Raw genomic sequence first — 63,222 nt, 5'->3', positions numbered from 1 at the left:
TCATCTAGGCTTCATATGCACACGTAACCACCTATCGGTCAAATAGTGTAAAACAGGTACATATATTCCAGATATGTGGCAGTGGTTTAACCAGGCACAGGGCAGTGAATTTGCTTGTGTAACTAAAGTAAAATGATAGATGGGTGACATTATTCATCGTTTTTATTCAGGAATAATAAGTTCTCAACTGTATTTCAGCTTCGGGCGCCTTCAATGACGTCATTTGTCTAAAACGATACAAGCCTCGATACGCGCTTAACAGAAAACTTCCTGGATTACTCGACACACGCTCCGAAGCCTTGGCACATCCCATAACATCACTGATAGGACGAACTTCTCTGCGCCAAGGGCACTCCATGCACTGACTGTGACTGAATGTTGTGTTAATGACGTCCGTGCGACCAATCAGGTGATGACAGACAAGGATCATATCATCAAGCAGGGAGGGGTGGGGGTGCGCGGCGCGCTGACCTACTACAGGTAAAGAGCAGGAGGAAGAGGAGGAGAGACAGAGAGAGAAGAGTGCGGTGCGCGAATAGCAGACAAGATGAGTTACAGTCGGAAACGAAGCAGCATGTAAAATTATGATATTCTGGGAAATATAAGGTTTAGTATAATTATATTTAATAATTTAAGTGATATATGTGCACACATACTAATAGGTCAAAACAGCGCTAAATTTGGTTGAATTATAAAAGGCAGAAGTGGTAAAATGAAGAGCCGTTTGGGAGCCGAAAGAGCCGGCTCTTCTTGGTGAGCTGAGCCACATGATCTGGCTCAATAAAAAGAGCCGGAATTCCCATCACTAGACGACAGGCTGTTTGAACGTTTCCGGTTTAGCCGGAGCGTTCTATTGGTTTAGCTAACGGTAAAGGGGCGGGCTGTTGGTATGAAATAGACCAATCACAGCGCTTGAGAACAAGCACATTAACCAATCAGAGCAGCTTGAACCCAACGCTGGGCTTTATGGGATCTTCACCCTGAGCTTAGCCTCTCAGGCAGCACATTCAATTCAATTCAATTCATTTTGCTTTATTGACATGACGAGCGTCAATTCAATAATAAATAAATATTTAAAAAAGAGAACAAAATAAAAACAAAAACATATATATATATATATACATATATACAATTCATTAAGCAAATTACAATATATAGATATTTAAAAAGAACATGCATGTAAATGGAAGAAAACAATAAAGAAGTAATTAATGTTTGTTGTGTCAATAAAACAAACAAACAAATGAAAAACAATGAATAACAATATATTGTAATATCAAAGGATAAATGTAAAAAAAAAAAAAAAAAAAAAAAAAAAACATGAAGTAGAGGAGTAAATAAAAGGCAGAGTGTGAGTTACATCTATTATGTGTTATTGTGGTTGTCTCTTAGGCTGTGACATGCACTGACATATCCTGCAGCTTCTATTGCGATGACACTATTTTCACAACAAAGTAGATGTTGTATTTTATTTTGGTCAGAGAGGGAATCAAAATTTTGGAGTTTACATTTAATTTTTTTAAAGAATTTTTTCCTAATTTCTTCATATGTGCACATACTCACAGGCTGTTGTGCCCTGGACTGGTTACTCACCTAACTATAACTTATACGTAGGTTTATGTTAGAGAAGATTATGCTTAGTGTCGTAGTTTTGGGTCTATAAAATCACGTAGGCAGAGAGAAAAGGGCTACCCGAGAGACAAACTCAGGGGAATAAAACCTCTCACACAGAGGGCTCGCCTGTGATGTGTTTACGCAGCTGAGGGTGACAGACTAGTGATGGGAATTCCGGCTCTTTTTAGTGAGCCAGATCATTTGGCTCAGCTCACCAAGAAGAGCCGGCTCTTTCGGCTCCCAAACGGCTCTTCATTTTACCACTTCTGCCTTTTAATAATGCAGCCAAAGTTAGCGCTGTTTTGACCTATAATTAGTATGTGTGCACATATATCACTTAAATTATTCAATTTAATTATACTGAACCTTATAATTTCCAGAATACCATAATTTTACATGCTGCTTCGTTTCCGACTGTTACTCATCTTGTCTGCTATTCACACACCGCACTCCTCTCTCTTTCTCTCCTCCTCTCCCTCCTGCTCTGCATCATGGTCTGTCATCACGTTATTAGTTGCACGGACATCATTAACACAACATTCAGTCACAGTCAGTGCATGGGGTGCCCATGGCACGCAAGCCCCCAGGAAGTGCGCCGGTCGACGATCCGGACTTTCGTAGTGGCCAAACGGCGGTACTGCAACTTCTGTGTCCGTCACGTGATGCCGTTGGGCCCAAAAATACTTTTTCCAATAGACTTACAGTACATTGGGCAAGAGACGTCTGTAACTCAGCGGATACTTTTTTTTAGGTGAATTAACTCCCCGGTACGAACACACTCTAATAGCCCTTATTTAAAAAATTACGTTTTTAAAGTTGTAAAATGCACTAATAGCTGAATCCAGAGTTATTTCCCTTCCTCCGTTCATGTGAGTGAGACCCAGACCGTGACGTTGGGACCCTGTGATCGAGTCATGTGACCGAGCAGACGCTACTGCGCATGTCCCAGTTGCCCATGGTCCGCCAAGATCCGGTTACTTTTCCAGACGGAAGTCGAGCCATTTAGGCTTCATGCGCCAATGAGCAACTCTCATAGGAATGACCGGGGCCCCGCCTCCAACGCTGTATCCAGTTCTTTTAATACATCCATGGTGGCGCGGAGAAGATCATCCTATCATTCTGCCTTGAATTAATAAAAAAATAAATTAAAAAAATAAACGGCTCTTATCGTTCACTTAAAAGAGCCGGTTCTTATAACCAACTCGTTCCTGACGACACATCACTATGACAGACAGGCAGTTGTTGAGTCAGGCCCACAGACAGGCCTGCTACCTGTAGTAAGCTAATAGCCGCAACAGCGACCACCACCAAAGACAGACAGACAGAGGAGAGTAAAGTAAGATCAACCTTATTTCAGTCTGTGTAAATACTTAATTTGAATGTCAAGTCGCGGGACTTGCGTGATAAAGTTAGCCCGTCTTCCGTTTCGCCTGGCCTAACGTGTGGTTCAACAAGTTAAACAACTCACCAGTTAACTGTGCACTTCACGAGCCAAAGCTAAACATGTTAGCGATCCGACACTGAACTACTCAGAGGAACACCTTCTTCTAGGGATAACAGCTATAACTATATATATATATATACTTAGCTAACATCGTACAGGATTTTTAAGTAATTTTGATAACAACATATATGTATATAGCTGCAGGACCTGTCAGAGCATGTCACAGCCTAAGAGACAACAACAACAACAACAACAACAACACATAATAGATGTAACTCACACTCTGCCTTATATTTACTCCTCTACTTCATGTTTTTTTTTTTTTTTTTTACATTTATCCTTTGATATTGCAATATATTGTTATTAATTGTTTTTTATTTGTTTGTTTGTTTTATTGACACAACAAACATGAATTACTTCTTTATTGTTTTCTTGCATAAATATCTACATATTGTAATTTGCTTAATGAATTGTATATATCTACTGTATATATATATGTTTTTGTTCTTTTTTTATTTTTGTTTATTATTGAATTGACGCTTTGGCAATATTGTTCATGTCAAAAAAGCGAATTGAATTGAATATATACTTTTAAGAGCAATCAGCCCTTGGCTATACAACACATCCCAGAGTGTGCTAGCTAGCCTGGGTGATGATGAGGATTTGGTCATTATGGGTTTGTTGTTTTTGTGCTGAGAAATCTCTGGAGTCAGTGCTGGCACGCCTGAATAGGCTCAGATCCACAAAGGTTGATGCAGCAGAAATAGCTGGACTGACAGACACTGCTGCCTTCAGTATTTTTTCATGTGCTATATATCTGTGAATGCCAGAGAGGGTTGTGTCTGTTGTTATTATTGCTGGTTTACTTTGACACATGCAGGTTTGTAGCTTTACTCCACACAGAGGGACAGATGCTGCAGCAAACTATGCCATGTTTAGGAGTATTCACTGTGAAGTAGATAAAACAGGGTGTTGTCATTTAAGACCGTCATTATATTGACTGTTTCCCCGTTGAGCAGATCTGTGGGCCGGTAATGCATTGAGAAGACAATGGAGACCACAGGCAGTGCCACTGAAGGCGACCCTCTGAAGAGTGGAGAGGATGGGGCAGAGACGGGAACGGCACCATCAGCCACAGAGCTGAAGAAGAAGAGTTGCAAGGAAGTCCTGGGTTTCGCCAAACTGACCCATTGGCGAACCGCAGTCTTCTTCTTCTCCTTGTTCCTCTGCCTCACCATAGTGTTCGCCTTCTCCTTCATCATCCCCTGTCCTGTCAGACCACAGTATCTCCTCACCTGGAACAGGACTTTCTCTGAAGCAGGTGTGTGTGTACAAACTGCTTTTCACTTGCTTGGTAGTGTTTCATTGTTTGTGGGGACTTAACTAGTATTCTCTCCTTCTCTTGCCACAGCAACGTATGACTTCATAGCTTTTGAAGATGCGAGCAAAGACAAGGTGATGGATGTGCTGTTTGTCCTCAAAAACACAGGCAGTCCGAACAAAACATGTGTTGATGCAGGTATAAAATGTTGTTCAATTTTAATTTAATTTATTCATCAATCATTTGCAAAACAAGAGTTGGATTGCTCTCCATATGGTGGCTCTGTGTTACATAAGTGTTGTGTATTGTTTTTCCAGGTCTGCCCTCGCCGTGTGTGTTTGTGGTAGCGGTGGATGGGACAGATGGAGAGGACCTGTGGGAGTGCCCGCTAGCTCCCGAGTTCCACTGGGCCCAGTGCGGTCTGGACGAAGACAAAGGCAGAAACTGGGACTGTCTGTTATCCCATTCTGACCAACTCACAGCCGTTGACAAATACACTGGTTAGTGATTCATTACTCTGGCTCTGTATTAATTACATCACATTTTCATAATGTATATCTAAATTAAATTAAATTAATAATGTAACAACTAAATCAAGGATCTAAAGCATTTTTGAACAAGAAAGAAATACATTTTAGTAATAAGAAAACTTGTATTTTGCCGAATATACTGAACAAAATCTCAGGCTGTGACAAAATAATCTCAAGGCTCATTTACTAACTTTTCTCTACTGCTCTTACCAAGGTCAAGAATGAACTGGGACGCTCAAGGAACGCTGTAGTTTTAGTTATAAAATCAGCTAAACTCAGTCAGATGATGTAATGTGTGTGTGTGTGTGTGTACAGGTGTCGCCAGGTGGCAGCAGCCTCAGCCTCTTAGTCTGCACAGCACTGTGCCTGTTCTTAGTGTCCCAGATCTGGATGGGGACAAGGTCAACGATGTGGCTCTGGTGGCATCTGGCAACACACAGTTAAACGTCAGTGATGTCATTTATTACTTTTGCATTTATTTTTCTTGCTTTGCTGCTTTTTCTTCAACAATAATCTGCTGTGACGGGGGCTCCACATATGCAAATAATAAGCACTGACTTTTTAAATCATCTGACAATGTTGCAAAAAAATAGAATTCACCTCATTTCAATGTCTCTCGTCGTTATCTGCAGACTCAGCTGGCGTTCCTCTCAGGGAAGACGGGTGTCCAGATTGGTTCTACGGTGGTTCTTGACACCGCGGAGACGACCAATCATCTTCTCCATCGCACTAAAAAAGGATCTCACTATGTACTACTACAAAAAGGTTAGTATCTTAAATCAGCTTTGACATTTTACAACATGTTAGTGAAGTCTTTCCCAATGGTGGAGTGCTGCTGTAGTTTGCCTTGATTGAAGTCCTGCTTTTTCTTCCGTAACGAGCTGATGTCACCAAGTACCACATTTGCATAATACCTGTTGTACATAGATGTATACACTTGGATGTCCTATAAACTTCATGGCAGTAAGTGAGTTATCTTGTGCTCATTCACAGACACAGGCTTGTACGGACTGGCACTGTGGAGGATCGCTGCCGATGCTAAAGCAGGGATGGAGGCGGGCCTCAAGAAAGACAAAGACTGGGAGAAAGCTGCCAGTGCAACCTCTGGCCTAGTACCCATCTACGAGTAAGAAGCACCTTCTGATTATCTCTTCAACAGCACAGATTTCACTTAACAGCTTGTCGTTGTCGTAATTGTGGCTTTAGACCCAGACTGTTTGTTTATATTTATATCTAATCTGTAGATCTGATTCAGTGAGACAAGTGCTAAGAACAGGAGAAAAAGGGGACCCTCCCAACCTGCTGATTGTGACCGAAAATGAGGTGGTGTTAGTCGATGGGAAACATCGGAAGCTACTGTGGAGATTCAATACCAGCTCACTCCTCGGGTAACAAATCTGTTTTTATTTGTTTATAATTCACATACAAATTAATCAGAGTTAAAAGGTTTAGTATAATCAACCGTATACTGTCATTATAACCAGGCTGGTTGAGTCAAATAAGTCTTCTCCTGTGTGTTTACTGATTAATTCAGTGAGCCCTCCTTTGGCCACTTTAACAAAGACGAGTTCCTCGATGTTGTGATCGAGGAGGATATTGGCAACTCCACAAAGACGGTGAGACCGCTTGTGATGCCTAAATTTAATGTTCTGTGTCCAGCTGCTCTCATAAAGCGATGGATTTAAGTCATGCATTCACCGTCTGTCTGGTATGTAGGTAAAAATTCTTGATGGGAAGTCCGGTGGCGTGCTTTGGGAAGTCGACCTCTTGACCAGTCCTAACTCACCAATACCTGCCGCAGTACACACCACCAACTCCTACTCGGTCTTCGTGTTTTGGGGCAGGATGCTCTCAGAGGCCAACTCATCTGTAAGTACAACTGCCTTTTATTAAAAGAATGCTAACGGACTTCTCACAAAAGAAATGCTAATCGTGGCAAATGTTTCATTCCAGGAGCCGCTCGAGAGCGACCTTCACTCTTACCTGCTCCACCCTCTCTACTCTAAAGTCCTCCTCGAGTCGACCAGTTTCACGGACCACATCGTAACATTTAAAGGTGTTCTAACAAAGTGATATTGTCATGGGAGGGATGGGGGGAAACACACAGCTCTTTTTGCGTGACTGTATTTGTGTTTTTTTTTTATCTTAGCCACTCTGTTGGAGCACGGACGCCACGCTGCCTTCATCCTGCTGACGGGTCCTAAGACGGAGGGAGCCGAGGGCACCGTGGTCCTCAGCAAGTGGAAGCTGAAAGACGATGTCCCCGGCAGTAAAGTGCTCCGCATCGGTACCGGCGGGAGTTCAGAGACCGACACAGAAATCAGAGAGGCCTTCAATCGTCTACGCTTCGAGGATTGGTGAAAGGACCAACTGTAGAATGTAGAGTACATCCTCAGTGTTCAAACCATTTTGCCACCAAACCAAAGTGTGCACACTAGCTATGACCTTCCAAACTGCTGACAACCAAAACAATTCCTTTGTGTTTAGATCCTTGGGTTGACTTGATTTGACAGTGCTCTTCCGTTAATCTCCTTTTGGACTGCATACATGAGTTTGATCTTACCTTAGTGTCCAAAGCAGCTACTGTCCTGACAATCACACTGCATTTCTGCTCTCCTCCTGCTGATAAATCCACCTCGCTGTACTGTTTCTAGCACTTTCACGCATCAATGCAATGCTCTGGACCTAAAGGCTTTTTTTAAATTGCAGAGGCCGGGTTATTATTTGAATCTATGCAACTTTATGTCACACTGGGGCTTTTAAAAGTAGCAGGTGGTAGCTCCTATGTATTTGACATTATAGTAGTCTGAAAGGAATGGTTGCACAATGACAGGGCTTTGCTTTTGGTACCTTTTCTAAAAAACCTGCACAGTAAAACAGACTTGAAACCCCTCCAACCTTAACGTATACACTATGCGGTTACATTTTTTGTTACGTATCCTGTTCGCGAAAGTAGTTAGGCTGTTTTGTAGTCAATGTCGATAATCAGAATGTGTTTCCTTTACTTACTCAATCCAAGATGCTGTAACTAGTGATGCTCTTGAACGCACACTGACTAACCTAATGCTGACTCTCAAAGGTTCTACATAATATTGACGTACTGCTGTTGGTTTAAGGCTCATCATGAAGCTGTTTTTTTTTTTCTCTTTCTCAGTGATTTATATCAAATGAGGTTCCTGTTTTTGCTGTACATTAATGAATTGAACCTGTGGGGCTTTTGTCGGAGCCGACTTTTCTTTCTGACTTGATTTGTTTGAATGTGAGCAATATTAAAGAGTTTTAAAAGAACTGCTTTTGTGTGTCATCTCAAAGATGTCTTATTAAAGGAGCAAATACAGCCAAAGTAGAAAAATAACTGAAGCATGTGTCTAATTGTAGCAATTGAAGTTGTAGCTCTTTGCAAAACCAAAACAAATCATTTTAGTCTGCTCCTTTTATCTACATAAAATGTACGATGAAGCACTAAACTCTTTCCGCTGCTTCTCCATGTGTCCTGCTTGTCTGCAGTGTTGTTTTATACAGTATGTATAAATGTCACTACTGTTTCTACTGCTTTTAAGAACTGTGTCCTTTCCTAACATTTAAACTGCATGTCCTGTTTTATGTTTTTGTTTGATGTATTTTAGGAAGCCTTCTGTAACACCTTGGCCAGGGACAACAGATGAAAAGCAGACGAGTGCACTGTCCCTTCTCAAATAGATTAATGAGGGACATCGGCCCAGGATCATTTCACATCACCAGTGGACTTCAGGAAAAGAGCAAGTATCAATATATAATATACTATACTGTCATAAACTTGACAATCTAAGAAAAATCTAATATTGAATGCCTTAATAACATTAAACTACTTTATACAAATTAGCAGTTTGCCATGTTATGATTTGAACATATTTTTTATGCTAAATGCAGTACCTGTGAGGGTTTCTGGACAATATTGGTCATTGTGTTGTGTTGTTAATTAATTTCCAATTATAAATATATACTGTACATACATTTGCATAAAGCAAGCATATTTTCCCACTCCCATGTTGATAAGAGTATTAAATACTTAACAAATCTCCCTTTAAGGTACATTTTGAATAGATAAAAAATGTGCGAGTAATTTGCAATAAATCGTGAATAATCATGGACAATCGTGCTTTTAATTGTGATTACATATTTCAAACGATTAACCCCTAATTTTCTTAAATTTATATTTATATTTCGCTGCACAATGTAGAGATATGTTGAGTATGTGCAAGCATATTTGCCCACTCCCATGTTAATAAGAGTATTAAATACTTGACAAATATCCCTTTAAGGTACATTTTGAACAGATAAAAAAGGTGCAATTAATTTCAGATTAAATATTTTAATCGATTGACAGCCCTCCTTCCCAGTTAACCTCATATTTTCAGACAACAAAAATAGACCTGTCCTATAATCAATATCATAAAAGCAAACCGTGGCTGCCCTCTTGTGTTGTAATGTGTACACTCTTGGAAAATATGTTGCAGCAGCCATGCGCAATAAAGCACCACAGTCATGGATGTATGGGAGTCAGTCACGTATCACAGAGGTTTTGACCTACAGTTTAATAATCTCTTATTCACATGACTGCTGACAGACTCTTGAATATATTTGGAGGATTGGATAGTCGCTCCTTGTAAAGAAGCATCCACATCTTGAAACACTTTACCTGACGTTTTGTTTTTTTTGGAAAAGGCGCACAAACAGCAGTAGCACTAAATGAATGCAGAGCTGTGGATTGTTTTATGGATGTTTTATATAATTGTATTCTCAGGTATTGTCTTATTTATTGTAGTATTTAGCAACTGTACTATTTATAGATTTTAAGGGCTGCGAGCTAGAATGAGAGAGAGACCAGGGTAAAATGCATTTCATTACATTTCACTGTACACTGTACTTTTAAATGCATATGACAAATAAAGTTGAAACATGAAACAAACAGCAGCGCGTTACGCAGATGGAGACGATGAGGAAACAGAGTCTGCAGAACCGAAACACTTTACAAACAACCAGCTCCCTTGATAATGATTTATATTCCTCTGTAATACATTGAATAGGACTCATAAACAATCGTGACCTGGCAGCTGTAATTCCTAAACACAGTTCCTGGTTTGGATACATTTTTATCCAAAATGCGTAATTACGCGCGGCTGCCTTTCCTTAATACTACCAAAACCACCTGACATACCTTCAAAATAGTGCGCAAACTTATAAATGATTAACACAAACAGGCTACTGAATACATTTCCGCCTTGAGGAAAGTTAGTGTGATCAATATGAACAGTATAAAACAGCACAAACACGCTCCTGTGGTGTCTACAGCTCAGCCTGGTTGCCTCTCATTATAAAGCACACCTGTGGCTAGTGTGAGGTAGTCTGAGCTGTGTTCTTCTGTCATTTCAATGTGACCTATGTCCGCCATACCTCTTTAAGATGACTGCACGGCTGCATCATCCTCTGGAGCGTGCGCGCACGCGGGCCCTGCGCACGCAACGCTTATCAGAAGGAACGACACACTTTCACCATCCGGTATAAAAGTCACTTTGAGCTTGAGACTGCAAACTGCGACGAAGGTAACCGGCATGTCTTTCTTTTTTTTCATAAAAATGTTATTTGCCTTGTATTATTATTATTATTATTATTATTATTATCTCTCTAATTCCTTGTAATAGCAATCACCTTGGAAATTTAACATAAGATTAGTTCCTGTTTGTATGAAATAGAAACTGGGTCATTTAAGGACAAAAAAGGCCTTTTTTTTCTTCTATTTTTATGTATATGTATGTGTGTATGTATGTATGTGTGTATTTGTATGTATATATATGTGTATGTATATATATATATATATATATGTATGTATATATATGTATATGTATGTATATATATATATGTATATATATATATGTATATATATATACATATATACATATATATACATATGTATATATATGTATATATATATATGTATATATATATATGTATATATATATACATATATAGATATATATACGTATGTATATATATGTATATATGTATATATATGTATATATGTATATATATACATGTATATATGTATATATATGTATATATATACATATATGTATATATATACATGTATATATATACATATATATACATGTATATATATACATATATACATATATGTATATATATATATGTATATATACATATATGTATATATATATTTATATATACATATATATATGTATGTGTGTATGTATGTGTGTATGTGTAAAAAATTGTATATATATGTGTATATGTGTGTGTGTATGTAGGTATATATATTTTTTTTTTTAAATGTTTTTTATTTTTTATTCTCTTCTTCTTATTATTTCATGACTTATTTGCAGATACTCTCCCTGTGTTGTATTCTCTACAATTTGAATTGTATGTATCCATGATTGAGAATCAGTTAGGTCCTTTGTGGCCAGCTGTGGCTGTCTGTGTGTATGTTGTTGTCAGGTATGATTGATTGATGTGTTGTGTCATGGGTGAGTGTTGTTCAGAAAAACATTATTATTGACAATTAATAAAAAGACATTTGACAAAAAAAAAAGGCCTGGTGAACACAGCTATTGATAAGCTATCTACCAATATTGTTATTATTATCATTTTATTATTATTAGATGCTTGTTTGACCACGTATATAATCTTGTTATACTATGGATTTGCTCTGTGAAAGGAGTGTTTGATGACATTTCTAGAGGCATCCTTAAAGCAGCAGTAGGTAGAATTGGAACAAATATGATTTAAAAAAAGTTATTTTTATAAAACAGTCACTATGTCCTGACAGTAGTAGCATGCGACAGGTAATCTGAAAAAAATCATGAGCCTCTTTGTCCTCTGGTGTTCCTAATGGCATCTGTAAGATTTCACAGACCGGAGGAAAACAACCAATCAGAGCCGAGCTGGAGCCTGCCGTCTCTGAGCAGCAGTCAATCACTCGCGAACTCCGATCAAATGGTCAAACTAAGCAGCACTGATCAAATATGAATCAATATTCTGTTACTGTATTGCCTATTTCTCCCATAAAATGTTTCCAGAAACACATCTTGTAGTGTACTGTTTAGCTGTAAAATGAGAAAGTTCGTGACCTGGCAGCCATGTTGAGATCAGTTGAGGAAATACCAAGCACCGCCCACCAGCTGGAGCAAACATTCTCATTTTACAGCTAAACAGTACACTACAAGATGTTTCGGAAAACATTTCAGGTGATAAATAAGCATTACAGTAACAGAATATTAATTAATATTTGATCATCGCTGTCTAGTTTGACCGTTTGATCGGAGTTCGTGATTGATTGACAGCTGCCTCCGTTGAATGAACAGCCAATAGGAACGCTCTCTCTCTGAAATGACCTGTGATTGACCAAAGTCTCCCGTCACGGGCTAGATTTTTTATAGCCTGAAAACAGAGCCATGAGGAGGTACAGAAGTCTAGTTATGAGATTTTTGCCCGATGATGCCAAAAACATTCTGCCTACTGGAGGATTAAGGAACCACATGCAGCATATCTGCAATCTGCCAAAAATAATCCTCTGCTGAGCCTGTAGTCGGCTCTTCAATAAGAAGTCAGCCCATGAACTGCAAAGGTTGTTTAAACACCTCGTGCTACAGCTATAGGTGCATTTATGTCGCTCGTTTGATACACAGCGGGTCTATATGTTATCAATGAGCGTTTGCTTGGTGACTAGGTGACAGAAAAAAGTTTTTTTCTTTGTTGCATGTTACAACATCCATTGATGTTTTCTTGACAGAGGTGAAGATGGCCGAGGACATTAAGACCAAACTTGAGAATTATCGCACTGCTCCCTTTGATGCCAGATTCCCCAACTCCAACCAGACCAGGAACTGCTGGTCCAACTATCTGGGTGAGACTGCATGTCAAGGTCAAAGCAGTCAACTAGTTAAAACCATGAAGACATGCTGTTACAACTATATATTATTAAAATATAATAATACAAATGTATTATTATACCTTTGATTAATGGTGTACTAAATTTTTACTTTAAGTCAGGTAAAACATGACCTCCTCTAAACCTATTACAGTTAATGCCTGTAGATGTGTTGACCTCTGACCTCTGGGCTGGAGGTAATACAGATTTCTTGAGTGGCACTGACATGACCTTTCCTCTTCAGACCTGCATCGAGGGATTTGTTTGACATTCATTGTTCTCTATTATTAGACTATCACCGCTGCCAGAAAGTCCTGGACGCTAAAGGAGTGGACATCACCCCCTGTGACTGGTACAAGAGAGTGTACAAGTCACTCTGCCCCATGTCCTGGGTAAATAGATTTGTTTATCACATCAACTTTTTTAAAGAGACTGTCCAAAAAAGACACAGGCAAGTTGAATTTAAACGGCGGAATATACAGTACAGTATATACAGTGTGCTAGTCTGCTCTTATGTGGGCTGAGTTTGTTTAGCAGGGGTCAAACAACTTTATCGTTCCTCACATTCCTGAGAGTCTGCTCAATCCTGAGAAGCAAAACAAAACGACGAGTTTCAGTCCAAAATAGGAGATTTCCCCCTCAGAGAAATAAAAAAGCAGGAAGGTCCTATTTTTGAGTTACCTCTTTGAGCCAAATCCTAAAAATGAGGTCTTCCACATTTTTGGAAATATTGACAGTTGAACATCAGATATCATTTTTCCCAAATTGACAATTTAAATTCTTCACACACACTATATAGGGCATCACTTGTAGTATGAGTTCCTGTGGTCCTGTGGGGTCTTGAAAGGTAAATCAATGCTGAATCACATTGAGAAGAAAACTGCTGATGCATTTCTCTCAATGGGCTGAAACCGTCATGCATTGTTGTAGTTGTAGGTCACACCCCAATCATCTGATGGAAGACCACTGACACGCACTGATAATGAAAACAAAAATTATGGTTGACTCATTTTCCCATTTATGTCCCAAAATAACTTCCCTTCTGTCCCTTTAGATCCAGAAATGGGATGACCAGAGAGAACAGGGGATCTTCCCAGGAAAGATCTAAGACTGCCATTCCCAAAGCTGTCAGTCTGCAAAGATGTAATCTTCTCAGCTAAATGTTTGTATAAGTGGTGTGAGGCCACGCGGCTCCGTCACCACCTTTCTACTACTGATGCCCTGTACTGTAACTGAATGGTCATTCCTTACAAACAGCATAAAAATGTACAGCAGATTCTGCATTAAAGTGTCTCAGAATATATTTATGGAGCTTAGTTGTCCTGTTTTGTCCTGACATACTAAAATATCTCTCATACTGTTTTAGCGTACTTATAGCATGTTAGTATGGAATTTCGGATGCAACCTGGCTCTAGAGAGAGCCTTTCATGTTTTTACGTTACCTGAAGGCCACCGTAGTTCTCCGACATGCTTGTGAAACTGCGGTAACGTGAGCCGCAGAGTGCAAAACCATGGTACTGCAAGTCGCCGTCTGGACTTCTGTTGCTCCTAAAGTAGTGTTATTATGGTAAGGATGGCCTCTGATCAAGGCAAACGGTGTTACCGCGTTTTTTTACTTGGCAGCTCACAATACCGCAGACTTGGAAAGAGAGGAGTGAGCGGTGCTTAGGTACTTAGTTGGTTGCAATCTGCAACCACACCACTAGTTGCTGCCAAATCCTACACACTGTCCCTTTATTTCAGAAGAGTGTGGGGTCAAGTCAGGACACGATACATTTTAGAAAACTGATGGAACACATATATATATATATATATATATATATTTTTATATTTTATTCATTTCAAATAAACCTACATCAAATATACATATTTAATCAAGATTAGAAAAATAATTAAATATTGTCAAAAATGTCACACATACAATAATAGCCACCGCCCGACGGAGCAGGACCGAGATACAGAATAATGACCATTGTTGCTGTAGAGCAAATTAAATACATAATTTCATATACATGTACTCCCATCATGAGTAAGGAGTATGAAATGGTTTATATCGAGGCTCGATGAAGCAGTAAAAACTCCTCCAAACAAAAGTATCTAACAGTTTAAGATGATAACAGCTAATTTCCCACCATGCAACAAGTTAGTACGGTAAATATTGAATGAATGAATAGTACAACACCGACTACTAAGTATTATAGTGAAGGTAGAAGCAGATAAATCCCTTTTTTAAAGATCATTTGTCTCAATTTGAGGTAAGGTTATAGTATTTGCATATTAGAAGTTGCCTGTTACTGAATCTACTCAAAATCTAAATGTAGATTATTTTTTCTATTTCCAACCAAATTACTAAAACAGCTGTATTGGCTCATGAAGTGTTTGCCTCCATAAAATCTACCTTATATAGCAACTTCGATAAAAGGTCACTTGGATTGCAAACAAGTTTTTCTTTTCTACCTGATGCTAACCGCAGAAAATACACTGACCGAATTTTGCGAGGCCAAATACGTATCGAAGATTCAAGTGTGGAGTCTGAAGCTTCGAGCTGAAATGTACAAAAATTGTACTTTCAACTACAAAGTGTAACCACTTTAGCCTTCGATATAAATCTTTTTCAAAAAGGTGAAAAGCTCTCTGGAAGCACTTCCCCAAGTAAAACCATTAGGCTTTGAAATATGTTAGATATAAATCACGACTAGATATAAATCAGTGTCTGCATAGCGTTACGATTGGTTGGTGTACTGGCGGGAGTGTTAAGTCAGATCTCGTACCCATTAGGGCAAAGAGCTGGTCGTCTAGACTCATCAGTGGATACAATTCATTAATAACTGTAGCGTTGGCCACATCCTGATGTGAGAGTGTATTCATGTGGCCTTGAAGCTTTTTTCTTTTCTTTTTTTTTTATAAGTATTTACACGCCACAAGCAGCATTTAAATATGCAGCACAGAAAGTCACAAGTAGCAGCCACAGATATAGTGTTGAGTACTAGGCACAATAATAGGGCTGATAAAAAAATGCAGCCTCACAGGTTTATCCTGGCACCGTGGGAGGGACACCTGGGGCAACCGTACAGTACGTGTTCAGGATAACTTGTGTCTGGGTGGGGAGGAGGGAGTGATCCAACCATAAAGTGGAATCCTGTGTGTGTGCGTGTGTGTGTTTGTTTGTGTGTGTGTGTGTGTGTGTGTGTGTGTGCAAAACCCATTGTTATCTGTGCAAGCTGTGTTCTCTTCAGTGTGTTACAAACCACGACTGCTTTTTCAAAAGTCACCCACCAAAAAGTGGGCTTTAAAAAAAGTCAGCCATAGTTCCTCTCTTTTTAGTTCTGCTCTCTTTGTTTGAGAATCCACATCTGTCTGTTAGTACCTCCTCTTTCCATGTTTCCCTCCATCAGTCATGCAGGTATTAGGCCGAAGAGCTGCGTGGAGGCAGAACAAATATGTTAATTCAACTGTCATTTTACTGATTTCAAACTGGTGTGATAAAAACAGCACTTCACAAGTCCAGTTGTTTTCCCCCCCGACTCACCTGGATCTGCCGTCTGCTTCTTCTTCTTCTTGTTGTGATGGACTATCTGATTCTCATTGGTCATCTTCACATCCTGGTCCTCCACGTAATTACTGCAACACAGCGAGAAAAAATGAAGACACGCGTAAGCAAATTTTGTTGCGCCTGTTGGAAAAACTGGAACAACACACCAAATGGAGGGCTGACTGATAACAAAGCTTGAAGCCCAGCAGGTCCAGGCCTTGAGACCAAAGATGGATCTAGAGAGGTAACGAAGGAGAGAGAGGAGGTGGGGAGGGTGGGTGGGGGGGACTGGGGGCATCACAAGTCAAGCGCGTGGTAAAGGAGGAGGGTGTGTGGGATGGCTGGGGGACAATTGAGGGCACTGGAGGAATCTTCATTACAGGGATTGACCACAGGGAGGTGCTGACACGGGGCTTTCACGGGCTCTGTTACTCACTGTGGGTGGTGTCTGCTGCCACGGGGGCTGGAGTGGAGAAGAGCACATCTTGGTTGAATCTAACCTTTGTCAATCCATTAGTTTGTTTGCTCTAGACTTTGAATTGTATATCAAATGGCCTTGAATTAATTCACAGTAATAAGTCATCTGTTTAAGATCATTTGGCGTTTTACATCAAATGTGCAAACTGCTGGACGAAGCCTGATTTTAGGTATACAATTTAGAACAATACTGAAAAGCAACATGAATGTGGCAGTTTGGAAAAGGTGCCAGGCTGGACCAGCGATCTGGATTTTTCTGTAAAAGGCGTTGTACAACCAATCAGCCATGAAACCATGTTAGTTAATCATACATCTACATGCTAAAAATCCAGGGTACCTGATGACGGTGTTCCTCTCACGGTGTGCGATGTAGGCGTTGTCTGTGAACAGGATGGTGTGGTAGGGCACCACTGGATCACAGGTGGGCAGAATGCCTCGTGCCACATGGCTTACGCTGTCCAAGATGCCGTTATACACCAGGAGGTCGTCCACCAGCAGCTGTGCACGAAGAAAGACGTACAGATTGCTGCTTGAGGTCCAAATGTAAAAAAAAAACAACAAAAGAAGTGATTCTGAGAGGCTTACCCCAAACTCCTTTACTCCCCTATGTGGTGTCTTTGAGTAGTTCCACAGTTTGATCATGGACACCGTCACCGGCTGATCGAAGATCACGTACACGCGGTTCACCTGTGTGGAAACAATAAAATATATACTGGAAAACTCTCCTCTGGAGTGTGCTAATTCACTGAATGCATTCTCTCTCTCACTGTCTAATCCTCACCAGTCCAGGGAGCACCGGGGCTAACCACATGTATCTTCCATCGTGGGTGCTGTTGACTCCATCTATTAATTTATCTGGAGTCCTCACATCACCGCTCACATTGTCCAGTACGTTCACGCTGTCTGGAAAAGCAGCGATGTCTGGTGGACATTATGTTGAGGAACAGACACACAATTACACCCCATTAATGCTCCTTCAACAGCTATTACTAAATAACCGCCCAAAGCACAGATATAACTAATAACAATAATGATGACTCGGTGTCATTTAGAGTGTGCCAGTCAGCCAGTCTGCACAATACAAGAGCCTGGATCTGGCTTACTTAAATGGAGTGCAGCCCTCGTTAACGATATTTCTCACACCTGTGCGTTTCCTTCAATAACGCATTAAAACGGCTGCGGTCGAAAAGTCAAAAAATGACGTCCTAATGTCCACTTTTCCTTGACCTCGATGGAAAACGTCATGAGGTCAAGGAAAGATGAGAAGGAGAATTCAGAAGGACTTAGGAAAAAGACAACCGCGGTGTTAAGAGAATCTGACTGCACTTCATTAGGCTCCTTAATTATGACGTTATTGACGCAGGTTCCTACTCCTTTTCGGACATGTAATATTTATTTATGTTGATTATTTGTTTATTGACAGTTTGCTTATTTGTTATTTTTGTTTCGTTTTACCTGTTGGAAATAAATAAATAATTAAAAATAAAGTGAAACGAAATGGTTGTCACTGTCCACTCATATTTATCAACATGAATCCCAATTAGTATATGACTGTATGAAAATAATATGCAAGATAAGCATATTGTTTGTTTTTGCGTCGCTTTGAATGTTTGAATTGTAGGACTGCATTATCTCCTTTCCTTTGGTAAAGGATGGTCCGGTGTATCCTATGCTAAAGGAGATAAGAAAGGAAGCACTGATGCACCTTTCCTTAGTATTTGGAGAATTCGAACAGCTCTTATCATCGACTGCCACTGAGATACTTCTGGGTCATTTCACTCAGTTAGGAACCTTCCTAAGCAAAACAGACTAATTGACAACGGGTCAAAACAGGTCTGATTGAATGTAAGGTTCCAGCATAAATAAATTAATATCATTTTACTATGACTTTTAAAAAAAAATTGGGCGCTTACATGACATGGAAAGAAATTATTGATAAATTAGCCTATTTCTGAATTTCTACAAAACCATTAATTAGTTACATTGCAACCTCTGGTTTTAGTATCTCTGACATCAGAACACACAATAATCTGATGGTATCAAGGTCGGTTTTAATATTCACACCCCGCGCAAAGGTTGAAAGATTATATAGATATCTTCTAGATGGTGATGCGAGCTCAGGTTTGTGAAGATGGATGCATGAAGGTGGATGTAAAGTCATAAAAAAAAAGGATACTGTTGTCACTGAGACTGATCTTCTCGTGGTTCTGGTCATAAAATTCAAGGCCGTTGAGGCCGATGTAGTACGGGTCTCCCCAGGTTGTTAACAGCTGCAGCTGAAAGATGACTGATGGGTGAAGGTCAAGGAATATACTACATGAAACACAGAACATGGCAGCATATAGAGTATCAAAGTATCAACCACATCTGTTACAGAGCAAACAATTAATCAGTGAATTAAAAACAGTAATCAGCGGATTAATCGATAATGAAAAATGTGTTGCTGCCCTAATGCAACTCAAGAGTCTAAAGCATGTCAGGATACATCCACAAGGCATGATGGGAGCTTCATAGTCCATGCTGGCCTGTTCTGGTTTCTTAGAGCTTCCTCTGGATTAGAGACGACAACATTATAAATTAGGAAATGCCGTTTTCAAACGTTCTCATGAAATAGCCGTACATGCAAATCAAACTCATGGCTCCTACTTGTGGTAGTCCTCCACACTCTTGTTGTCGGTGGGCGTCTGGAGGAAGTCGACGAAGAGGATCTCCTGAGCAAAGTCAAAGTGACAGTTGCCTGGTCCTTTCCTGATCAGGAATCCGTCCGTTGGGGAGATGGCAACATCATCCATGAACACATGGATCACCTTCACCTGAAACAAAGATGTGGACATTTTTGAATGTATGTTAAAGTCTCCTGCATAGAACCTTTCTTATCATATTTAGTTGTTTCAGTTTATTGTGTACACAGTATAACATTGTTTGATATATACAGTTCACTACGAAAACTTGCATTGGTCTTTTGTAACAACTGCTTCTTCATAGCAAATACTGTTTGAGAGCCTGACAGAAAAGTGTCTCACCCCTCTGTAAGAGTCCTCAGGGGACTTGTTGTAGTTCCAGATACGGAGTCCAGCGACGGTCTGGGTCTTGTTGAACGTCATGTTCAGGGTGTGCGGCTCTCCATAGGAGAAAGGGATCAGCCACATGTGCTGGTCATCAGTGGTAATGTTGTGGCCATCTATAAGCCTGGGTAATGAAAACAAACAGACACTGAAGACTGCACCAGATATAGTAATGATCTGATCTAAGTGTGGATGCTAGATTTTTCTTGAGAGCAGGGTAGGGGAGGTAAGCGTGTACGAGCGTGAAATATGATGTCGAAGAAAGTAAAGTGAGGAAACAGGTAAGAATGAGAAAGACCATTCTCAGAAATTAAAGTTATTCTACTAGTATTGCACGGTATACCGATACTAGACAGGTTTACAATATGCTGCCATTAAAAACGATAAGTGAAACTGTAGTGATAACCAGAAGGATGGAGTCAATAAGTGAAGCTGAGAAGAAGACTAAAGCAGGTCATGAATCTCTCGCCGACTGCACAGCACCGCTCTGAGCTGGTTCCTGTATCAGCAGAACTCCCATTAAAAAAACAAGGAAAATAACCAATTACCGATCTAATTACTGATCAAATGTACCGATAAAATTAGATTCACCATCTTTCCTGAATTTGTCCAAGCATTTCCTGTAATTCGGCAAACACATAATCACATAAACACATAATTAAAGTATTATTTTACCGTGTGTCTCTGTAACGTGAATAGACGGAGAGGAAAAGCAGTCCGGCTGGAGTGACTTTTCTCTCTCTTCTCACTCCTTTGACACAACACAGTGCTTTCTACAGTTACTGTGATGTCTTCCTGATTTCAGCAGCTTTTCTCTCATCAACTTTTCACAGAACTTCGTCTGAATTTATTATCCTTTTGTGGGTTTTTATTCGGGAAGCGTCTCCCGTGCTGCAGTAACACTCTCCGCCTTAACTGTTATGAATGTTACTAATGCGCTGGTGGGGGCGCTGTTTTACAAAAACAGCCTTATTAAACACTTTAATAAGTAATGTCAGAATCAGGAATACTTCATTGATCCCTGGGGGGAAATTACAGTTGTTCCATTTTAGAATAGAAATGTTTATATATGTGTATATGTTTGCATTATCTAATATAAATGCAAACATAAAATTAACTATCTACTACTAAAAAAATGAAGTTCCATGTTCTGTCATCTATTATTCCATTACTTTTCCTGATGTTTTAGATTTTTGTCGTGCTACCATTTCTGTATTGGTATCGAGATATTTGGGCAGGGTATCGTATCGAAGTCATAATTTTGGTATCGTGACAACACTATATTCGATTACATCTACTGTAAATGAAAAAAGTGTCAAATGTCAGTGTATTCAACATTCTCAGCATAAAATGTCAGCCGTACTTATCCGGCGTGCGAAAGTCGTCTTCATAATCAGGCAGGTCGTTGAGGTCTCTGGGTGAGGCAGCCATCATGCTGAGGTCTAAAGGTAAACTCTCTCCATCCTTCCCCACCACCTCCAATCCTGTCAGGCCCATGTAGTGGGAGTCCCCCCAAGTCAACACCAGCTCTAGTCTAAGGCCTGGGGGTGGAGGAGAGAGACCGTTGTTGCAAGTATCCAAACAACAAACAGAAAACTGATCATGTGACGTTGACAGGATGCTGATTATCTACTCACACTTTCCGGTGTACATCCCAGGAATATGCTCCATGTTCTCCTCAGTCTGGCTCACGGTGGGGTTGAGGTGGAGTTTCAACTACGACGACATGTGAACACATTAAAACCATAATTGTGTAAAGGCCTTAACGCACCTGGAGCGTTTTTTTCTTTTCTTGTGCGATTAATTCATACGTCAATATCTATTTTTTGAACTGTTGTTTTTGTGAATACTTTCACATGGAATGCGAATATCATGAGGCGAAAAAGCAATGTCAATTTTTTTTGGAGCCAAGTCGATCATCTGAGGCATCAACCAATCACGCTGTATGGAAAGGTTTGAGTTGCGCCTATATTTCTGAGGATTATAATACTACAATTTGTAGTCCGAACCAAGATAGTAAACTTTATCACTCCTTTCAACCTTGACAAAGGCAGCGCTTACCAGATCCATTCCTTCTGCTCTTATCTTTCACAATAAAAGAGACATATAATATTCGCAGGTGAGTATTTCGCATTTTTGTGTGTAAAGGCTTTTACACTGTCCTGTTGACGGTGTGATGGCTAAGTTACTCTTGATGCCTGTGATACTGTACTTCCTCAAAGTAGAACGCTTCCTACACAACAAATTCTTATTTTATTTTGCTGAACAGATTGTTTGAATTTTTTGGGTCTTTGTTTAGTTATTACTGTCACAGTTGAGAATGAGGTGCCTACATTTACAAATGTTTCACTCCGACATTTAACACAAATGAAGTTGATAAAAAAACACTTCTATGAAAACCGGTACCCACTGCTGATGAGGCCTGTACTTACTTTGAGGTCTTCCTCTCGGAAGCCGGCCTGTGTGAAGGGTCTTTCCTCTCCCTCTCCATCAGCGGTGCGTGGTCTCTGCAGCTCCTCCTCGGCAACGAGGCCCTCGGGTCCCTCACCTTCGCTGAGGAAGGTTTCATCGTAATGAGACATAGCCTCCAGGATCTCATCATCGGTGGTGAACAGGATAGTGTCACCAAATTGGTCCAATTCTGAAGTGACAGCAGAGTGAGAAAAAAGGAAAATCGAAAGTAACACACAAAGGAGCATTACAACGTTGTGAGGCTGTTGTGTTCAGGTACCTCCAGACAGAGTCCCAGAGGCTTTGGCGATCTCGCCCCTGAAGATGCACCTTCCATCCAGCAGCATCTCCACCTCCTTCACCCCTCGGAAGGAGTGAATGCGTGACTTGTTGTAGTTCCACACACGGATCATGGCTACATGGCAGGGCGCTCCGAAGTCCAGGAAGATGGTGTGACTACGACCAGGGGTGAACGGCGCGAGCCAAAGGTGCATGTCATCCTGGGTACGATTGACGCCATCGATCAAGTTAGTGACTACGCGTGGATCTTTGCCGTACACAGGGAGAATGTTGATGTCTGGAGGGTCGGCTTGGATTTGAGCAGGTCGTAGGGGCTCTCCACTGGAACTGAACACCTCGAGGCCGTTGAGGCCCACGTAGTGGCGATCGCCCCAGGTGGACAGGATGTCGATGACCAGCCGTTGGCCCTGCGGCAGCACGGGGATCTCAAACTCGTCCTCCCGCTCCATGGAAGGATCGTCATCAGGGCCTTCGCACTGTGGGCCCTGAGCGGTGAAGGAGGAATGGGGGCTCCTGGGTGCTGTGGAGGGGTTGACCGGGACTGTGGGTGGACCACGGCCCTGGCGCTGGAGGAACTCATCAAAGATGTCACCTTCGAAGCCCATGTTGGAGATTCGTCCACGCTGGCATTGGTTGAACTTAGTGAGAGAGTCCCAGGACTCCATGAGGGTGTTATCCTGTTGGCTGTGCAGCTGGGCCAGAGAAGTGCACTGCCTCCTGCTAGCGCTCACCAACGACATCGGCTCCTCTGGAGAATACACAAAAATTACATATTAATTACTAACAAGCCACAGGAAATAAGATGATGCTTTTATGACCACCTTTAGATTTATCATCAAACATGTCATGCACTAAACATCTGATCTCTAAATTTAATAAATGAGCCCATTTCAAATCTATTTAACAGTTCCCCTGTTTTATAATGTGTTTACAGGCAAGAGAAAGATATAACTGGGATGTACACTGGAAAGTGTGAGTACTTGCGTAAGCCTACAAATGGTCCTTAATTCAATTTGTTTATTTATTTGTAGTCTGGAAGATTGTGGGATTATAATGGAAGAGAAAGTCAGCTTTGTAACGCGACGATCTGCCCCTTTCCATAATCTTATTTAAATTCAGAAAGATATTTGTACGACAGACGACAGTTTTCTTCAAATTCTAATGAGGACATTTTTGATCAGTTAGAGAATTACTAGATAACAAAAGTAAAATCTGCAGCAGGAAGAATGACAATCATTACACAGCACAAAGGCCAGAACAATTCGTATGGCTGCTCAATGACTAAACTATATGAGTAGTAGCCCTTTCATTTTTCAACCATTCCAATGACAGGCATCATAGTGCTGCACCCTCACTCTTGTGATGACTGTCTCAAAACAAACAAATGAACATCTACAAATGACTACTAGGGAGCAACACTTCAAATAGGGAGCCAGTGATGAGATGTATGACGCCAAATGAACAAGATAGTACCCCTACATTGCAAAGCCTTTAGCTAATGTTTATTTGGGTGAAGAATCCCGACATAATGTTTGATTAGTCTTCTGATTCCATGTTTGGAAGTTACTAATAGAGTTTAATAATGCATGTGTTATCATTTCAAGAGATTATAACATTGGATGCAGAGGTGTGATAGCTTGTGAGTAGCCTGATTGGTTAATAAAAGGTTAAATACAGCACAAAATTGATGAAATAATCACATATAAAGGTGTCCCTTTGTGTTTAAGAATGATAACTTTAAACACTGCTACCTGTGTTTGACAGTGCAGTAGCTCTGAGGTGCTGCTCCTCTGTCTGCCTGGATGCAGTGTTTCGAAATGAGCTCCTGCGTCCGCTGATGGGCCTGTCAGACTTTTGCTCCGCGAGCTCCTCCAGCAGGTCCCTGCTCAGGTCCAAAGAGTCGGCCTTCCACTGACCCCCGTTCGCTGTCCTCTCCACCCCCCTACACACTCGGCCCGGGTTACACGGCAGCTCCGGGAGAATTGAGGAGGATGAGGCTGACGGAGATTTGGGCTCTGCAGAGTGCTGAGGCACCAGCCATCGGGGCCTCTCCCTGCTGGCCTCGCAGCCCTCCGGAGCTCCTCTGTTCAGGGGCTGCAGCCACTGGGGGGCCACCCGCGAGGAAGACGGCTGGGTGGTGACCGTCTGCTCCATGGGTGCAGGCTGCTCCACCTGCTGCCTGAGAGAGAGGGGCTCCTCCGAGGCAGACAGGTCAAAAGAGTTTCTTTCTGTGGAGGAGTGACGAGCGATAGATGAAACCCCCACTGGTGAAGGAGTGATGGGTGGTAGCAGTGTATGTGGTTTCTCCTGCATGTCTATCATAGCCTGGCCTGCGTCTGATGGCTGCGGATTCCAAAAGTGGTGGTGGTGCTGGGTGCTGCTGCCCTCCCCGTCCGTCCTGTCCTCATGGCGCTGGGGGCTGGCCCCCCCTAGATTGTGTCCTGAAGACACAGGGCTGGAAAACACGGAGTCTGGAACCTGGAAGTCCTGGAGGTCCACTGTGGTGCAGCAGCCCTTATCCAGCTCACCTTCAAACACCAATGTGCTGTTGAGGTACAGCTTTACCTGCCGTGCACCAATGTCAAGATCCTGAAAAAGAAAAAGAACTTAAATGTACCTGAATATACAGGTTAAACACACCATTTGACTTTTGGCACCCAGTTGTGCTACAAAAGGCCCAATTATTTAAAGGTGCAGTGTGTAGAATTGGGGGCATCTAGCGGGGACGTTGCAGATTGCAACCAACTGAAACTTCCATTATTCCATTTCTGCCAATAGATCCCCCTAAATGCTACACACTGTTTCTTTAAGATTTTGACATCTGACATCTAAATACATTTTACATATCTAAGTAAAGATATTAAAAGCAAATGAATCAAAAGGAAAGGATTTGGGGTTAAATTGTATTACAGGAAAATATTTAGCATTTCATATTATGTCATATTTTGAGTACTTAATGATTGTAATTCAAGCAAAGCAACACAAAAGCATGAAATCCCCAAAAGTAAAGCACTTGGGGAAATTTCATACATTCACAATTGATTCATTTACCGATGAATGCAGAGTATGAGCTCTCCGAGCACAAAGTAATTAGCGCTCTCACAGATACAAAGTCATGGCTGCCATGAAGAAATGGCTAAAGCCCAACCCAAATCTGCTCAATCCTCTAGACAGTAAACTACTATAAACCCAGGTTAACCGCCAACAGCTCCTTACCTTCCAGCTTCAAGACATCAAGTAACTCTAGGTAGCTGCAGTAACATTGAAATAGATACGATGGGGTGTTTGTACCCCTCTATGAACAGCAGTGAGGTTGAGAGGCAGAAGCCCACGTTTCCCCTAACACTAATCCTCTGGGGCTAATCTCTCACTGTTCCACATTTGGACAGTCTGACTGGCAGCTCAGCCAGCCAATGCTAAAAGAGAACCACTCCCCTGATGGAACCACGCCAATACAGATGCCCGTATTATAGTGACAACACACGAGTATGTTGGATTTATGCGCTCTAGGTCTACAGACAGCGAAATGATTAATCTCTGAACTGGAGACAGGGATAAATAAATAAAAAAAGATGTGTGGAACAGATTGCACTTGGGTTGAACAAATGTTATCTAACAAACAAAAAGCACGTACATTGAGGCTTCTGTTGTAGTTCCAGATTTTGATGCAAGATAATCCGAAGTTTGGGGAGCGCTCCGTGTTCCTGATGATGAAGTAGAGCTGGATGGGGCCGTGGAACGGACACGTCCACATGTGACGCTCTTTGGTGGTCTGTCAACCCAAGAAGGAAATAGACAAAAAAAAAAATCAGCAAATACTTGGTCCATGTAAATAGTGAGATTCATTCACAAATGTCTGTTACACAACAGACAGGTGTAAAATGATAACTGTATCCCATTCAGGTGTTCAAGCTTCAGAGTGCTGTTGTTGTGCAAGATCATTTGCAGAGGCTCACCTCCACCTTTCCGTTGACAAGTGCCCCCAGATTCCCGGGGTGGTCAACGTTCCTGATGTCTAGGTTGTGAGGAGACACAAACAGCTTCTTGTTTCTGAGACAGAAGAACTGCAACTCAGTCAACCCAACCTGTGAAGCGCTCCCCCAGTTTGACAGGATCTCCATGGTAACATACAATGCCGGGGTGACCTCTGCCGAGGACAGCCTTTGCTGCAATAAAAACACAAAAACATTCACAGGTGCCTCTGTGCACTTATGTCTCTATCACATCCGGCGGTATTGGGATTATTCATTCTGATCTGCGAGACAGTGTTACTGACTCACCGGCTGCTTGCTGTAGTCTGTTTTGACACTCTGGGGGATGTTATAGCTGGGTCCTGCTTCAAGGTTCTCCAAGGCTTTCAGCAGTTTCTGTTGTTGCCTGAACAGAAGACGGATGACATCCTCAGCTCCGTTGCTATGTCTATAGTGCCTGACCTTCATATTGATGGTGAGCGATAACTGAGCAACTGTGGTGCTGATAAATAATTCTTCAAGGTCAGAGGGTGTACACACCAAACAATTCTGTTTGGATTAGTTTTTATTGGGGCTGTAAATCGATTAAAATATTTAATCACGATTAATTGCATGATGGTGCATGATTAATCGCAAATTACTCGCACATTTTTTATATGTTCAAAATGTACCTTAAAGGGAGATTTGTCAAGTATTTAATACTCTTAACATCGGATAGGACAAATATTATTACTTTATGCAAATGTATGTATATATTTATCATTGGAAATCAATTAACAACACAAAACAATGACAAATATTGTCCAGAAACCCTCACAGGTACTGCATTTAGCATAAACAATATGCTCAAATCATAACATGGCAAACTGAAGCCCAACAGGCAACAACAGCTGTCAGTGTGTCAGTGTGCTGACTTGACTATGACTTGCTCCAAACTGCATGTGATTATCATAAAGTGGGCATGTCTGTAAAGGGGAGATTCGTGGGTACCCATAGAACCTTTTTTCATTCACATATCTTGAGGTCAGAGGTCAAGGGACCCCTTTAAAAATGGCCATGCTAGATTTTCCTCACAAAACTTTGGTGTGAGTTTGGAGCATTATTTAACCTCCATTAATAACAAGCTAGTATGACATGGTTGGTACCAATGGATTCCTTAGGGTTTCTAGTTTCACATGATACCAGTATATTCAAACTGAGTCTGCTACAACCGTAAAATTCGCAAGTTGCGTTAAAGAAATTAGTGGCGTTAAAACAAATTTGCGTTAACGTGTTATTATTGCGTTAACTTTGACAGCCCTTGTTTTTATAAAACACCATTACGTTTGTTCTGACACTAAAGGACGTACCAAAACTACCGGGTGTCCTTTTATCCTTCAGAAGTCAGAATCTATATATACAGTATCTGTGTGTCTAGGTGCCATATGCTGCGAGCATACCCGGGGCCCATAAGCGTGATTCTCTGCATGGCCACAGTGACACTGTTCTCATCTTTGTCGTGGCTGTTGTGGTGCGCTAAGCCATTCATCATCTGGTGTCCCCTGCCCTGGATAAAGAGGAAGCAGAATAAAAGAGTCAGAGATACATAAGCTTTGGGGGCAGAGTTTACATGTAAGCAAAACCCATAACACTATCAGTGTATTAAAATGTGGGACAGTGTGGGGCAGGCGGACCGTGTTGCGGCTAAAGAGCTCAGGACTCTGCAGGGGGTCGTTTTCTCTCTGAATGGCCTGGCGCACCCTGCATGCCATCTCCTCCGAGTCTCGCTCCTCAACAGAAGCCTTCCTGGCTGCTGACAGGGGCCTCTCCACCCGACTCCTTGGCCCTAAAGCAAGAAGCACACATCTTTTAAACAACAATCACGCACCATGCCATCTACAGAAACATTTTTAAAAGGGCCTGTATACAGAGTTTTATCCCACAATGGGAAATCTGCCATACTATACTTAAAATGTAAAAGCTTATTAATCATGAATGGATTTAGAAAAAGAATGTTAAAACACTTACTCTGACCATCCCAGCTCTCTTTGGAAGGTGGCCCATCTAATGTTTTGCTTTTCACCAACATAGGCTTAGTGGGTATAAAGGCGTCAGTGTTTTCTTTCCTTTTTGCAGACAGAGAGCGTTCAATCTTACGACCTGAAATAATGGAGGGAATATTTTCATACTGAGAATATATCGTGAGTTTTTAGGCATAAAAGGGCCATGCGCTGGCTAACACAACTTGAAGTGTGCACAGGCAGCTAATATACTTGCCTATTCTCCATGTGTACAGATCAGTGCTGATGAAGCAGATAAGGATGAGATGGAACCACTCTGGGCAATTAAGACTCACCCTAAAAAAATCAATAGCAGATTTACATATGAAAGTGGATCCTGAAGCCTACCTTTAGTTGAGGGTCCAAAGTCCAGGACGATGAGGTTCGCCGAGTCGAAACGGCTATGGGCGCCGCTGGGCCGAGGGTTGGAGGAGGACTTGGAGGACGAGAGGGGCAGCCCCAGTTCGTCCAGACTCTCGTTGCTCTCCTCCCTCTCGATCTGCTCCTCGACCCACTCCTCGTCCGACTCCTCCCCCGCCGAGCCGCGGCTGCTCCGCCGCATGCTAACCTCCAGGCTCCGGCGCAGAGCCTAGTTTACAAAAGGTCAGCGTTTATGCATGCATCCATGCACACAGTCATCAGTGTGAGAAGGCACACACATGCATGCTGACAGTTTAAGCGTTCCCTTGATTTGTGACTGAAAGAAACGTCATAAATTAACACCCAGGAGCATGAAACAACATTTAAATGATTCACTTCATCTCATGCCACCTTGGCAAGATGGAACAAAACAAGTGTGCATATTTCTTTCTTCAGCTCACCTTCACTTCCTCGAGGTTGAGAAGCACTTTCTCATTGTGTTCCTGATTTGCTTGGCCTCCTTGGCTCTCGTGCCTGGAGCTGAAGGAGCGCGACACCTTGCAGGCGTCCCTTGGGGAGCGAGGCGACCGCGAGCTGGAGCTCTGCGTGAAACAAGGTGATTGGATAAAGGGGAAATGGCAGAGATGGAGAGATGCTAAGTAGTACAGACAGCTGCATCTGACACATAGCCCCTCCCCTAAAAAAAAAACACCCACACACACACACAGGCTTAGCAGGCATTGTTATGTCTTCACTCTACCTCCATGTCTACACTTTCATAGGGCTCAAAATCCTCGGAGTAGCGCTTTTCTGGCCAGATCGTCAAAAATGTTCCTTCTTCTGTTCGAATTCTGACAGAATCCTGCATACATAACAAAAGAGGAAATATTTAATAAGTGTACTTTCATAGGAAAATATTTTTTGATGCACCACAATCAAGGATAATTAAAAAGCCTCTACCTTGACCCATTGTTTCCTCTGGACCTTTCCTGGGGCGGTGTGGCTCCTCTTCCCGCGGGTCTGCTCCAGATTACCGCCGTCTTCAGTTAACTGGTGGGCGCTTCGACAGACATCTGCCGATGAGTAACAGCACAGAAAGGAACATGAGCAGCTTGCAGCCGACTATTGCCTCAGAGGAGAAGGAACACGCAGTCACATACGCAGATGGTCCACACAGCGCATTAGAGGAAGAACGAAAAACTGGCTGCCAGCTACAACTGTCACTATCATTTATTCACTGGGACTGGGCACGGGATCATACCATGAAAACTACAAGCTGAGGAGTGGTGGCTATTAACTCGTGCTCCATATGGTCTGGAGATGACAGAAGCAACAAAAATATGAGCAATATGAGTATGAGGTGGCGCCTTCCATTTCAGTTGTAAAAATGACTCAAGAACAGTATTTCCCCCTGCACGAGAGAGGTAAAAAAATAATGAGGTCTTATATAAGACTTTGTTACTTTTAGTGTCTGTAGGTTTATTTTGGTCCAGCAGCAGGACGCAGTACCTGCTGTGCGTGCAGACCTCCGAGCAGGTGTGGAGGTGACAGACTTGTGGTTGGAGCACTTGTGCTGCTTCTTATTGGCTTCAGCATTGGCTCCGTTAAGATAAATGGAGAAACCTTGCTCAAGCTGCTCCAACTCAATCTCCCTGGGTTCTTTGACTTTAAGGCGCTTTAGGATCCTGAGGAGCAAAGAAAACTGGTGACTACCTCTACAATTAAGAGTAAAAATCTGGCAAACAGTGTATCACATGTTTGAGAAGATCAAGATCCAGGACTCGCAGGAGAACTTCACACATTTTCAGGCTATTCTTTTGACCTCCACTCTCCCACATTTCACACACTAATTTATCTCAAAGCAAGGAACCAATCAGTGCGCCTATTAGGCAGCACTGAGAGTCATGGAGGAGTTGTGTATGTGAAACCTAATCGGTCTCTCCCCAGCAGCCTGTGCTCACACTTCACCTGTTTTTGTGCTGGAGGGCGATTAAATATTCATCCAGAGTGTCGTCCACAGCGGAGGCTTGCTTCTCTCCTTGGCACGTCTTGCTCTCCTTAAAGAACACCAGTATGAGTACACACACACACACGATGCAGGATCAGAAAAGCCTACATCAGCTATTTGAGGAAAGCAGACTCACAATACACCTAATTGTTGCACAAGTACTCACAATCACGGACAACAATCACTTTAATTTGTGCATCACAAAATGTAAGCAAACATCCTGCTCCTCCAGTCTTCTTGAGTAAATAAAGCAGAAATGCAGCACATGCAAAGTATCAAGATGATAACGGTACATGGCAGGTAGACAAAACACATTTATGTAACTTGCAATGTGGTAGTGCCAAATGTGCCTGTTCAACCACAATGGTATGATACAAGGATGTGAAAAAAAATGTGAAAAATTGGGAATATTTTCTTGCAGTAATAAGAACTGATCATCACTTTAAAACCGTTGCAAACCTTAACATTGTTGGGAGTCCATGTGCATCCATCTGTGCAAAAGGCACTGCTGAAAAATATGCACACACTGAAACCACTGACTCAGCATGGGCCAAGATCCCTGTGGAGTAGCTCCAACACTGCCATGTCAAATTCATGCTCTACTTAAAAAAAGGAGGTGCTACACTGTTGTCATTAGGTGTGAGCACAACAATTACAGCGTGACTGGAACAAGAGCTATTACAGCCTGCAATAATGTGTCCTTGCATAATATATAAAGCGTAGCCCTTTCAAAGAAACTAGAATTGACAATATGTGTCACGTGTGAACCGTCACATCACAAATGTCCTTTAACTTGAGAGTGATGAACTCCCAAAGTGAGTGTCCAACAGCAATCTAGTCCTCACAATATGATTTTGTTTTATTTCTCAATCATCCTCATTAAAACATCAGCTGTCTGCCTGCTTCAGTCTTAAAAAATGTTGGCCGTGACCCTCGGACAGTGGTAAATTAGACAGATACATGTGTCTTGGAAGGAGCATCAGTTGTCTACATAACACCATAGTCACCTACAGCTCATGCCATTCAATTTTTTTTATAAACCATCATGCAATGCGAGCAAAGAAATCACAAAGCCCTTACTTAATTTCTACAAGTCAACTATGGCTACAGCATCTGTCAATGTCAGGAGCAGGAAGAGAAGCAAAGAAAATTGAAGGAAGAATAGAGAGCACTTGTTAGTGACAGAGACAACTGCTGTAAAACATGACAAGCTTCTTGATATTGTCTCATGTTGATTAAAATAAGATAAGATAAGGTAAGATAAGATATTCCTTTATTAGTCACGCAGTGGGGAAATTTGCAGTGTACAGCAGCAAAGGGGATAGTGCAAAAAAAAAGATGGATCAGCTAACACAGTAAAAAAAAAAAAAAAAAAGAGCTAAACAAAGTGTAATAAAATATTAAACATTTAAATAGGAGGAAGTATAAAAAAAATAGGAGAAGTATATACAGTATTGACAATAAACAGACTATTAGCAAAATTGCACAAGTGGAAAATGACATTGCACAGTGAGAATGAATGAATGAATGAATGAAATTCCACCTGAAAATATCAGGTTATTGTCAGTTTCTTGGTGTGTAAGTGGTCTACTGGGAGCACTGGGAGTCTGACAGCTGCAGGAAAGAAATGACAAGATGATGTGAAACTGACAAGAGCAGATTATTGCTTACCTCGTTATCCATTGTGTGTTGGCTGCAGATGATCACATAACCCTATCCCATATTGTGGATGGAGAGGAGCCGATGATTCTCCATAAATATCACTGAAATCTGTGGTTGTGTTTGATTACCACTGCAGAGGGAGGGAACACAGATGAAGCACCCCAAGGTTACCAATGACATGAAACCTAAATTACCTTGAATGCAGTTAACATATCGCCCCACCAGTTGGACGATTCAGCCCAACAAATAACATATTACATATCTGCTATTTACCAAGCCAAAACCTTACCCATCTTCATTAAATCTCATTGACGTTACGCAAGCCTGCCCATTTGTGCAGATGTGTGCCAACTATATCGATTTTATATGACATTAACCAGCTCAAACACGCTACACATTTCTGTCTGTGTTGACATTACACGGCTCACTAGTTAACGCTCAACTGTTAGGTTAGCTAGTGGCTAGTTAGCATTAGTTAGCACTGATGCTAACAACAAACTGAGAGGCTAACTAGCTAGTTAGCGTTAGCATGTTTCTAGTCAACATTAATTGACACAAAAACAGCTCTTTTCCTCTCATTTTTTTCATGCATATTTTTACTCTGGTTCTTATAGATATTAGAAAACTACTTACTGTCCCTGTAAAACAGTACTTTGTTAGCAATTAGCTTTGGTATTAACGGTGTTTTTCCTCATGTGCCCCAGTGAGAAGAAGTGTTGCATGGTAACCAGGGTAGCTGTCAGCCAATGAGGAGAGAGCAGCGTCATCAGAGCGAGACCACGCCCACCAGCCTGTCAACCTCTCTCTCTCTCTTTGTGTGTGTGTGTGTGTGTGTGTGTGTGTGTGTGTGTGTGTGTGTCTGTGCCTGCTGCTAAGGCATCCAGACAAGCCTCCACAAAACCCTGCTGTGCTACAAAAACCACACACATCTGCAGCACTGAAGACAACTGGTATGCAACTTGTCATTCAGCATTGCATAAGATTACCAAGAAATAGACTAGTGATGGGAATTCCGGCTCTTTTTAGTGAGCCAGATCATTTGGCTCAGCTCACCAAGAAGAGCCGGCTCTTTCGGCTCCCTAACGGCTCTTCGTTTTACCACATCTGGCTTTTATAATTCAGACAAATTTAGCGCTGTTTTGACCTATGATTAGTATGTGTGCACATATATCACTTAAATTATTCAATTTAATTATACTAAACCCTATAATTTCCAGAATACCATAATTTTACATGCTGCTTCGTTTCCGACTGTCACTCATCTTGTCTGCTATTCGCGCACCGCACTCCTCTCTCTCTTTCTCTCCTCCTCTCCCTCCTGCTTGGTACCTGTAGACCGTCAGCACGCCGCGCACCCCCGCCCCTCCTTGCTTGATGGTATGATCCTTGTCTGTCATCACCTGATTGGTCACACGGACATCATTAACACAACATTCAGTCATAGTCAGTGCATGGAGTGCCCTTGGCGCGGAGAAGATCATCATATCATTCTGCCTTGAATTAATTAAAGAAAGAAGAAAAAAAAACGGGAGCCGGCTCTTATCGTTCACTTAAAAGAGCCGGCTCAAAAAGCCGGCTCGTTCGTGACCTACACATCACTAAAATAAACAGATCCTTAAAGTAAAATAGCACAGATGTCTATGGTCCAACAGTCAAAAGTTCAACACTGTTTTTTATTTATTATAAATCAATACATTTTATATAAAAAAAAAAAGGACAAAGGGGGGTCTGAAATAAAACCATTGATGTAAACCAAACAGATCAGGTTATGGCCACCCTCTTACCACACTGGACCCTTACCACAGACTCTTGATTAGCCAGCATGTCTAGTTAACACTCATCCCAAAACACCCTAGGCTATACTTAAAGATCAATCTACAGTTTGGAAAAGTTTCGAAATGGAAATAATGTGGTTGACAATCAATCTCTCTGCAAAGCGTTGCAAGTACAGCGACTAAGCATGCCATTGGTTTTATGTGAAATCATTACAACCATCACCAGCAGCAGTCAACATTAATTGTGAAGTGCGCATACGTTTTTTTTTTGTATAGCAGTTCAAGGATGTGAAGACTCCTGAAGGTAAACAACATAAGATTTGTGTGGCGCCCATAGTTAACGGTCCTGAATGTAATCTATTGAGAAATGACCAAGACCTAGGTTTAGCTGATTTGTTGTGTCACAGACTTCCTAAAATGAGATCAGTGAGTCATCTGAGAAAAAAAAAGCCAGCATCATTGTGTTGTACACACTTAACTGCTTCTTGAAAATAGGTGGACATTAAAATGGTAGAGAAGGGAGCGCAGCCAGCTGCTTAAACAAGCTAAGCCGCTCGCTGCACTAGTAGCACTCAAAAACACTCAACACAGAAGAGAGGGTGGGTCTGTTACCATGGAAACCAACTTGGATTTTAAATGGATATTACAATTGTATTATCTTTAAAAACAAAATGCCCTTGTGACAGGATTGTAATCCATTACTGTTACCGATAGTTGTGAAGGCGATACGAGTGCAACCAATTCATCCTCACAGCACTGCAAGATAAAAGCATACAATCTATCTAGATTAGCCCAATCAAGATGATTTCACTGACCCTTATGCTAAATCTCATGTTTTGACAGTAAGACATTATTTGTGTAGTTAACAAGATTTCCCTTCTTCTTTATTATTTTACCTTATACAAAACATATCAGCAGTGTTACCAGGTCAAAATGAACTGTCTATATGATAATTGTGGGAGAAGGTTATGGCTTTCTGTTGCCTGTTTTTCTTTCTAACTCTGCCGGGTTATGGTAGGTAGGTGGAGGTTAAAATGGACCACATGTCCAATTACTAAAAACACACATGGGAGGAGGGAAAAAGTAAAACAATAACTTAAATAGAAGTGCTTAAAATAACATTTCTTAGAGCCCTTTCGAAAACCAAAAAACATAAGGGTGCAAAGCAGGACTCCCACCCCAACAGAAAAGGAGAGCGAAATGAACAGCTGTAATGGTAATACTAATATGTATCCAATGATTCACAGATGTGCAGTTCAGGTGTAGATCATATCTGTCCCTCCCTTACATCTTGATTCCTGGTCAGTGGCCCCCCCACGTCTGTGAGCCGCGGCTTCCCTCTGTTTCAAGTCTATCTGTGGTGGGAGAACACTCTGTCTCAGTACACCTCCCCTCTTCCTCCTTCGCCATCAGTGCCTGTTCCTCCTCTTTTTTCCTGCGCTCCAACTCCCACTCCACGAAGGTGTCGAAGAGGCTGGGCCAGGCCTCGTCCTCGCTGTAGTTGCTCAGGTCTGGCCCGATGGCCTGGGTGAAGTTGAGGAACATGTTCCACGTGTCCCTCGAGATGCCTCGGATACTTGAGGGGTTTTCCGACAGGAAGTCCAGCCAGTGCTCCAGGATCGATGGCGAGTTCTGGGTGAACACCAGGCGCCACAGGGCGATGGCGATCTCGCGCTGCAGCGAACGTTGGCCCTCGTCTGCGTCCAGGCCAAACTGGAAGGTGAAGCGGTACAGGTCCTTGAAGTTCTCCTCGCCCCGGGCGTCCAGCAGCATGACGGGGAAACGTGAGCAGATGCCCTCGAGGCTGTCTGCCTGGATGGCCTTGCAGCCGTCAACAAACTCCTTCCTGGTGACACAAAGTAAACGGGATCGGACATCAGAATGATAGTGGACTATTTCACTCAGGATGATGAGGCCCAGAAGCAAAGAACATACTTTTTAACAAAACTAAATGAACAGCACCAGAGCTAACTAGTAGCTAAAGAACTATATAACTACTATCTGACTATCCAACTACTATAACAACTATCTATAACTTTGTTGTATATATTTTCTGTTTTAACGCCACTAATTTCTTTAACGCATTAATGCAATTGATCTTTCAGAGGTTGTGGTTGAGCTCAGTTTTAAAGCATATGAAGCTAGAAAACCTAAGGAATCCATCGGTACCAATGTCATACTTGCTTGTCGCAAAGGAGGCTAAATAACACTCCAAACTTGCGCTAAATTTTGGTGAGGAAAAACTGGCATGACCATTTTCAAAGGGGTCCCTTGACCTCTGACCTCAAGATATGTGAATGAAAATGGGTTCTATGGGTACCCACGAGTCTCCCCTTTACAGACATGCCCACTTTATGATAATCACATGCAGTTTTGGGGCAAGTCATAGTCAAGTCAGCACACTGACACACTGACAGCTGTTGTTGCCTGTTGGGCTGCAGTTTGCCATGTTATGATTTGAGCATATTTTTGAATGCTAAATGCAGAACCTGTGAGGGTTTCTGGACAATATTTGTCATTGTTTTGTGTTGTTAATTAATTTCCAAAAATAAATATATACTGTACATACATTTGCATAAAGCAAGCATATTTGCCCACTACCATATTAATAAGAGTATTAAATACTTGATAGTATGTGACAAATGAAAAACATTTTATGCAATTTAAGGTATACATTTAAAAAAAGGGTACTAAAAGCTCATTCTTTCAATCACTAATCACTTTGTTATTTGAGCCCTACAACAATATACAGTAGGCTTTCAAAGTCAAATGTAATATAAACAGCTTCAGTAAGCATTAGTTGACAATGAAACATGTTGGTAACCAGAGTGTGGTGTTGTCCAAAGCCTCTGGATAGAAAAGTGCTGAGTTAAAAAATCACAGGGGGGTGTGGGGGGGCTGTGACAAGTGACCCGGCCAGCAGGCAGCCCTATTCATCTCCCACACTAACTGCAGTGCAGAGCTGGGTCCATTTCCTGTGTGCCCCCTACCTGACGGTGGGGAGCTGTTTGTTTGTGTGTTTGTGTGTGTGTGTGTGTGTGTGTGTGTGTGGTCTAGTTGAGCTGCTGAAAACCGAGTGTGTGATGGATGGACCGCTGCACAGTGAAAGACTGACGGTCAAACAGTGCAGGGAGCCTCCTCTGTGGCTAGAAGTGTAGTTATCAGACATCAAGCTAGTTTATAGTGGTGCACAATATTTTGGTTAGCAGTATCAGGTAACAATTGCCTGATAAATGGTGATGCCTTTATTTGCTAGCGATAGTTGAGAGAAGAAAGAGATGCAAAAAAAGGCAGATTCAAACCGGGGGCATTGCAACTCACGATTGGCGCATCCAATGAGGGATTTTGTCTGTTAATTACACAATTTATTACAGCTATAATATACTTTCTTCTAAAATGTGACAATAACTGACCAATTTTAAAGTCATCTGAGGTTCTTTACATTTTAAAAAACTTTTTACATCTACCCAAAATTTAATTTCTTCATCGTTCATTACCACCGACACCAGCAGTCTAAGTGCCTTGTCAGGAATAGGAGGGACATTCTCACTGACTTGCAACTGGACATAGTGCTGGTCATGTGGGGGTGAACCGATATAACACGCAGTGGGGTGCCAGGTCTACTTCAGAAAAGTGTTAAATAGCTAATACCTTCACATTAGTACATAATGTTATACAGTGTCAGTGTGAAACTTTGTGACAGGAAGATTTGGACTGCCTTTCTTAAACCCCAGCATGAACAAAATGCCACTGAAATGAGACACAAAGTGCCTTTTTAAGTGCATTGAGGAGTTTTTGTAGCTGCTGCGCACGGAGCACATTGGCTAGAATAAACAAAGGCTCTCACATGGATCAGGCTGTGCGTAATCAATAATCAAAAATGCCTCGACTGGCCTCAATCCCACATATTTGCTGAGGGAATCCCTATGATGTTTACGCTTGGAGTAACAGAGTTGACAGCATGTTACAGGGAAGAGAAGGACTGGTTTCACGAAGCAGGTTTCCAGAGAAATTTGTTAATTAAAACCAACAACAGGTCTTTTTACATTTTTTAAAAGAACACTGTGTAGCATTGTGAGGGATCTATTAGCATAAATGGAATATAACATTCATAACTTTGTTTTCATTAGTGTATAATCACCTGAAACTATGTTTTTTTTGCTAAACTGTGTTTTTGTTAGCTTAGAATGAGCCCTTCATATCTACATAGGGAGCAGGTCCTCTTCACGGAGTCCACCATGTTGCTCCGTCATGTTTCTACAGTAGCCCAGAACGGACAAACAAATCACTGACTCTAGAGAGAGAATTTTGTGTTTTACGTTGCCTGAAGGCCACCGTATTTCTCCGACACACTTGTGAAACTGCGGCAACATGAGCCGCAGAGTGCAAAACCGTGGTACCGCCAGCCACCGCCTGACTTCCGTTGCTCCTAAAGTAGTGTTATTATGGTATGGATGGACTCTGAGCGAGGCGAAAACGTTACCATGGTTTGACACTCGGCGGCTTACAGCAGTCTTGGAAAAAGAGGAGCGAGCAGAGGGGTACTCGGTTGGTTGCAATCTGCAACCACACCACTAGATGCCACCAAATCCTACACACTGTACCTTTAATGTTCAAGATTTGAAGGGGAAATTGCTTTTTTTATTTGAATTTTCACCTTTATTGGATAGACCGACAGCAACTAACTGACGTTGCAGTTACATGGTATGCGGCAGTAGCTCGGTCTGTGGGGACTTTGGTAGCTGGAGAGTTGCCAGTTCACCTCCTGGGCACTGCAGAGGTGCCCCTTGAGCAAGGCAGCAAAACCCCCTACCTGCCTGACCATGGGCAGCCCAAACCCAAACATCTCTCCAACTGCGAATCTATTGGTCATGAGTGTGTGTATTTCAGGCTTATGCGTGGGTGTAAAATGAAGTTGTGTGTGTTAAATGAAATTGAATTTCCTCCTTGGAAGTTCCCCCTGGAGATTAATAAAGTAATTCTCCTTCTTCTTCTTCTTTTTAACCAGCAGGCCACCAGGACACAATGAGAATTGCCAAATATAATACCAAAATAAATATATATAATAACAGCATCCTGTTTGGTAATTAAATCAGGGAAGGCCCTAATGAAATATCTATATCTAACTGTCCAGTTCTCACCTATTGTCGATTACTATGCAGTAGTTATGCTAGTTCATCCTGATAAACAGATACCAGTGACGACAACAACACGCCCCATTCCCCAAAACTCCACCTTACCTTGTAAACTTGCACATGGTGGCTGCTTGAAACTTCCAGGCAAGAACGAGCACACGAAACTCTGCCGGGTCCACACACAGGTCATTACAAAACATCTCCATGCCTTCCTCCAAGATGGCATCCTCGTGTCCATCCTTGTAGCAGCAGAACAGCTCCTCAATGCGCAGTATCGACAGCCCGTCTCCGTCCAGACACTCGTCCTTGCGTGGTTCCCCCATCAGTGCAGGGATGACGGGCGTCTCCACTGTAACCTCCATGGCCTTGGTGCCATTCGACAGCTCACTGGTGGTTTTGCTACATGGGGCGCTGGGCTCTTCTTTGTGGCCACCGCTGCCTCCTTTCTTGTGGTGGGACTTGGAGCCGCCCTCCTTGTCTCCACTCTTGCTGCCGAGTGAAGACGTCGGATTCTTGCACTTGGTGACACACTGACCCATGTCTTCCTCCCTGGTCCCTCGTCTGTCTTTCCTCCTCGCCTTCAGTCCCCGTCCGAACCACCTAGACGCCTCTTCTCTGGCCCTGCGAGACGTCTCAACATACCCTCAGGACTGAGGTGAAGAACAATTTAAAAATGTTAATTGTCGTGGAGTGCAGCTCTAGACTGAGTCAGTCTTGCTCACAATCAGAAGGTTAAGAGCCTATTAGTAGAACAAAACTAAAACTACAGGAATTTTTGAACATTGAAGGTCAAGAAGTTACGGTACCTGTGCCAAATCTGCCACAATTCACTGCAAGACTTAAAAACCCTAAAAAGTGAAGACCAGAGAAAACAGTCTAAATGCAAACAGCCAATGCAGATTAACTATAGAAACCTGTAAAAAAAGAAATACAAGAAAAACATCACAGGTAACCACAGAAACCTACTGAGGTATAATTGGTTTTGTGTTACTAGAGCCACTACAAAACTTTAAGTTTTCCTTTGTGTCTTTGTGGTTCAGCCATTTATAGGCAATTCAAATATACCTTCATTTGAATAACTTTAACTTATTATGCAATTTATGAGCTTTATTGTGTTTCATAATCAGACAATCCCTGTTTGACAGAGGGGGTTTTACCAGGTCCTACAATAAGCAGTACATACAGTGTTGCTGCCTTGATCAACTTGCTGAAATAGCAACCATGGACCAAGAGTGTGGAGCTACTATGGTTGCAAATGAAAACTGCAAATATTTTCTAAGCCATTTTACAGCAATCATTTTGTTTGCATAGACTTTAATGTGATTATTCCAAATCTTTGGTTTCAAAAATTAAATGTAAAGCGGTTTCTTCTTTGAGGTTAAAATAAACATGATTACTTGGTCATGTGTGCCCCTTTCTATTTTTTTTTTTTTTTTTTTACAGGCTTTTAAACGTGTACATACATGCACATATATGCATGGAAAAGAAACATCGTTGTAGGCACTTACATGTTGCCACAGTAAAACTTAAATCTGCAAAGCATGCAACAAGCAAGTAAAGGCATCCAATACTTTTAAGGAGCGGAGGAAGAAAATCAGATTACTGACCGAATTGCATGTAAACTGAAGTTCATAGTAATCACACTGACGCAATGTGTATCTCTCTTCAACCTAATTACTTTCAAAGTAGCCTGGTTTCATGCGTCATCATTCTGCTATAACATCTACACACAAAATGTATGCGTTGATCAAGTGTTTGCTAACTTTATAAAAAGTAGCATCTCAGGGAAATTACTTACAGACAATCCCTCTGAAGGCATTGGCCACAGATCAAAGTGTCTTTCTATTCTGCTCCATCATTGTGACCTTGACATCCGCAATGCTGAAAAGACACATTATCTTGTTATGATAAGCAGAAAGTGATAGCTCATTGTTCCCCCAAATACCTGCAGGACTATTTTTGTCAACATGCTATTTTGAATATGTAATTTGAGTACAACAAAACAAGTTTGCCTCATTGCAGGATTATTACAATTACAGGTTTATAACAACAAAGAAGAAGAGGTTTTTACACTGAAAATATCTTAACAGTAGGTGTCCAGTGAGAGAGACCTCTCACAGGGCACAGACAGGCTTTGTCCTCAATTTGTTCCAACTTGTTAAGTATTGGTGTAAAAATCCACAACTTCTGAAACCAACTTTGTGTTGTGATCACTGATCTTGCAAAGACACTATTCCTATGGTTTAACACTAACAATGAATATCAGCAGAGGAGCAAATCCACAGTACTGATAATTGAACTGGGGCATGTCAGGGCAAATGTCCCTCTGTCCAACTTCCCCCTAACTAACACCTGATGGACATCTGAAGGCCCACTTATTCATTAGAAAATGTCATTATCACCAAACTATGGCATGCTATGGTAGCCAAACACCCCCAATATCCATCCATTAGTTTAACTAAACTAACAAGATCTAGTCCTAAAACTGCAGGGACAACAAAGTTGAGCTACAAATGTGTGATACGTGCAACACTGTTGTCAATGCATAACCCTAGTTAAACCTTAACTAACACCTGATGGACATCTGAAGGCCCACTTTATCATTAAAAAATGTAATGATCATCAAGCCAGAGCATGCTATGGTGGCCAAAACACCCCCAATATCCAGCCATTAGTTTAACTAAACTAACAAGATCTAGTCCTTAAAACTGCAGGGACAACAAAGTTGAGCTACAAATGTGTGATACGTGCAACACTGTTGTCAATGCATAACCCTAGTTAAACCTTAACTAACACCTGATGGACATCTGAAGGCCCACTTTATCATTAGAAAATGTCATTATCACCAAACTATGGCATGCTATGGTAGCCAAACACCCCCAATATCCATCCATTAGTTTAACTAAACTAACAAGATCTAGTCCTAAAACTGCAGGGACAACAAAGTTGAGCTACAAATGTGTGATACGTGCAACACTGTTGTCAATGCATAACCCTAGTTAAACCTTAACTAACACCTGATGGACATCTGAAGGCCCACTTTATCATTAGAAAATGTAATGATCATCAAGCTAGAGCATGCTATGGTGGCCAAAACACCCCCAATATCCAGCCATTAGTTTAACTAAGCTAACAAGATCTAGTCCTTAAAACTGCAGGACAACAAAGTTGAGCTACAAATGTGTGATACGTGCAACACTGTTGTCAATGCATAACCCTAGTTAAACCTTAACTAACACCTGATGGACATCTGAAGGCCCACTTTATCATTAGAAAATGTAATGATCATCAAGCTAGAGCATGCTATGGTGGCCAAAACACCCCCAATATCCAGCCATTAGTTTAACTAAGCAAACAAGATCTAGTCCTTAAAACTGCAGGGACAACAAAGTTGAGCTACAAATGTGTGACATGTGCAACACTGTTGTTAAAGCACATCCTCCAGTTAAACCTTAACTAACATTAGCTAGCATTTGATCAAGTTATTACAAAGTGGTGAGCATAAACAGGATCAAGTGAGCTTATAACAGCACATGCACAACACTCACAGATATCCTGTAAACACCTGGCATGTTCTCATCTATTCGCTAAATCAAATGGTGCTTGTTGTGAAGCTGTTATCGACATCCCCGAACATCGGACATCATAAAGCTGCCTGTCTGGCCCTGACGACGTCGCCATAGCTAGCTAGCTATCAGCAGCTCGGGTTCACTAAAAGTGAGCTATAAGCTAAGCTAGACAACCGAGGAATAAACACAGGTATCATGGTAAAGTAACTCACCTTTTGTGGAGTATTTGATCCTGTGGTATTGGATGAACATCACTTCAGAGAGGCGCCAGTAACAAATGAAGTTAAGTTGATACAATGTAGCGACCAGAGAGACGAACTGAAGGCAAACTCGTCAGATTGCTATACTGTAGCTAACTAGCTGGCTAAAAACTTCACACATCTATATCCTATTCAACTCTTTCTTTTAAACAAAACAATGTGCTAGTAAACCACATAGTGCTGTTGAATCCATGTTGAATGATGTTGGCTCTTTTGGAGTGAGTTTAAAGGACCTTCTCGGGCTGTAAGCAGGGTATTTCTTTGTGCTTCCCCCTTTTTAGTCATTGAGTGTAGCAGCTACATTGTGGGCATTTCTCCTGCATCACTTCCTCTCTCTGCCTACTAGAAGCCAACAGCTGATGGGTCGTCCCGAACGAGCCGGTTCAAAGAGCCGGCTCTTTTAAGTGAACCATAAGAGCCGGCTCGTTTTTTTCTTTCTTTAAAGGGACTGTTTGTAACTTTTTACACGTATAAATCTAACTGGTCGGTTTCCCATGCGCGCTCGCATGTGGCTACGCTGTTCAGACTCAGACTCCAACACAAACTACATGAAGCACCAAAACCTCAAAGTTATATCTAGTGAAGCCCTTCTTGCAAAACAGTGTCAACTCTTCCTGCTCCAGCCCCCCGACCACGGCCAGAAGACACAGGGGAGACCGTAGTTTTGGTCTCCAGGGTCGGAGTCTCTGCTCCGCTGCCTGCTTGTCTTCACTCACACACCGCGCGCGTTCTCGTGCTCCACTCTTACGTGCATGCGCGCACACTACACACTGCAGAAGAGTAAGTAGCTCTGAGAATATCTAGTGAATGTACAGTGGACGTTTGTGCAGAAATAACTGCTGCAGCTCCTCTAGACCAACAGAGGTTTCCCGTGTCTTGTGAAGTGACGGGGCTCCGCAGCGAGAAACGTTATCGTCTCCGACCGGGTGCCGGTGTCTCCGCTGTTCATGGTCGGGAGAAGTTAACACTAGGATCAGATCTAAATCATGTTCATGGAGAGACCTTTGTCTGGTCAGCTAACATTTCTGCCAAGCAGGTGAAATATAGAGTGATATTGTGGTTTTAGCTGACGTGTGTCGCCTCACTGTTTTGAGCGATGCTCGTTCATGTCTATGTAGAGCGAGCAAGCGAATCCGACGCTGACTTTCGTTGACTTAACGGCCACAGGTGTCGCTGTTAACAAGCATTTCTGAAAGTTACAAACAGTCCCTTTAATTAATTCAAGGCAGAATGATAGGACGATCTTCTCCGTGCCACGGGCACTCCATGCACTGACTGTGACTGAATGTTGTATTAATGACATCCGTGCGACCAATCAGGTGATGACAGACAAGGATCATACCATCAAGCAGGGAGGGGAGGGGGTGCGTGGCGCGCTGACGGTCTACAGGTACAGAGCAGGAGGGCGAGGAGGAGCGAAAGAGTGAGGAGTGCATTGCGGGAATAGCAGACAAGATGAGTGACAGTCGGAAACGAAGCAGCATGTAAAATTATGGTATTCTGGAAATTATAAGGTTTAGCATAATTAAATTGAATAATTTGAGTGATTTTTGTCACACATACTAATTATAGGTCAAAACAGCGCTAAATTTGGCTGAATTATAAAAGGCAGAAGTGGTAAAACGAAGATCCGTTTGGGAGCCGAAAGAGCCGGCTCTTCTTGGTGAGCTGAGTCAAATGATCTGGCTCACTAAAAAGAGCCGGAATTCCCATCACTACAGCCAACAGCTGATCTTCATCTCAGCGATTGATGGCAACAATAAGATTAATTGGAAATATCACATTATACAAAGAAGGATTACCACGAAATCAGTCACTGAAGCATGTGTTTTGTTGATAAAATTTTACAAAATGTGTCCAAAAAACCCTTTAATTAATCTGAAATGTGCTTAAACTGGGTCTTTAAATAGTAAAATTATAGAGATGATGAAACAACTTTTTAAATTGCTAAAAAAAAGTCTCCAACTTTATCAACGATGAAAAGTACTCGTTCATTTTTATGTTTTTTTCTTTGCAGCCTTTAGAAACCAGTTCAGGTGACACGTCATCACCATGCGACTCATGTGTTCCTGTGTCCTAGGAAGCTAAGTCGAGCTAGCTCCTTCTCCACACAGAGCAGGTAGGTAAATGTGACATATTAGATAAACTGTATTGTATGACATTGTACATTAAGTCGTTAATGTGAATGACACTCGTTTCGCTATTAATTTGATGTCTTATTAGTGCTGTCAGCAGGAAGCTCAAGGATAGCTAGTAGCTACATGTTGACAAGTGATGCTGAAGTATTGCCTCATGTTTTCTATTTGGGAAACAAGAATTAATACAAATCACTACAGTTTACAGTTTTTGATGATATGATCATTATTTTTTTCAAAACAATAAGCTCAACTCTCTGAACAATTAGTTTGTTGTCTACAACAGATTAGAAAATGCTCACTCATTCAAGCAAATTGCACTAGTTTTGGTACATGTGTGCAAAGAGTAAGTACAATAGTACTACAATTTGACACTTGCACACGTCTTGCAGATCAAAACTGATGAGTTGAATCTCAGTGAAGTTTGTCATCCTCTTCACAACTTCTAAACATCCTTCTTCTCATCATTCTTTCAAAATCTGTCAGACAGACATGTATATCTCATAAATATCTTTGACATGGTGTTATGTGCTGTGAGGAGGTACAAATAGCTGTTTTTATACTGAACTACAGAAGGTGTTTTCATTGTTACAGGCTTTGTTTTTTGGCATGGATGTCATTTTTTTTGGCAAATTTTCTTTTCACTGTATATGACTTTACATGAAAGATCAAAGGTGAATTTTATGTTTACAGTACATGTAACACATTTCTACACAAATATATTTACTGTATAAATACATGTGTACATGTCCTGTTTTTTTGTACTGCAGTATTGTGCAGTATTTCCCAGTAAACTTTCACCCACTGTTGAAATGGGAATCTAAAAAGCTTAGTGGGATACACAACAGCATTCAGCTAGACAGAACTGACACTCGTGTATAGTACAGTAAGCAGTAGGTGTCAACACAAAAGTAGAACAAAACTGAGATTTGTATATAATAAATATTTCCAGGGTTGACTGCCGTGGTGAAAAAACATCTAAACATTAACAAGTATGGCTCGCATTGGCCAATTTATTGACACAGTAACTAGGTTTTGCAGCATGAATGAAGTGTTTTGGGTGAGTTGCTACCTTTTGCAGAAATGCAATAGAGTTGTGATGTCCCATCAAACAGTTGTGACATTTGCGCTTACAGTTTAGAGAATGTTAACTGTTTAAAAAAATGAGCCAAAGCCAAAGAAAAACTGTAACACCTTACAGTCAGTCATGTAACAAGCTATGTTTGGGAAGCAACCCTGTGTTGGTTTTAGTGACATCTAGTGTTGAATGATGGGAACACTCAAGACTGGACAAGAAACCCACCAAAGTGAGCAACTGCCTGGGGGGCCCCCGGACTTCCAGGTGCCCCAAATGTCCTGCTAGGTTCTTGCATTATTCGCTATTCTTGTGGGACTTTCTTGTAGACAATTGCTATTTAGTTTTTGTTTGTTTTGCTCAAATGATGCATACAGGTCTAAATAAAGTTCTGTTTAGTAAAATCACCACAAACTTACTGAGACACTGAACCCCTGGGCCACTTCGGTATTATTCCAGCATAATGAAGCTGCCACATTTAGTCTAACTTGGTCATAAGTGGAAGTGATGTTCAGCAAATTGGTATCAAAACTATAGAGGCCTATTGTGTGATACAGTGTCACGTAAGTAAGTTTACTGACAGAAGGGTGTAATCATTATTGTAATGCTTGTTAACAAAAACGCATTTGTTAGCAGGAATTTAGCTTTATACACAGAGAAAACAGTAACAGGATGTGTTTCCTTTCCAACTTATTCCTCTACTGTGCAGGTTACTGCTGTTTTTGAGACCCGATGACGGCCTCCACTCGCAGGGTGGTGTTGTCATTGTACATGCGGGTGTTTCGCATCGCCCGAAGCTGGCAGGCAGAGAGTGGAGTTACAAGTGACACGGAGTCTGAGAGGAAATACATACTTCAGGAGGCCTGCACTCTGTTCAGACAGAACCAACAGGTGTGAACAACGGTACACTGCTCACAGAAATGAAAAAAAGCAGTAGTTTTAGTCAAGTTTGTATGACTAATGTTTTTGTCTGTGTGCTTCCTCTCAGCTCACAGATCAAGAATCAATAAAGAAGTGTATAGAAGAATGTGAAGCGAGGATAGAAATAGGTAAGAGTGGCGAGATGCCACACATTTCCTTACATAAATCTTGACTAAACCTTATTCTACTCTGGTGAGGACCACAGTAACAGTAATGCTGTTACTCTGCTTTTCACGTTTTCTATTTATCAAATGCAAGTGCTGACTTTATAATCCACGTAACATACTTTAACTTTGACACTCAACCTGTAATGTTTTGGTCACCATTTATAACGAGGGTAATATCTAGCTAATATAACATATCTAGATGAGTATTTGTCACTGAATGACGGAGCAAGTTCAGATGAAGGTCTTGAGTGTTTCAGCATGGGGAGTAAACATTGACTTAACGTTCTGAATGTTTGACCACCAACAGCATGAGCAGGGTTTATATTGTCATCAGTTAAGTGAAATAGAAACTGGCTGTAATGACTGACACAAATTAGAAAATAATAATATGCTCACGCATGCTTGATGATTTCTTCTTTGTTTTTTTATATACAATATAAGAGATTAGTTCTGTCGTGGGCAAAGAGGCATTATTGAAGAAGATTAATTACCTGCACACTACTCCATGCCACAATTTTTATTAATTACTATGTTTCAATCCTACTTGGATCTTTGTCACGTCTCAATTCGGGATGGGCAATATGGCCAAAATCTTCTATCACGATATAAGTAATTTCATATCTCTGTAACGATATGTATCACGATGCATGTTTTCTGGTAATTCAATAAATAAATAAATAGCCTATATGAAATAATGACATGTTTTTTTTTTATACTCCTGTGAATTAAAATGTGAAAAATGAAAAGCACTGAGTATTTTCTCATTTTAAGAACTTGAGTGCAAAATGAACATAACAGTTTTTAAGTGAAATTAGAGAGAAAAAATAAATAAATGCAGCCCTAGCCTATATCACGATAGAAACAATATAGAAAAATACATACGATAGACATTTTTGTGTCGTTTTGATAATATATATCGTCATATTTCCCAGCCCTAGCCTGAATGTTTGAAAAGTGGCACAACCATATTTATACATAATGTGCACCAGTAGTCAAACAATGACGGCAGGCGTGGTTCATCAAAAAAACAGAGTGATAGAACATCCACAAACAATTAAGAGTACATAACAGTAACACAAAAGCCATACTTCTAAATATCAAACATGCTATTTATAAACATTATGTCATATTCATCATCCATCATCATTCCACTTTTCAAACATTCAGACCTGACGAAGATCCAAGTAGGATCGAAACGTAGTCATGAATAAAAATTGTCGCATGGAGTAGTAAAGAGACAACATTAACACCCTTTCCCTTTTATATTTCGGGTGCTATAATTTGACCACAGGGATACTTTTTTAGGGGCTTATATGACAGGAAAAGGGGGGAGAGAGAGGGGATGACACGCAGCAAAGGGCCCTGGGTCGGAATCGAACCTGGGCCAAAAAGCAAAAGTGATACAATTATTAAATAATTGTTAAATAAATCATCTGAGAGAATCAACTGCTCTGTGGTGGACTATGCAGGACAGAAAACTTTCTGGCTTTGGATGAGTGACTGACTATCATTTTGTTTCACAGGTCTACATTACAGGAACCCATATCCAAGGGCTGTAAGTACAATAATAACCATTTATTCGACAAACTGAATATTTTCTGTCCGTGTGGGCAGTGTATTGTGTTGTTGAGAAATTGTATTCAGTTATTTTGTTCTCTGAATGTCCTTGTAGACGTACCTACCACCAATGGGACTAGCGACTCAGAAAGGCAGGAAGCTGCGAGCACAGCAGCGCCTGAGGAAGCAGGCCAAGCCAATATACTTACAGTCACATGACGACACCTGATGCTCGATATCCCCGCTCCTCGCCAACAGTTCCAGTTACCATGGGCAGGAAACAAGAGTGCAGTCACAAGCTGATCTCATGGGCAGAGTTGTTGCACACACTCAATGATGCAAGAACACCCGTCATCCAGGAAAAGGCCATTTTTCATTGTCATTTTTCACTGTAAAATGCTTGAACATGAGTTGTTTAGTGTGGCTTGAGAGTGATTTGTAATATAAGATCAAGTTGTATATTTTATTTATTTTTCTGTGTAAAAAATGTTGTAATAAATACTTCACATTCTTTCACAACTGTTAAAAAAAATAATTGTCTTAAAGTCTTTTATTCTAGTAATATGAATTGACATGAAGAATTCATGTAGTATCTAAGTAAGATCTTTGGGACACGCTCAGCAGTGAGTGACCATCCTCTCTCTTTTCCAGCAGCAAGCACCTTTTTAGGAACCACCCCCATATATTGGCCCCATTCCTCAGCTTTTCCATATAGGTAGCCTGTTTATTCACGCAGAAAATATGAAATCAACTCCAGGAATGTTGGCAACAGCACAGAGGAAGTTGGGAAACAAGTCATATTTCACTCATCTAAACTTCTGAGCCATTGTAGTGTACGCAGATGTTTTACTTCTTCTAAAGTTCTGAGGAAGGACTGGGTGACGTAAACAGAAGGAAGAGCCATTTACAGTAAAGTACATTTTCATTTTGAATATGTCTTAACGGACATCCGAGCACACTCAATAATGACAACATGAGGCAGAATTTACAAAGAATGTTTTTCCAGGAAGGTATCAAAACAGGAACAGAGAGAGGATGAAAAAAACGGAAATGAAAAAATGTGTAAACTTTGTGATAAGAAGGAAGTTAGTCAGGCAAGTCTATCACGTGTTTGTTATTTAAATGTGCTGAATTTGAAAATTCAGAGCATATATTTTGCTTCAACATGGCAATGCAACAGTGCTGACAGAGCTAACAGTGTCACCTGGGGGGGATTGGAGGTTAGGTGCTACGATGTCAACAAAGCAACGAGAAGCTCTCATTACAACACATACAGAGGGAGAGACTTCATTCTCTGCTCAGGTAGACATTACTCCTCTATATCTGTACACAGCAAATATTTGTTTGCTGCTATATAATGCTCTGGATATCATATAGATAAGCGTAATACGATACAACATTTCTACTTTTCATTTATTCACGTTTGTTTTAAAAAGGAAAATGCTTCAGACTGAATCTAAACGCCTTCATTTTTTATCAGTTGAACATGTTCTTGTAAAGGAAATATGACATTTAATGTTTTCCATATTTAGTTTTTTAAAAAGAAAGATAATCTCTAAGGAGGCTGCAGTATAGGATTTTTTTTAATAATTTGAAGTTGTTTTCAGTTATTCTGGATGGTTATTTAAAGATCCTCTTTGTGTATTAAATCTCAAAAATCATCATGTATTCCAAATTCATTAATTAACATCTCTTATAAGTTATTTGATGTAACAGACTCACAATGCTACTATATTATATTACATTTCTGGATCTGTATTTAAGAGTCTGGAATATCTGGTTTGCTGGTATTTCTTTTGTCTTTCTCAGGTTTTCCATAATAATGAATCCAGTGTGGTGAAAGAGCAGTTTGGTTCGGTTCTATTTAGAAATCAGAGCAGAAAGAAGCTTTTCTCTCGTAAAAAAACAGCCTTTCTCTCGGCAAAACCAATTGCCCCTCGGGAACAAATAAAGGTCTTGAACTTGAACTTGAACTTGAACTGTTGATTCATTCAGATGTCGATAATAATGAAAGTGACCTACAGATGGGGTCGAAGACTCATTTTCAGTCTGACTCATGTTTCTGAATAAATACTAAGCTCTGTATTATCCAGTGCAGACTACCAACCATTTACTAATATCACTTTAATGTACAAAATTGTACAAAACTCTATTTAAAATCAAATTTTGGCCATCTCATTTCCAACAATAAGTTACATTAAGTGATTTGAGTTTTGTGCGTGCAGCACTTGTATTACAAACAGGGACTTACTCGCCCTTATGTACATAGGGTGACCAGTTGTCCCACTTTACAAGGGACTGCACAGCATTTTTATCCTTTGTCCCACGTCCCACATATTGAGACGATGTCCCACTTTTTCATTGGCTCTAGTTTTCAAAAGTCAAACCACTGCAGGACAGATGCTTTTTTAAAAAGCAGGGCTGTTTGCTGTCAAACTGTGCACAAGTGGGTCAAGTGCAGGTTAACATTTCACCGTCTTTGCTACGCTACGCCCAACGGGGAAAATTGCGAGTCACCGCAAAGTCACAATCTATGCAGATTTAGGCGGAATATGATGGAAACTACCACAAAGAAAAGGAAGAGCAGCTACAACAAAGACTGTGAAACTACTTATAAGTATTTATAAGTCGGTGGAAGACGATTCTCAGAGTTTTATTGTGAAATTTGCCAGTTATTTTTCAATTTCACAAGGGGAGGAATACGACATAAAGCGACACAGTTCATGTGAGTCTCACAAGAAACGTGGCTAAAAAAGAGATGTGCCGATCTATGGATGCATTCGGGCAAAGCATAGAGATGTTACAAGATAAAGGACAGAATAGAAATGTTTATAAGTTAGATAGACATTATATCAAAATAGTAGACTACCTCTCAGCCTTGGTAACATGGCCCACATTGTCCCACACAAACATACTCTTTGTCCCACATTTGGTTTGTTGGGATGTGGTCACCCTATGTACAGTATCTTTTTGTTGGTGAAAAAGTTCCCTCCTGCTCTAAAAGATGTAGCAGATAATAAGATAATTTAAATTAATATTCCAAGAGAACTAATTAACTTTGCTGAAAAAGAAAGTAAAAATGATTAAATTTGATTAACAAGAGCAAGCTAAATTACAGATGTTTTTTTTAATTTAATTTGTTCCCTAAATTATAAATTTGTAACAGAGCACCAATAATTAAAAGTTTCTTGATTATTAGATTAAACCAGCTTGCATGAACGACAGGCCTCCACTTCAACAATGTGGTTCATTTCAGTGAGTTGGCTAGAGCCCAAATGTACTTGAAAAGCCCTCTACAGCTGATGCATTCTGTGGGGACTAAAGTATATATTATGTTCTGCTCCACTTTCCAGCAGCGAGTGCAAAATCAAAAATGTGGATCAGCAAACATGACGTGTGTTAATCTCAGCGGGGCACACATTTACAGTTCAGCATTGTTCTCTGATACAGTGCTGCACTGTATATCACTGACCTGTAACACCCCAGAGCTCACAATGCAGGCTTTATCAGATCATTTTAATTTCACACTCTGGACCGAGTCACCTTGATAAGCTCCTCACTTCTAGAAATTTCTGAGGTCATTTGCTTTGTCCTCCAGCACCATGTTGGCCTGCATGCAGCCACATGATGGAGCCCAACAGACGCAGAGTGAAGGAAAGTGTGCATGTTTCATTGAGTGACGTCAGGTCCAGTGGCTGACACGCCAGACTCCAACCTCAGGCACCGTCGGGGCTGTGGTGTCTTCAGAAGTGAACCTGGTAGAATTAAATGGTCTCGCTTTAACCCAGTTAGACCAGTCTTTGTTTATTTTAGGGGGGTACAGGGGGTCTTTAGAGGGAGATAGCAGGTCAGCAGTAGATGTCACATAGAAGTGGTGTACATCATCTGAAAGCTGGGAACCTGAAGATTAATTTGAGATGCGAAGGGGTATAAGGGTTTAGAACATTATGATCGAAGTATATGACGACCATCCCCATGCTCACTTATGTCTCATAAGTTGTTGCAGCAATTTTTGGGTTGATACCATTTATTACAGAGATTTGGTGCTAAATTTAACCGTTTTTTTACCACTCGAGAATTGAAAAATATACCACATTAAGACACCAAGACCTTGAGGAACACCATAGAAAAAGCCATGCTGTGATTTTGTTTAAAAAAACTTTTGACATTTTTGTTTTGACAGCTTTACAGTCATACCCAATTTATGTAACTCCAAGACTGTTTAGGCACCTTAGTATGCAGAAATATTCAAACACATCATTTTAGAATAGGCAAAAAATAACACATTTTTACTGCATGCAAAAAGCGGCATCGTTTTAGCCCCAAACTGCATAAAGTGGGCATGTCTGTAAAGGGGAGACTCGTGGGTACCCATAGAATCCCTTTCCATTCACATATCTTGAGGTCAGAGGTCAAGGGACCCCTTTAAAAAATGACCATGCCAGTTTTTGGAGCGTTATTAAGCCTCATTCTCGACAAGCTAGTATGACATGGTTCTAGTTTCATATGATATCTGTATCTTCCCTCTAGCTCTTAAACTGAACCTACTAGAGCCTCTGAAGGACAGTAAAGTCAGTTGAGTCTCAGAGGATTAAACATGAAACTAACATGTCCTATATAGATGGCAGTATTCTCACACTGGACAGAGAGAAAGAGTGGAGATGTGTTTCGGTCACTGATCCTACACAGCGCTACAGGACCTAATGGGTGACGCACACAGAAAATAAGGTTTGTAAAGGAATACTAAAGGGAGGCCGTCTGTAAAGTAATCTCCTGAATGACAAGTGGTCAGACGAGGAGACACAGTGGGAAGACGAGCCTGCAGCAACATCACAATTAGCTACAAAAAAAGTAGACCAGCATGAAGTCACGAGACAGTCTGGCGATCAACCTGCAGATTGCATGACTGACCTAATAAACTCACTACTTCATCGGTATCAAGTTGGATTAGCCAATCTTAAAAAGGTTAAATACAGTAATGAGCTTCAGAAATCAAATTAAAACAATAAATGAGAATGAAAACATACAAAGGCATACATAAGGCATACAACCAATCCCTACACTCTTTGGCCACCAGGGGTCACACCAAAATAAGATTTGAAGTCTGGTGGACAACAGGCTTTGCTCAACATTTGAGATGTCTGTGACTAAATCTTTCAGGTGGCATTAAATATAACACATACCTGAGGCTCAGTATAATAAGATGCCTCTTAATCAGGAGTAAAAACAATCGGCTAATAAATCAGCAATGGAACTTTGAACAAAAATGACAAATATTATTCATTTCCACCTCTCCACAAAAAAGTCCCCTCTGTTTGGTTCTCTGAGGACTGTCTCACATTCATTACCACTTCAGACTTAAATAATTGTCTGATGCACAGTAGACACACTCTGTTAAAGTGTGGGGTTGTTGCTGCTCTCTCTGTTCTCCTTCTGGAGACTACATTACCTCAGTGATAAATGACTGTCCTCACTATAATTGACCACTGATGGGAGAGCAGCTGCAGCAGCAGCAGACTGTTAGACATTAATGCTGCATATACCAGCTCACTCTGTGCAATCATATATATATAGCATTCCTGTTGAAATGTGACTGTTCTTTTTTTCAGTCATCCTTGCTGGGATGATACTTCATGCATCTTACAAGCAAAATGTCTTATTGCTCTATAATGGAGGAACGCTAATGCACTAAGTAGAGGTAGTTAGTTGAAAGAAATGGCAAGAAATATGTCAATGGAGAAGATAACATACATAGTGAGGGATGGGTATAGGATTTTTGAGGAACTTTGGAGTCCCTTCATATCTTTTCTTGAACGTGTGTGTACGTATATGTGTATATGTATATATGTGTGTGTGTATATATATATATATATATATGTATATATATATATATATATATGCATGCATGCATATTTTATTTCATTTTTTCCATTTATTTATATATTAATTATTATTATTACCTGGTCAAAGATCGCATATTTATTTGTGTTATGTTAAAATTAAATAAAAATATCGGAGAAAAAAATGTACAGCCTCACAGAGTTGCTAGTGTGACAATTAAAATTGACTTGACTGGCTGCAGACTCTTAGTTATGTTGATATATATAATACAATTTTTCAAAGACCCTTTCTAGCCTATCATTTTCTTACTCCTTAAAATAAATGCAGTGACAACTATGAACAGCAATCTGTTACTTTCCACACACTGTCATTGGCAAGAGGTGTAAACATGATTTATTTAACTCCAGCAAAGATGGCGAGTGGCTGTTAAACATCGTGTGGCAGCCTGCTGTTTATTTAAATGTAAAATGTGCCAGCTTGTGATCTGTGATCCTACTACTTATGCTATTGATTTTGACACATGAAAATACAAAACATGAGACTCTTCAATAACAGAGTGCTGACTCTGTGGAGTGAGAGTGTCTCCCACCATAGTAAATGTTGCCAGTTTGCGGCTTTTATAATACTACAATACACAGGTGGATAAATTAAACAATATGAATGCTGTTAATGAAGCAAATCTAAGGCTGCATTAGGAATGAAATTATGTAAAAATACTAGGGCTGTCAATAGATTAAAATAGTTAATTGCGATTAATCGCACCTTTTTTATCTGTTCAAAATGTACATTAAAAAGGGGGATTTGTCAAGTATGTAATACTCTTATCAACATGGGAGTGGGCAAATTCGCTTGCTTTATGCAAATGTATGTATATACAGTATTTATTATTTCAAATCAATTAACAACACAAAACAATGACAAATATTGTCCAGAAACCCTCACAGGTACTGCATTTAGCATAGAAAATATATTCAAATCATAACATGGCAAACTCAAGCCCAACAGACAACAACAGCTGTCATTGAATATGACTGGCCCCAAACTGCATGTGATTATCATAAAGTGGGTATGTCTGTAAAGGGGAGACTCGCGGGTACCCATTGAACACATTTTCCTTCACATATCTTGAGGTCAGAGGTCAAAGGACCCCTTTGAAAATGGCTATGGCAGTTTTTCCTCGCCAAAATTTAGCGCAAGTTTGGAGCGTTATTTAACATCCTTACCGACAAGCCAGTATGACATGGTTGGTACCAGTATCTTCACTCTAAATTTTTTAAATTGAGCCTGCTACAACCTAAAAATCGCAAGTTGCGTTAATGCGTTAAAGAAATTAGTGGCATTAAAATAAATTTGTGTTGACGTGTTATTATCGCGTTAACTTTGACAGCCCTAAAAAGTACACAAATGACAAAGAAGCTGCAACAACCTCTAACTAACCTCCTGTAGATGTGCTCTTGTTGCCCACATCTATCTCTGGTTCCTGATATGGTAACTTCCATAATGTAGCTGAGATCCCTCCTGGGGACGTCTCATCTCAAGGCATCTGTTATTTCACCTCCTCAACCATATATTCAATCTTTAGTATTTGTTGTGTTTTTATATATTGTTCCTTACTGCTGCAGTGGGCTAATCCCCACGGGGACCATTAAAGTTTAATTTTATCTTACGAGTAAACTTTATGTCAACATACAGTGTAATTCTTTCAGGCATTATTCATGCTGGTGAGATATTTCCTCTCTGGGGCATTTTCTCTTTTTCCACAGGCCAAAAAGTTATTTAAAACGATCAATAAACTTTCTCATAATGGGTCGAGAAATGCATCTTTAAAGTTTGTTGAAAATTGTTCGATCTTTATCTGTTACCCCTTTGTATTTATATCTTTATCATTACTTCATAGATTTGTCTACTTATAGGAAGAGTTGTTTTCTAAACCTAAAACAATGTCTCAACCATAAAGCAAATGAACAAATCTGGTGCATTATTTAAAAACTAAAGTGGAGTTTTGAGATGTTGTTTTTGTTTTATACTGTAAAATTGTCTCTCATTCAAGCTTTTCCATATTTGCAGTATAACCAATTACAGACTGAATTTCTGTAAAATAAGACTGTGTACAATTTTGGATAAACACTATAACCTGCAATTTATCGACTTCACTGTCTGTAAATAAACATTTCAAAATAAAAGTCTCAAAGCAGGCATGTGACCCATTTTTTTTTGTTGCAGTGATGTCACATACTAAAAACTGGATCATGGGGGAAAAAAAGTGGTTCTTTTTAAAGGTTGTCTGGTGTAAATATAGATATTTAGAGAATCACCTGAGAGCAATGTCATTATGGAAATGATAAATAAGCTTCAGTAGAGGAAGAATACAACGGCTCCAGAAAGAGGAGAGTGATCCATCATACGGCCCCTTAAAGCCCTTCACTCTGTGTGCATTATTTAGGGGGTTTCAGAGAAACCCTGGGGGAAATATGGTGGCAGAAACAGTGGCAGCAGGAAAAAAAAAGGGGGGAAATGATAGGGTAAAGAATAATGCAGGAGTCGGACATCTAATGTTGTACTTAAGGAGCTGAGGTAATTAGATGCTTGTAAATGGGGAAATCCATCTCCTCGTCTTACCTTGTCAACCCGCCTTAATGCTTTGACGCAGGTCATATTATTGTCTGTCCTGACAACACTTGAACCGTCATTAAATAAATATCACGCCTGTTTCTCCTTTACAATGCAGTCAAAACACACAAGATAAGGCAAATAATAGCTCTACTGTAACGGCATGTCATCTCTAATGAGGATTAAATTAAAGAAACCCTACTGACCTCAGCATGCTATATTACTAAAAGCTATTCAATTACATTCTGGTACAGTAAATTAATTTTAACAATACCACTGCCACAATATTTCAGCAGCTGCTGCTGTATTGCAGCTACAACCTTTACAACCTTTCATGCTTTATAACATAAAAAAGATTTAAATAATTGTTAGTTCTTGATTAGATTGGTGCTCCAGTGATGCAATTATGAGCAATCATCCTCATCAGTATCATGCTATATATTCGTTTCAAAAGGCACTCAGGCATTTCCTGAAGCCTCTAAGATGGGAATACATCTCAGTGGTTTTTTTCTGAATAATTTCAATTAAATCTTTTTGAGAGTTTCATAAAACACTCAAAAAGATAGATAAATAGAGTTATCTATGATGAAGTGCAACATTTCTTCAGAATTCTGCTACACATGCAAGTCTACATTAGCCTCCATTGAAAACATGAATAACGAAAACATTTCTGCACATGCTAGACAGCTTGTGTCCATCTCGGGTCCAAAAGGCAACACCATATATAGGTTTATCACTAAAACTAGAATTACCGCCTCATGTTTGTATGCCTCCGCCAACAAGTCAAGATGCAGTTTACATCCATGTCTGTCCAAAATGTCATCACTTCATCATTTAATCCTATTAGACATTTGTGTGAAATTGTCATAATTAGCATATTCATTATTGAGTTGTGGTCAAAAACGTTGTTTTGTGAGGTCACAGTGACCTTGACTTTTGGCCTCCAAAATCTAATCAGGTCATCCTTGAGTCCAAGTGGATCTGTGCGTTCCAATACCCATACTCACATAATATTTAGTATGCCAGAAAAATATTTAGTATATCCCAATACATAGTATGTCAAATGCAGTATGTAAAAAATACCAGGATGTCCTACTAAATCCGGTCGCATTTTGTCAAACCAGCATGCTTTTCTGGCTATTCTGACCCACAATCCTCTGCGCAGCGGATATATGAGCAAGAGGGACAAAGTTCAAGGTGCAATGTTATGCTGAAGTAGTATGTTGCTATGTCCAAGCCCACAGGAAGAGCTCCGGCCTGTGAAGCAAATTTTTGTAGTGGCCAAATGGTGGAATTACAACTTCCTTGTCCGTCTCGTGATGCCACTGGGCCCAAAAAGACTTTTTCCCATAGATTTACAATGGGAAGAGACGTCCGTAAATCAGCGGATAATCATCCCAGTACGAACACTTGAATAGCCCTTATTTAAATCATTAGGTCCTAAAAGTTGTAAAATGCACTAATAGCTGAATCCAGAGTTATTTCCCTTCCTCCGTTCATGTGAATGAGACCCAGACTGAGGCTGGACCGACGGCTGGGAGGCGGCGTTAAAGGTGCCTGTTCTATGGGCCCAATGAATGAGGAAGATCGTCAAATGATCAGGATACATTATCACTCTGCAGTCAAGCCATTTTGGCTTCATGCGCCACTGAACGGGAGCCCACCTCCGACGTTGTACCCAGTTCTCTTTATACATTCATGCATGCAACAGTACGTACTTTGTGAGGGCAGCTGCAGTATGTACTATAAGTAAAAGTAAAAAGTATTCCATTTGGAACATAGCCCATGTTTGTGGCAAATTTGAATAAATTCGCTCAAGGCATTCTTGAGATATCACAAGAATAGGATGGACGTGAGGTCACCGTGACCTTGACCTTTGACCCCCAAAATCGAATCAGTTCATGCTTGAGTCCAAGTGGACGATTGTTATTTCAGTTATTGAGTTCGTCTGCCGTACGGACAGACAATCCGAACCCACGGCTGTCACCGGAGCCGAGGCATAATGATATAATATAAAACTTTTTTTTCAGTACATACATAATTTGTTGTTTGTCAGCAGTAACTTGTTTTTCAAAACTCATCTTGAGGTACATTTCTTTTAAAAGAGACAGTGTTTGTACAGTAAAAGGCAATGATCAATGAGAAATGACGACAAAACATATCAGACAATGAGTCGATATTTTCCTTTAAAGTGTTATATTTGGAGTGACACAATAAAGACAATGAAAGGATGAGATGTTCTTTCATGACTAAGCGCTTAATTGCCCTTTCGTGTAGCCGCAGACATTCGTCTCATCTCCGGCTCTCTTGCTCGCTCCCCGTCCCACTCACTCTTTGTCTTTCTCTCGCCTTTTGTTTGGACTATACGTTTCACATTGTCTCAGCTCGAAAGAGTAGCTGCTCTGAGATTAGAGGAGGAGGACTGAGGTGTGTGTGGGTTGAGTAGTGTAGCGAGTATTGTTGAATGCCTGCGGTAGTACGGAGGGCGCAGACGAGTGCTGATGATGCATGCTTGGTTAAACTCTGTCCACTGGGACGCTACGCGGAAAGTGTGTGAAGCGTATGCAAGTGTGTCAAAGTGAGCTCAGGGGCGGTGGAGGTGATGATCAGCATCAAACTTCTACATTTTTAAAGAGACTTTTATGAAAAAACGGTCACTCTTTTGTGCCATTACAGTTTCTATTTATAATCCCCTCACATACTGGGGCAGAACATCTATAACTGAATGAGTTGATACAGCACATTGAGGACCACTAGTTGCTGAGAGTGTCCAACACAGAGAGCAGAGAGAGCACAAAGCCTGAGAGTGCTTTATATTATTTGCCCACCGGAGTCATGTGCCCACAAATGTGAGCCAGTGCTCTGTAGAGGTGTTTAACAATGACTGGATGTGCCGAGGTCCAACTCTAGTGTTGGGTCACAGGGTGACTGTTCCTGGGTAACTCGAAGAAGCCATCAAATATTTAGCTGGCCTCCTTTTCATGATCATGGTATGTAAACAAACATATTATCCGTGTGATTGACACACGATCTTTTGGCCTGGCACGACAGTGAAAGCCTAGACAGCTCTTTAGTGTAAAAGGAAAAGAGGGTCACCGGGGAGGATTAATTATCAAATTAATTTCCGCAAAAATGCGATCTGACTGCTGGGAATGTTGCACTTCCGCCGGCACACCTTTGAAGAACACAGTTTTTGTAAAGAAAGGTGGCTAAATATAATCTGTTTCCAGAGATAAATGAGAAGACAAATCAATTTCAGTGGTGCACCTTGCTGCTGTTGTTTTTAGGGCACCATATCTGCTGAAATATGTTCCCTCGTTTTCCATTTTCTGGTCCATTATTTAGATTTTTCTCACTCGTTTTCCTGCTATACACATAGGGAAGCATTTAATGCAGGATAGACGCATATGTACAATGTAATATTTTGATGAAAATTAAAGTAATCAAGCACAATAATTGTTTCTTTTTAATTGTGGTGGATGCATGAAGGTGGATGGAAAACTCATTAAAGGGGCAAGATGAATAATGGAGGAGGTGTGTGTTGGTGTTGTGCTAGCTTAGTTTACATCTTCGCTGGACGGAGCGCTGTTGTGGCTCCTCGGGGGGAGGGGGGCGGGTGGAGTTTGGGTGCAGGTGGGGCGGTCAGAGACAAAGCAAGGCGGCAGGAGGAGGAGGAGGAGGAGGAGGAGGAGGAGGAAGGCAAGGCAGAGAGCCAGAGTGTCTCAGCACTGCGCAGTGAAAGTGAGGAGACGGCTTCACTGAAAGGCCCGGCCAGCACCGGCTTCATCAGGCAAAAATGGAAAAAAGGTTAGCCAGTGGCAGCCATGACAGGAAACACAACCTTCCTCATTGTAGTTAGTGGAAAAAAAAACTGTGGGTGGGAATCGTTCATGCAATGTGATGCCTGATTATGCATGTTTAATGCGTATTTTGATTTTGCAACGTCTAATTCTACAAAGAAAAGTGCCCTTTTTCACGCGTAAAGATGATTTTCATTCTGATTCTAAAATGTATGCCCGTGGTCCCGCTGTGACAAAATGAACATGTTTGCAGCAGTTATTGATAAGTCATCATGAGGCTCACGGAGGCAAACTGTGCTTCAGGCAGGAGATATATAGCAGAGTGCACCATGCATCTACTGTACGTGCACAGCCGTGTGGTGAAAGTGACAAATGAAGCTGACTGGTTTGTAGGTGGCTTTAGGTGCAAGGTTTCAGGTGACCAGTGTGTGTGCGTGGTCAGTGTGGTAACCGGAGCTGGAATCTCCTTTAGAGGACAAAGGGTTCAGGCTCCATCAGGATCAGTCTGATATGTCCAGAGTGAGAAAAATAAAGGCGCAAGACACGCACAACTGCAGATGCAAAGACTGTTGCACAACAACAGGTACATGAACATTCAGACCAGCACGTGAACACACACCCACAGACACCCACACACACACACACACACACACACACACACACCAAATTAATGTCAGCCATGCTCATGCTTCCTCCCCCAAGGTGTCAAGAAGCATGTGGGAGTGAAAATTAATAATCACAGGTTTCAAAGTGTGATCTTCTGCACATCCTTTACATATGCCTTGTTATGAGGGACAATGATGTGCTATTCTTTAGGTGGTTGGGTGGATGGCAAATGATAATTAATTTGTGGCTCAAAACAAAATCGGAGGAAAAAGGGATTTTTTTAGAGTATCGTTGATGACACCATAAATCCTTGAAGGCTTTTCATGACGTCATCGTCAACAATAATTCCGACTGGATCTAAATGTGCATTACGTATTCATTAGTCATTCTCCTCAACAGAAGCACGCTCGCTATCATTGCTTATCTGTCTTGTGCGCTTTGTCTTTTTTGGGTGTCACGTACACAAAAGCCTTTCATTGCTGTGTTTTTGTGTCTGTTCAAAAAGAAATTGGGAGTCTCGTTTTGTTGTTCTTCACCTGTGGAGTGATCTGTTTTAAACAGGGAGAGAGAGAGAGGGGCAACGGGTGCAAACTCAGAGAATGACGGTGGCAGAGATGAGGTTCAGCCGGTGGGGTGGAGGGGGGGGTTTAGGTTGGTACAGAACTGGTGACGGGTGCAGCAGGTGACCTGGTCAGAAACAATGCACTCAGAGTGGCAGATGATTCATTTTGAGTGTGATTGCGCAGCACTGAGAGAGCAGACAAAGAGAGCGTGGTTGAGAAAACAGTCACCGTGAGTAGGAAGACTAACAATTCACAGCTCGTCCTTTAAATCAGATTCCTTTTCGTTGTGCCTTTGTTGTATTGTGTAGGTTAACGTTCTTATGCTAAATGCAGTACCGGGTTTCTGGACAATATTTGTCATTGTTTTGTGTTGTTAATTGATTTGAAATAATAAATACTGTATATACATACATTTGCATAAAGCAAGCATACAGTAGTTGCCTACTCTCATGTTGATAAGAGTATCAAATACTTGACTAATCTCCCTTTAAGGTACATTTTCAACAGATA

At 40.9% G+C, this 63,222-nt stretch overlaps 5 protein-coding genes across 10 annotated transcripts; 3 read left to right on the top strand and 2 right to left on the bottom strand.

Annotated features, from left to right (window-relative positions):
* The first annotated feature begins 2,806 nt into the window (after positions 1-2,806).
* fam234a (family with sequence similarity 234 member A) lies at positions 2,807-8,198 on the top strand. The gene is made up of 12 exons (XM_037755424.1): positions 2,807-2,950; positions 4,078-4,379; positions 4,470-4,577; positions 4,697-4,879; positions 5,225-5,355; positions 5,542-5,674; positions 5,903-6,035; positions 6,154-6,297; positions 6,444-6,525; positions 6,626-6,778; positions 6,863-6,965; positions 7,059-8,198. The coding sequence occupies exons 2-12, from the start codon at positions 4,109-4,111 to the stop codon at positions 7,268-7,270; spliced, it is 1,653 nt and encodes a 550-aa protein (XP_037611352.1). The 5' UTR covers positions 2,807-2,950; positions 4,078-4,108; the 3' UTR covers positions 7,271-8,198.
* A 2,120-nt stretch (positions 8,199-10,318) lies between these two features.
* LOC119479059 (cytochrome c oxidase subunit 6B1) lies at positions 10,319-14,144 on the top strand. Of its 2 annotated transcripts, none has more exons than XM_037754244.1 (4): positions 10,319-10,491; positions 12,696-12,809; positions 13,125-13,225; positions 13,888-14,144. In XM_037754244.1, exons 2-4 carry the CDS (start codon positions 12,704-12,706, stop codon positions 13,939-13,941), a joined length of 261 nt encoding a protein of 86 aa, XP_037610172.1. In that variant the 5' UTR covers positions 10,319-10,491; positions 12,696-12,703; the 3' UTR covers positions 13,942-14,144. The 2 variants fall into 2 exon arrangements, with proteins under 2 accessions (XP_037610172.1, XP_037610173.1); XM_037754245.1 differs by having other exon boundaries at positions 10,332-10,491; positions 12,672-12,809.
* A 507-nt stretch (positions 14,145-14,651) lies between these two features.
* LOC119479525 (katanin-interacting protein) lies at positions 14,652-33,459 on the bottom strand. Of its 3 annotated transcripts, none has more exons than XM_037755259.1 (29): positions 33,332-33,459; positions 32,708-32,828; positions 30,997-31,085; positions 30,538-30,713; positions 29,989-30,101; positions 29,789-29,890; positions 29,490-29,630; positions 29,017-29,257; positions 28,637-28,768; positions 28,303-28,454; positions 28,069-28,175; positions 26,939-27,035; positions 26,615-26,824; positions 26,293-26,430; positions 24,410-25,247; positions 22,639-23,406; positions 22,340-22,548; positions 21,545-21,623; positions 21,271-21,448; positions 19,866-20,031; positions 19,489-19,655; positions 19,328-19,392; positions 19,019-19,129; positions 17,624-17,763; positions 17,428-17,529; positions 17,180-17,340; positions 16,802-16,828; positions 16,363-16,454; positions 14,652-16,252 (listed from the first exon to the last, which is right to left on the bottom strand). In XM_037755259.1, the coding sequence occupies exons 2-29, from the start codon at positions 32,717-32,719 to the stop codon at positions 16,194-16,196; spliced, it is 4,872 nt and encodes a 1,623-aa protein (XP_037611187.1). In that variant the 5' UTR covers positions 32,720-32,828; positions 33,332-33,459; the 3' UTR covers positions 14,652-16,193. The 3 variants fall into 3 exon arrangements, with proteins under 3 accessions (XP_037611187.1, XP_037611188.1, XP_037611189.1); XM_037755260.1 differs by lacking the exon at positions 33,332-33,459 and adding an exon at positions 32,988-33,176; XM_037755261.1 differs by lacking the exon at positions 16,802-16,828.
* Positions 33,460-34,338: 879 nt separating this feature from the next.
* dcun1d3 (defective in cullin neddylation 1 domain containing 3) lies at positions 34,339-43,781 on the bottom strand. 2 transcript variants are annotated; one of them, XM_037755274.1, is made up of 5 exons: positions 43,390-43,781; positions 41,407-41,489; positions 40,415-40,456; positions 39,714-40,258; positions 34,339-36,319 (listed from the first exon to the last, which is right to left on the bottom strand). In XM_037755274.1, the coding sequence occupies exons 4-5, from the start codon at positions 40,145-40,147 to the stop codon at positions 35,776-35,778; spliced, it is 978 nt and encodes a 325-aa protein (XP_037611202.1). In that variant the 5' UTR covers positions 40,148-40,258; positions 40,415-40,456; positions 41,407-41,489; positions 43,390-43,781; the 3' UTR covers positions 34,339-35,775. The 2 variants fall into 2 exon arrangements, with proteins under 2 accessions (XP_037611202.1, XP_037611204.1); XM_037755276.1 differs by lacking the exon at positions 41,407-41,489.
* A 1,409-nt stretch (positions 43,782-45,190) lies between these two features.
* On the top strand, positions 45,191-49,819 carry lyrm1 (LYR motif containing 1). 2 transcript variants are annotated; one of them, XM_037755277.1, is made up of 6 exons: positions 45,191-45,335; positions 45,455-45,556; positions 47,357-47,538; positions 47,636-47,696; positions 49,259-49,290; positions 49,408-49,819. In XM_037755277.1, exons 3-6 carry the CDS (start codon positions 47,380-47,382, stop codon positions 49,519-49,521), a joined length of 366 nt encoding a protein of 121 aa, XP_037611205.1. In that variant the 5' UTR covers positions 45,191-45,335; positions 45,455-45,556; positions 47,357-47,379; the 3' UTR covers positions 49,522-49,819. The 2 variants fall into 2 exon arrangements, with proteins under 2 accessions (XP_037611205.1, XP_037611206.1); XM_037755278.1 differs by having other exon boundaries at positions 45,216-45,249.
* Positions 49,820-63,222: the final 13,403 nt, after the last annotated feature.

This window comes from Sebastes umbrosus, chromosome 20 (genome assembly GCF_015220745.1).
Source record: "Sebastes umbrosus isolate fSebUmb1 chromosome 20, fSebUmb1.pri, whole genome shotgun sequence".
Taxonomy (NCBI): domain Eukaryota; kingdom Metazoa; phylum Chordata; class Actinopteri; order Perciformes; family Sebastidae; genus Sebastes; species Sebastes umbrosus.
The sequence above is the reverse complement of the archived record's forward strand: the minus strand, read 5'-3'. Positions and strand labels throughout refer to the sequence as shown.

Excerpts from the sequence above, each read along its gene's own strand:
- lyrm1 (XM_037755277.1), top strand. The coding sequence starts at position 47,380 with ATGACGGCCTCCACTCGCAGGGTGGTGTTGTCATTGTACATGCGGGTG. Across the intron at positions 47,539-47,635 it reads TGTTCAGACAGAACCAACAG|CTCACAGATCAAGAATCAAT; the intron begins GTGTGAACAACG and ends GCTTCCTCTCAG. Across the intron at positions 47,697-49,258 it reads TGAAGCGAGGATAGAAATAG|GTCTACATTACAGGAACCCA; the intron begins GTAAGAGTGGCG and ends TTTGTTTCACAG.
- dcun1d3 (XM_037755274.1), bottom strand. The coding sequence starts at position 40,147 with ATGGGTCAGTGTGTCACCAAGTGCAAGAATCCGACGTCTTCACTCGGC. Across the intron at positions 36,320-39,713 it reads ACCATGTGCAAGTTTACAAG|GAAGGAGTTTGTTGACGGCT; the intron begins GTAAGGTGGAGT and ends TTGTGTCACCAG.
- fam234a (XM_037755424.1), top strand. The coding sequence starts at position 4,109 with ATGGAGACCACAGGCAGTGCCACTGAAGGCGACCCTCTGAAGAGTGGA. Across the intron at positions 4,380-4,469 it reads CAGGACTTTCTCTGAAGCAG|CAACGTATGACTTCATAGCT; the intron begins GTGTGTGTGTAC and ends CTCTTGCCACAG. Across the intron at positions 6,298-6,443 it reads AATACCAGCTCACTCCTCGG|TGAGCCCTCCTTTGGCCACT; the intron begins GTAACAAATCTG and ends TGATTAATTCAG.
- LOC119479525 (XM_037755259.1), bottom strand. Across the intron at positions 29,631-29,788 it reads ATGAAAGTGTAGACATGGAG|AGCTCCAGCTCGCGGTCGCC; the intron begins GTAGAGTGAAGA and ends TGTTTCACGCAG. Across the intron at positions 17,341-17,427 it reads GGGGAGTAAAGGAGTTTGGG|CTGCTGGTGGACGACCTCCT; the intron begins GTAAGCCTCTCA and ends CTTCGTGCACAG.
- LOC119479059 (XM_037754244.1), top strand. The coding sequence starts at position 12,704 with ATGGCCGAGGACATTAAGACCAAACTTGAGAATTATCGCACTGCTCCC. Across the intron at positions 12,810-13,124 it reads CTGCTGGTCCAACTATCTGG|ACTATCACCGCTGCCAGAAA; the intron begins GTGAGACTGCAT and ends CTCTATTATTAG. Across the intron at positions 13,226-13,887 it reads CACTCTGCCCCATGTCCTGG|ATCCAGAAATGGGATGACCA; the intron begins GTAAATAGATTT and ends CTGTCCCTTTAG.